The sequence below is a fragment of the Symphalangus syndactylus genome, chromosome 9 (assembly GCF_028878055.3).
Source record: "Symphalangus syndactylus isolate Jambi chromosome 9, NHGRI_mSymSyn1-v2.1_pri, whole genome shotgun sequence".
NCBI lineage: Eukaryota > Metazoa > Chordata > Mammalia > Primates > Hylobatidae > Symphalangus > Symphalangus syndactylus.
In genome coordinates this window covers 85,356,776-85,427,539 of record NC_072431.2, presented here as the reverse complement: position 1 = coordinate 85,427,539, position 70,764 = coordinate 85,356,776, and the positions used below count along the sequence as shown (strand labels likewise).

At 50.6% G+C, this 70,764-nt stretch overlaps 1 protein-coding gene across 1 annotated transcript; it reads left to right on the top strand.

Moving 5' to 3' along the window:
• Positions 1-30,266: 30,266 nt before the first annotated feature.
• RAMP3 (receptor activity modifying protein 3) lies at positions 30,267-56,937 on the top strand. The gene is made up of 3 exons (XM_055293210.2): positions 30,267-30,557; positions 50,020-50,152; positions 55,844-56,937. Exons 1-3 carry the CDS (start codon positions 30,500-30,502, stop codon positions 56,097-56,099), a joined length of 447 nt encoding a protein of 148 aa, XP_055149185.1. The 5' UTR covers positions 30,267-30,499; the 3' UTR covers positions 56,100-56,937.
• The last annotated feature ends 13,827 nt before the right edge of the window (positions 56,938-70,764 follow it).

The window sequence follows — 70,764 nt, the reverse complement described above, 5'->3', positions numbered from 1 at the left end:
CCAGGCTCCTCAAGGGAAAGCAAGGGAGGGGCAATGAGGAACGCAGCCCTTAACAGCTCAACATGCTGTTTCTTAGAAGGCCAAACTAATCTACCAGGAATGTGACAGCATTGACAAAAGCATGGGAAGTCAGCTGAGAAAATTAGTAAGCAAGACCACAGGCCCACTGCAGGTGGTGGGAAGTTAAGACCCTGACCAGACTGGCTAGGGCCTGAGGACAGCCCCCATCCTCCGCTGCCACTTCCTCATCTCCCAGCTGCACTGCTTGCTCTCAGGCCCAGGCACTTCTCATCTGGGGACAGCTGCCTCTGCGTGGAAATACAGCCCTGCTTTTCTGCCATCCCTGGACTCCCCAGCACCCACCCCCAGGAGTGAGTCTCCTCCGTTTCTCTCTTCCCCATTCCTGTCACCAAACCACCAGGACCTGCGTTGCCTTGGGTCCCACCAGAAGCAGAGATCAGGCAGGAGGACCCTCCTGGGAGTGTCCCCTAGAGAGGTTACCTGGCGAGATGAACGCTGGGGCCACAGCGAGGGTCACTTCCAGAGCAAGCAGGGCCAGGGCCAGGCTGAAGAGACAGCGTATGGTGGCAGGTGGCAGGCAGGTGGCAGATGGTGGCCTGAGGACATGGGGTACATTTAAAGGACCTGGGTGGGAGGAGGGCCTTGGGGCAGGGGGCAGGGGGCAGGCTGGCAATGGCCCCAACTGGACAGAGGCACTTCCTCCTTGGATGCCTGGAGAGGCCAGGCCCAGTCCTGGGGAAATGGCTGAGAGGCCTGGGGCGGCTGCTATAATCAGGGTCAGGTTTCAAAAAAAAAACAAAGTCCTTAGTTAGGTTGACCGGTTTTTCCCCATTTTGAAAGTAATGCGTGTTTATTATGAGAATTGATAACATTAAGGACAGGGGAAGGAAGAAATAGGACCTATCCCAAACATGTGCTATAGCAGCTATTTTAAAATGGTTGCATAGGGGCCCCTCAGGGACACAAGAAATGATGTGTCCCAAAGTTGTACGTTACCTAGGAAACAAAATAGGAGAGAGATAGCAGATGCAGGGGCTCTCTCAGAGGGTGTTTTGCTTCTTTTTTTTTTTTGTAGTTTTCTGGGCTTTCGACAAGAAGGAGCTGCCTTCTGCTTATGAGCTGCAAGCTCCCTGTGGAGAATGACGGGCACTGGATGAGGGATGAGCCAGGCTCTATGTTAGGGGCTGTCTGTGCAGGGCAAACACCAGGAAGGCCTCTTCCCAGAAGGGACCCTTCTGTGCCAAGTGAGTGGGTGCCATGGAGCAGGGGTGGGTGCTGCCAGTGCACTGTGCCCCTTCTGCTCTGGGGAATTTCCTTGATCCTCTTGCCTGGAGGGCTTGGACAGGGAAGGGGCCCTGGGGACTGTGGAACCTGGACATCTGCCTTGAAGACCCTGCGGTGACCATGTGCTGGCTGACTGCTGGTGCTTAGTCCCAGGTCCAGGCTGCACTCCTGTCCAGCTGGGGACCCTCATTGCAGGCCTATGGCCTCTGGGCTTTGGACACAGAGTCCCTTAAAGTTTCCCCTGGGACCCTCTGCTACTGAACATCGGGATGTTCCAGCCCAGAATGTCCTGCTACTTCGACGGAGCAGTAATGTGCCTCCTCTCTGTGCCCATGGCATGACATGGCTCCATCACGGCCTTTATAGCCCCTCTGCAGAGCAATGGGCCTCAACCCAGGCCCCTCCTGGGGTGGCCAGCATGGACACACTGGCCATGGTGACTTGCCACCTCTTGTGCCTCTCCATGGCTTGAAGTTTACCCAATGCTTCACGTAGGCTCTTCCACCTTCCTGGGAAGGGAGCTATGCACAGACCGGAGACCTGGTGGGGTCCAGGGCTTGGGGAAGTAAAGGTGGTAAGGCCATGATCGCTTACTGGCAGGCCCTGGTGGCCCTTTTCTCTGTCTCTGTCCCTTCCTACCTACATCATGAGTGGATTTGGCTAGAAGATCTGAATCCTTCTGTCTCTGATGCTGGGTCTGAGGTGAGAGCTGACCCATCCATCCCAAGAACTCAGATCCCTGGCCACAGACTCACACTGTGAACGCCCTCCCCCTGCCCCCCACCCCACACCTAGTCCCTTCTTCCTTGACAGCACAGAGGGGCACTTCCTTCACCAGCACCTCCCATCTCCACGGGGTGCCCCCAGAGCTAGCTATGCCATTTTCAGGGCACCTTGTTCAACAAATGGGAAAAAAGTACTGGTAAAGTTACCAGAATAAAAAAGTAGTTTTCTCTTCACAGTCTCTCTGTACTTGTCATGATGCTTTTCACAATGTCAATTTAAGTAAATAAAAATAAAAATTTCTTATTATGAACATGAGTATCACCAGTCATTTTTATGTTGTGCAATGCCAATTCAAAGGCAAACACAAGAGCGTTGAGCTCTTAGGCAGAATCACCCAATCGCACAATTCTTACCTCGTAGCTCACATGGGCACACGTATACAACAGTGCAAACGCTGCAGAAAACTAACTCAACTGGTTTTGTTCCACTGATTTTTTTCTCTTATTTCTTTTTATTTAATATTTTTGAATCCATCTCTTGTTCTGAGGAAACAGCTTCCTCTTAAGCAGTTTTACTCTTCTGACACAAGGAACTGGTTGACTGAATGTGTCAGATTAAACTTTCCCTCCATTACATCAAAACTGCTGTAACCAATGTTGCGGCCAGACACGCTTAGCACCCCAGGTCTGCTTTGCTTCTTATGGCCATTCATATCTATATGAACTCGTATATTAATGAGGATAAAAAGTTGCATTCTTTATTTTATCTTATTTTAATAAGATAAAAACATTTTATTTTACTTAATTTTTTTTTTGAGACAGAGTCTCGCTCTGTCACCCAGGCTGGAGTGCTGTGGCACGACTCCGGCTCACTGCAACCTCCGCCTGCAGAGGCGTCCGGCCTCTGCAGTCCTCCTTCAAACTGCCCCTGCATCCCAGCTCCCCCAGCCTCCCTCCTCTTTCTCGTCCGTCTATAGTCCTCACTCCTCTGGGAATGTCTATGGCACCGCCACTGTCCCCTTTCTCTGCTCTCCCCTCCCCTCATCCTGTGGGAAGCATCTGCCATGCTCCCTGAGCCCCCTGCCCTGGCCCCCACCCCGCACCCCCCGCAGCAGCTCCCAGGCACACCCTGCCTGGTCCCGAGCACGCCCATCTGTTCAACCTTCAGAGGCCTTGGACCCACATCTGCCCACTGTTGCCAATGCAGAGCTTGGCCTCCTCCCACATCTCCTTTCCCTGGGAATGGTTCCCCACAGCCAGAGACCTGGAGGGCCTCCCTTTTGTGCCTCTCCATCCAATCAGTCACCAAGATGTTGGGCCATTGGTGGATGCCCCTCCAAAACCCTCTTCAGTTTGTTCCTGTCAGCTCTTCTGGGCTGCGGCCCCGGGATGGGCTGTCGTGGCACAGGCCACTGCAACAACCGCCTTAACACACTTGTCTGACTACAGACGATCTGGTTTGTTCATGAGATGTCCTGTTTACTGTCCTCCTCCAGAGCACAGGACCCCTCTCATCTTGTTGAGCAGCACATTCCCAGCATCTGGGTCATTAGCCTTTAATGGGAAAGAAGGGAGGGAAGAAAGGAGGAAGGGAGGGAGGAAGGAGGTGAGGGAGGGAGGGAAGGAGAGAGGGGAGGAGGGAGGGAGGAAGTGGGAGAGGGAGGGAAGGAAGGAGGGGAGGAGGCAGAGATAGAGGGAAGGAAGACTATATTAGGCCTCCCCACTTTTCAGTTACTTGTCAATGCTCTGTCCAGCGTGGCCTTTCATGCCTGGGCATGATCCTATCACAACCCCATCTGAAACTCTGGTGGTTTCCCATTACCTGGGGGGCGAAGTCCAAATGCTGGGGTGTGGCATTCATGCCCTTCATGACCCTGAATGAAGTGGCCTAGAGGAAGCTTTTGAGTGCATGCCTGTGTGAATCTAATCTTGGCTGTGCTAGTTGTGTGACCTTGAGCAGCTTACTCCTTCCTCATTTGTAAAATGGGGTAATAATGAGACCTATTCCAACTACCAGAGGGAGCTGGGGCCCGGGGGGCCAGGGGGGAACACATGTTCTGAGTGGCTGGTGGGGGGCAGTGGGGAGGAGTGAGAGGTGTTGGCAGGACAAGGAGTTCGGGGTAGGTGCACAGCTGCCCTTAGAGCCCTGAGGGCCAAATGGAGAAGCCAGAGGGTTCCAGGAATGCTGTTCCTCCAGGCTCGCCAGCCCCGGAGGCAAGGAGTGTAGGCTTCTTCTTGTGCCCAGGGGAAGGTTGTTGGCCCCTGGCTTGCCTGGCTCCAGCCTATCATCTTCTAAGATGCACAAGCTCTTTCATTCCCCAGCAGCTCCTGTGTGCCCAGGATTGATGGGGAACTGAGGCCCCGGGTTGTGGTCATCTGGAGCACACTGTCCCCACTCCCGGTCCTAGGGGGTCAGCTGGGTCAGGGTTTTCTCCAAAACTCTGAGTAGAGACAGGGATGGAGGAGGCCATGCTATTCCACAGGTGTGTCCTGGTCTTGTGACTGCCACAGGCCCTGGGTACATGACCTGCCTTCAGCCCTTGCAATCAGGGTCACGGCCTCTGATCACGTGAAGGTCTCATGCTTGTCATCAGGGTCACAACCCTGATGCAAGTCCTCAGCCCTTGTCATCAGAGTCAGGACTCCTGGGTGAATGTCCTGTCCTTGTCATTGGGGTCATGACCGCTCGGTGAAGGTCCCACTCTCATCATAGAGGTCACGACCCTGGGAATGGGTCCTGCCCTCAGCCCTTGTCATTGCAGTCACGGCCCTGGGTGCAGGTCCTGCCCTCAGCCCTCTGCCGTCATCATGGTCTGTCTGCTCTGACACCCTTCCCACATCTCCTGTCTCACCAAGTCATGTCCCTGCATACAGTGGCTGCACCTCCTGCCTCTAGCTCCTGCCTAGAAAGTTCTCTCCTCCCATCTTTCAAAGCTCTACTGCCACCTCCTACTCCAGGGCTGCAAGGCTGTGAGGCTGCAGTGGGCCCTCTGCCCCTTCTCCTGTACCCAGCAGAACCGTGGGCCTCATGGGCCGGCGGTCATTGGCAGGTGGGTTGGATGCCCCACTGGCTCTGCTTCTGCCCCGGACCACAGCAGGTAGAGCAGGGCTGCAGAGGATGCTGGGCGCAGCCCTGGTGGCTAAGGCCTCATGGTGTCATCTCTGTCCAGCTTGTTCACTTGTGGTCCATTTGCTAACACTTGTGTGTGGCCAGGGGCACAGGTGCATGAAATGCAGACCCCAGGTGCGCACCCACAGAGGCTCCTCCCCAGCTGCGAGGCTTCTGACAGGGAGTCGCCCCCCCAGCTTTCAGAAGAGTCCAGTGCTGCACAAGGACGCAAAGAGCATGGATGGTCCTAGGCTGAGACATCATGTAGCCTGGCAGGTGCAGAGAAACAGGGTCTTTTTGGGGAGTCAATTTCCCTGACACTGAGGTGGGAGAGGGCTGGGGAGGCTGGCAGGGCTGGACCATGGAGAGCCATGGGGGCCAGGCCAGAGGTCAGGGTGGCAAGGCAGGATCAGACATGTTTTAGAAAGGCCCTTTGCCAGCTGACAGGGAGGTGGGAAGAGAGGAGAGGGGGTGCCTGGAAAAAGGTAGGCACTGGGCCTGGGAGGAAGGTATGTGGGACCGGGGCCTGGGTCTCCTGGGCTGAGAAGGGAAAGTCCAGCAAGGGTGGGGTTGTAGAAGGGAGGGCAGCAGGCCTGGCCTCTACATCTCCATAAATTCTTGATTCCCAGCTGACGCCCCTACTCTGCAGAAACACTGCCCCTGGGGAGATTCTGAGGCTCAGGTCAATGCCTTGGGTAGAGAATGAGGAGATAATGAGCTCCGAACGGAGTGGCTTTTCACCGTTCCCGCCGAGGGGCCCCCTCCTTTACAGCTGGGGGCCTTGAAGCTCAGCTTGGTCGGGGACTTGCCAGTATCACACTGGGATTGGGGAGTGGCCCTGGGACAACCTTGGCCTCTGGAGCCCTAGGGCCAGGCTGGGGGTCAGCGCACCACCCTGCTCCGTCTTCTTAGAAAAGTGGCTCAGACTGCTGTCCCACACTACTCATGTCGTACAGGGTCAGAGACCCACAGCGGGCCTAAGGCCCTACTGAGGCCTGGTTCTGAGATGAGGTGTCTGGGAGAAGCCCCTTGGACGTCCTTTCTCTAGCAGAGGCAGAGCTGGGGTGCTCTAGCCTACTAGAAAGATTTCAGTGGCTCCCACCATACTCAGCAGACATGGCGGTCCTTCAGCCTACTTACCTGCATGACATTTTACAATTTTATTTTCCTTGCTAACATTAGAGGACCATTAAAAGCTAGCTTTCTGGTGTGGGAATACAGAAAGACCACCCACATGAGAATAGGCAGAACCTCTTCATCTAGAGCTGCTCTAGCGAGGGGGCTGGCCGCCATCCTGCATTTGGCCAAGACTCACAAGCAGGCAGAGGGAAAGGGAGGGAAAGCTTCGCAGTGGAAAAGGGAGGCTCAGGTGAGCCCTGATGGAGGCAGCCGGCCTGGGGAAGCTGGGGCAGCTCACTAGAAAGGGGGCTGCCTATGTGATTGGTTAGAAGAGCATATTTGTTTTTTTCTGGCTGGTCCTGAGTTGGAAGCAGGGACAAAAATTAGGGAAGCTGCCAGTTATTAATCAAGTCCTGGCCATTTGGGGCCAACTGTTAGAGGTGTTATTGTTTGGCCTCCCAGGATCGTTGCTAGAGAGAGTGGTCTGACTTCCTATGCATTTGGCTGCATAGGAATAGCAGGCTGGCATCCCGGCTGGTTGCTGCACACTATGGGTCAAGTTCTACTCATATGTATGGCCTGGCCATTGTCCCATTTGATATTCCAGTCTCTCTCTGGCTTATCCTGAGGAATCAGAAGAAAGACCTTTGGCAGCTAGGCAATCCAGATCAACCTTGCCTCTGAGGTTGACTCAAGAAGCTGAACAATAACAGCCCCCAAAGTCTTACTGAAAGCATCAAAAAGCTAGCAAGATCTGGAAGAAGACAAGAACCCGGGGGGTGGGGGGGGGTGAGCCTAGACGTTCCAAACTGCTTTTGCTCTGGAGGCATTTCCAGTTCCAGGGAATTAGCCTGAAGATGAGCTTTGTTTCTGGCCCTGTCCTTGGACTGGAGGACTAGATGCCAAAGCCCAGTAAGATGTAAGAGGACATTTCACCCAATTTTTAATGCAGCTCTGCCAGTTTTCTTTTGGCAATATGTCTTCTTATTGCTGATATTAATCTTGATAAATTTTTGCCAAGTGTCTCCACTGCTCAGAAAGAGACAAGCAGCCCTGACATCCAGGTGCCATGCCTTGGGGTGCTCCTGCTGAACACGAACAATTACCCAAAACATCGACCTCAGAGAAGCCTGCTCCATAATCAAGTGTGACTCAGGAGACCATCAACTAACCACAAAATGGCCCAACAGCTCCCTCTCTTGGGTCATGTGAGCAAATGCTGCTTCTTTACCAACCATAACTTTAGCTGAAGATACTTCATCACAGAATTACTCCTGCTGCCTGACAGCCTCCCACCCAGAAAAAAAACCCTGTTTTCTTAAACCCTCCCCCAAAATCAAGGCCCAATCTCATGAGGCCTTTATAACACCCTCTCCCCAAGTCGCCTTATGGTTCTCCAAAGCCTATGTTCTCCCTTGTTACTGCAGCAAGAAATAAACCCAACTTGTTCAACCTGGTGGCCTTCACCTGGAGGTCTTAACACTGAAAAGTGACTCTGCATATCTCTCCCTTTGTAGTTAATAAATATCTTGCGGGGTGAATTTGAGATTATACTAATAACTTGTTCTTTTCAAACTCGTGCCCGCTAATTTTAACATTCGTTGGTGGATCTTGTCTGTACCACTTATTACTGTGGTGTTTGCCTGATGGTAGTTTTCTTTGTTCTCGTTCTTCTACATTTATTAACTGGAATTATTCTGTAAGGAAGGGCTGCCCTTTGCCCCATCATTTATTAGATTACTTAGCACTTTGTTCCAGCTTTGGCCATTGGGAATGCCTTGAGATTGGCTCCCATGTTCTTTTGACAACTGTTCTTTTTTTTGGGCACTTTCTCACTTTCCGGCATGAGAAGATGCTCCAAACTCGTCTTGTAGCCTCCCTGACTCAACCTGGGAATGAGCCATTTTTGTAAGGATCCTGGTGCCTTTTTACTGGAGAATGGTGCTTAGAAGCCGAGATTCTAGCAGAGCTGTCCATGCTCCTGGGGTGTCCCTTGTCGAGACAAGGCTAGGAAATATACGCATGTCTGCTAACCCATGCGTGGACATGCATGTGTATTTCTGTGTCTATCTGTTTGTATGCAGATTAAAGTCCTGAGTTTATACTGATACCTCTGATTCCAAACCAACACAATGGGGCTCACTTTAGCCTTTCCTCACTTGTAACTTCTTTTTCCAACAGTGAGAAACCCAGTTGTCATTATTATGATATTCTTACTAATTTTTTCAGTTCTAGTCCATGCCTAAAGTAGTTTCAGAATTGCTTGCCACACCCTTGGAGGAAACACATTCGCCAACTACATTACAGTATTTCTGTTTTTTTTTGAGCTCTGTCGCCCAGGCTGGAGTGCAGTGGCACGATTTCGGCTCACTGCAACCTCCGCCTCCCAGGTTCAAGTGATTCTCCTGCCTCAGCCTTCTGAGTAGCTGGGATTACAGGCACGCACCACCATACACAGCTAATTTTTGTATTTTTAGTAGAGACAGGGTTTCACTACGTTGGTCAGGCTCGTCTTGAACTCCTGACCTCAGGTGATCCACCCGTGTCAGCCTCCCAAAGTGCTGGGATTACAGGCGTGAGCCACCATGCCTGGCCCATCGCAGGATTTCTGTGCGGTTCTTTTTGCCTTTAGCCATGCAGGATCCAGTCCCGGTACTGTTTTCCACAACGACTTAGGTGAGCTCTTTTCCTCCCTGCTCCCTTCAATGCGGCTGTGCTGTTCATTTGCAGTGCTGTTAAGCTCAGGTGCTACTGTCTGCATTCCATTTTGGGTTTTGCTTGTTTTTCGAGTGTGTGAACTCTACTTTAATTCTAAGAGTCACACAAAAGGCTAAAGATGCAGAGTGTACCCCTCCCCATCCTATCACTTTGTTCTCATCCCCCTGGGCACCCCTTTTCCACCCTTCTCTTAGGTGATCAATCTCTTTAGCTCCTCATTTATCCTTTTCTATATTTCTTTGGCACAAACGAGCACGTACATGTCTATTTTCTTTTCTCTTTTTGAGACAGAGTTTTGCTCTTGTCACCCAGGCTGGAGTGCAATGGCACTATCTTGGCTCACTGCAATCCCCACCTCCTGGGTTCAATGATTCTCCTGCCTCAGCCTCTCGAGTAGCTGGGACTACAGGCGTGCGCCACCATGCCCAGCTAATTTTTATATCTTTAGTAGATACGGAGTTTCACCATGTTGGCCAGGCTGGTCTGGAACTCCTGACTTCAGGTGATCTGCCCTCCTCGGCCTCCCAAAGTGCTGGGATTACAGGCGTGAGCCAGCACACTGGCCCATAATCCACAAGTTTAATATGTGGTAGTTTCATTATTTTTCAGTTCAAATATTTTATCATTTCCATTTTTATTTCTTATTTTGCTCATGGTTTATTAGAAGCATATTTCTTTAGCTGTTAAAAAGGAGGAAGAGCTCCACAATTGAGGTGAGGGTATTTCTTTTTTTTTTTTTTTTTTGGTTTCAAAAAATATTTTATTTTCTGGAATAGCCATAATATCTCAGCTCTGTCTTTATGCCCTCTCTCCACATGGAGGAGGTAGAAGCTATCACGACACTGAGGTGCCACACATCACACCTGCAAAACAGAATAATGGTAGCGTTTAGGAGACTATAGAAAATGCTCACCAGGGTGCATACAGACAGGATGGGGGCTGGGCATCGCTGGGCTGCTGCTGTCTGTCAAGGACATTCAGAGAGATACACATGTCCCCTGGTGCAGGGCCCACCTCGATCTTCATCTCTTCACTCTCGTGTTAAATGAAGCAGAGGAAAAACAGTAGAGAGTCCTTCGCAGCTGCTGGACTAGGCAAGGCAACTCACAAGTGATGAGATTGAGAATGTGCCTTACACATCCTGTAGAGTCCGGCGGTCACGAATGCGAGATTTGCTTCTAGAAATTTCTGGGACTCTTGTTTCATGTGCAAAGTGTCTAGTCTGTATCTGTAGGGCGATGCTGTTCTTCTAGGACATGATTTTTCCTTTTTACAACAGACAGGATAGGAATATTTGGGGTCACTTGGCAACAATGATGATGGGGAATCCTCTGTGTCTCTTCTCTGGAGCATTTGCTCTGCACACAGAAGGAAGCCATTTGCACTGGATGGAGTCTGTATGAAGCTGGCAGCATGGACTGCATTGGAGAGTTAAGTAGGGCAAGCCCCCCAGTTGCACCTACTCTAACAACAGTATAATCTGAAGCTGATTTGTCCTCTGGAAGTCTCTAGCCAGTAATAAGAGTAAGCAGTTCCACTGGGCTTCCCTTGGGCATTGGAACCCCTGTGAATTCTGACTCTGCACAAGAGCAAGGTGGACGAAAGCTTCACAACAGAATGGGCCAGGCAAGGGGGCAGAGATGGCTGAATGGGACCACAAGGATGGATGGAGGTTACAGATGCCAGCATGGCCCCGGAGGTGACACTGCCCGTGAGTCCTGGTTGCCCAGTGATGGCTTGGCAGAATGAGTGATGGGCGGGGAAGATGGCCTTTATCCTTAGTGACAGTCATCTCACCCTGAGGTGAGAGTATTTCTAAGGCATACGTTAAGTGAAAAAGGCAAAACACAAACAAGTATCCATAAAATGTTATACTTCAGGTAGGAAAGAAGGGGATGTAAGAAAATAGACATGTCAGCTGGGTGTGGAGGAGGAGCATTTCTTCATTTGCTCTTTCCAGTGGCCCTATGAACAGAGTCATCTATGTTCTGCAGATGAGGAAATGCACTGAGAACTTAGGCAGGGAGTGTGTCTTCTTTCTCTTTGCACCCCGGTGCCTGAAAATGTCGACTGGAAAACACCTAGGGCTGCAAGCCTGTGAGGGAATTCAGGGGGTCCCAAGGGCTGCCTGCGGCCACCCTGACTTGGATCTGGAACACCTGCTCCTCCTTACTCATTGCTGCCTGGCGTGGCTCCACACTTACCCACTCCTCCAAAAAATGGCTCTGGCTAGGTTGGGTTTACAGTGGATTACTAATGCTTTGATAACCCTGACTGCCCTCTCCCTCCACCCTCTCTCTGTCTCCCCAGCCTCCTGCTCCTCCTCTGGTCTTCCTGTCCAGTCATGCAGCCACTGTCCTGCCGCCACTGTCCTGCCTTTATTCTGTAGGCTGAAACATTCCTGCCTCCTGCTTCTAGTCTTCAAGTAAACTTTCAAGTAGCGTATGTTCCTCAAACATGGCTCTCAGTGGGCACATCTTACCAGGAGTGGAAAAGGCTTCCCACTGCCTGTCATGTGGTATATACACTTCTAGAAAGCCCTCCATAAATCCATTTCAGTAAAAGGGACATTTATCACTGCTAAGAAGGGATGGCTGAGCACACTAGTTCTTCACTTAACAATCAGAGTTATTTACAGAATCTCCTTCCTACACATGCTTTTGGGATTTCAAGTTTGAATTGTGACTTGAGTCTTACTCTGTCACCCAGACTGGAGTACAGTGGCCCAATCATGGTGCACTGCAGCCTCAACCTCCTGGGCTCAAGCAATACCCTTAGTTCAGCCTCCCAGATAGCTGGGACTACAGGTGCACATGACCATGCCCATCTAATTTCTAAAACTTTTTTTTCTAGGGATGGGGTCTCACTATGTTGCCCAGGCTGGTCTCGAATTCCTGGCCTCCCAGATGAACTCTGACAATTTTTTATTTGTATTTTTTATTTTTTTATAGAGACAGGGTCTCACTAGGTTGCCCAGGCTGGTCTTGAACTTTTGGCCTCAAGTGATCCTCCTGCCTTGGCCTCTCAAAGTGTTGGGATTACAGGTGTGAGCTACTGTGCGTGACTTGACTTAATTTTTAATGAAATGTGTGTTTCAGTAGGGTTTCCTCTGTCCTGCATGGCTAATTATTGTACTGAGCCACGTCTTCCCTGCCCAGGGGACATCTGTGTTCCCATCAATGGACCCCATTGCTCCCCATCCTTGCCCACAGGTGCTCAGGCTGCTCCTCCTCTCAAGCTTTTAGATTCATGCATCAAAACATCCAAACAAGGTCCCTCTGTTTTCCAGACATCTACCTCTTCTCCTACAGTGTCTCTTCCTGCCTGAGTTTACCCTGCCTCACTCTGTCCTCTGCTTGCCCGTGTGTATAAACCATACTCCTCAGAAGCATGAAAAGCTGCAGGCTGAGACCTTATTAGGCTGGGCCAACGTGGAGCGCACTGGGGCTGCCCTGCAGTAGCAGGAGTCGTGGGGTGGCCACTGCTCCTCCCAGCTCAGGGGTGGAAGAGGAACATTTCTTCATTTGCTCTTTCCAGCAGCCCTATGAGCAGGTCATCTACGTTCTGCAGATAAGGAATGGACTGAGAACTTTAGAAAAGTACCTGGGAGCCAGGGTCTGAAACAAAGTCTGTTTGACACCAGAGTGAGGACAATCATTCTGCCCCGGCCTTGATTATATTTTATGGTGAGGCTCAAAAGAGAAAATGGGAAAACTTCCTGTGGGCTGTGACATGCTGTATAACGTTGGGCACAGTGCTTACTAGAAGTCCTTGTAAGCACTGTGAGCCAAGAAGGCCAGGGGGGTTCAGTGCTACTAGAAGGTCAACAGGATGTCTTCTAAGAGGCCTCACGAGGTGGGGATACCTCAGTGGTACTGTAGTATTGCCACAGCATCCAGGCATAGGTCCTTAACCTCACAGGCCCAGAAATGCACAGATAACTTCATTCACAAGGAAGGACTGTGTATTAGTTTGTTCTCACACTGCTATAAAGAACTACCTGAGACTGGATAATTTATGAAGAAAAGAGGTTTAATTGACTCACAGTTCCACAGGCTGTTCAGGAGGCATGGCTGGGGAGGCCTCAGGAAACCTACAATCATACCGGAAGGGGAAGTGAGCACCTTCTTCTCATAGTGGCAGGAGAGAAGAGCTCTCAAGAGAGCGTGAGAGAAGGGGAAGGTGCTACACACTTTTAAATGATCAAGTCTTATGAAAGCTCACTCACTATCACGAGAACAACAAGGGGAGAAATCTGCCCCCGTGACCCAATCACCTTCTACCAGGCCCCTCCTCTGACACATGTAATCTCAGATGTGAACATACGCCTCTGGCCTCCTGGGCTTTCTCGTTCCACCTATCTTCTGTTTCACCCAGAGTATGGCCATTCTCCAGGTCCTATGTCTGTCCTGATTGCTACACAGGTGACTCTTTAGCCATTTTAGGTGCCACTTGGGTCATGGGAACAGATGATCCAAGGGAAGTTTGGGAAAGGCAGTGCTATGGGATGAAAAGAGCCAACAATTGGCTGAGTCAACAAACTGGACCCCATGCTAGCTCTTTTGTGTGTGTGTGTGTGTGTGCGTTTCTTTTTTTTTATTATTATACTTTAAGTTCTAGGGTACATGTGCACAACATGCAGGTTTGTTACATATGTATACATGTGCCATGTTGGTGTGCTGCACCCATTAACTCGTCATTTACATTAGGTATTTCTCTTAATGCAATTCCTCCCCCCTCCCCCAACCTCACAACAGGCACTGGTGTGTGATGTTCCTCACCCTGTGTCCAAGTGTTCTCATTGTTCAATTCCCACCTATGAGTGAGAACATGTGGTGTTTGGTTTTCTGTCCTTGCGATAGTTTGTTCAGAATGATGGTTTCCAGCTTCATCCACGTCCCTACAAAGGACACGAACTCATCCTTTTTTATGGCTGCATAGTATTCCATGGTGTATATGTGCCACATTTTCTTAATCCAGTCTATCATTGATGGACATTTGCGTTGGTTCCAAGTCTTTGCTATTGTGAATAGTGCCGCAATAAACATACGTGTGCATGTGTCTTTATAGTAGCATGATTTATAATCCTTTGGGTATATACCCAGTAATGGGATCACTGGACCCCATGCTAGCTAACCACCATCCCCTCTCTGGGTCTCAGATTTGCAAACAGGTGGCAGGAGTGTGGGAACTAAGGGCCTCACCCCACAGTGGCTTCCAGGAAAGAGCTTCCTGGAGCTGTGTGTGTGGCTGCCTTTGCACTCTGCAGCCATTTTATTCCAGGAATGTAATACATAGGCCTGTGCAAAGATTTCACCATGAAATCACATTGTTATTTGTTGTACGGAAAATCTAACACTAGAAAGTTGGTGATGTCCATTGTGATATCCACACAGAGGCATACTATTCAGCCATCAGAAGCCTTCTTTTTACAGTGGGGCTAAAAAGGGGAGCAGAAAATAATGTTCACTTTATGTATTATTGTGTTGCACAAGGTTTAAATTGATATATTCTGTCTTCTTTACTGCTACCACCATGTATTTCTTTAACTTTATAGAAGGTTTTATCATTACCAAATGGTAAAATGGTCATAACAAAGAAAAAAAAAATCAGTATCTTCCCTGTTGTAAAATCTAATGAAGAGAGATCAAGGATTTCCAATCATGACAGACACAGTACTGGCAGAATGGTCACACTCAGGGACACGAGAAAGCCAGGGAAGCCAAAGGGCACATTCACACCTGGCATTCCAGGTGCCCGGTGCATGTTCTCAGAGCAGCAGCAGGGGAGCCTGGAGGGTTATGATTTCACATGAATCTAATTAAAAAACGTAAAAAGTAGGCTGGAAGGTATTATGATTTTTTTTCTAAAGTCAATATGCCACAGATGATTTTTATTTCCTTTTGTTTCACTTCAATTTTTATTTCTTCCCCCAAAACGACATGTACCACTTCTGTAAAGTGAAGAAAATGCAAACACAAAAAAACCCGGAAGTTGTCTTCCGAGTCTGCGAACTGGACAGGGGCCTGCGCCCCCCACCTCTCCAGGAGCCTGCCTCTCCCCAGCTACCAACACCAGTTTCAGATCCTTTGCTGCCATGAGGGTTCAGGACAGCTCTGCTCTGACATCCAGAAAGGAGGAGAGTCCCAGGTCAGCCATTTGACCCTGGACAAATAGCCCTTTACTTACTTCTTTCTCCCTGTAATATTGGGACAGACAAAAATGAAGTTACTAAGTGCCTATGCACTAAGAGCTTCTGGCATACTTCATCTCTTTTTTTTTCTTTTTTTTGAGACAGAATCTTGCTCTGTCACCCAGGGTGGAGTGCAGTGGCATGATCTTGGCTCACTGCAACCTCCACCTCCTGGGTTCAAGCGATTCTCATGCCTCAGACTCCTGAGTAGTTGGGATTACAGGCACCTGACACCACGCCTGGCTAATTTTTGTATTTTTAGTAGAGATGGGGTTTCGCCATGTTGGCCAGGCTGGTCTCAAACTCCTGACCTCAGGTGATCCGCCCGCCTCGGCCTCCCAATGTGCTAGGATTACAGGGGTGAGCCACCGTGCCTGGCCTACTTCATCATCTTCTTCTTATTAGTATTGTTATTATTATTTTTAAAAGATTCCCAAAGCAAAATCCTGGCATCCAAGAAAATCTGGAAGGGCCATCTTCAGTTTCATGGCCCACATCTCTTGCATTTCTCCTCAACATTTCTTGTGCCAAATGCTCACCTCCCTGACAGGGACCATCTTTTGTATTCACCAAGTCCTCCAGATCTCTGATGAAGGCCTCCCCCCTTTTCAGTTCAGGATATCAAGTCTGGCTTTGGGTAGACACAGTCAGCACTGAGAGGCTACCCTGTTAGGCTGGTATCCTTGAGCTCTTAGTCAGAAAGCCCATTCACAGCCACAGCATTTACTTGGACTCATTAGAGGTCTAACCTATTGGGAAAGATAAAGGAATAAGCAGAGGACTCAGGGATTCGTTCATCCCACAAAAATCTGAGTCTCTACTATGTGCGAGGCTCTCTACTGGGCATCAGAGGCTTGAAGATGGGTAAGACGGGATTGCCGCTGTCATACGGCTGAGGAATACTATCTGCAGTTTTGCCCCATCTCCTGCTCATACCCTCCCTGGCTCTGTATTTTATGTTACTATATTTCCCCTGCCTTTGCATCTGCCGTGACTATGACTGTAGCTATCCTGAGAGCCAGGGTGAGCATTTTCCAAGTTGTAGAATTACCATTCTTCTCAGCTTTTTGTCCTGTTTTTGACTTAATTAAACAGGAACCAGGGCTCTTGTGAGCAGGATTAGGGGAAAGAGCCATGAGTGGCTATAAGGCATCAAGGACTTTATTCTATTCCGAGACCAGGAGGTCAGCGAGAATGAACCATTCCAAAGGGATCTTGCCTCGAATCCATGCCCCAGTCTTGTGTGAGGGAGAGTGTGTGTGTGTGCTCATCCTATTGCTGGGATGGTGTGTCTAGTGTGTGTCTAGTGTAAATTAGATCACAGCGGTGTGTTGAATGTGAGAAGGAACTGGCAGAGTGATCCAGTCCTCAGATGAGGGTATCTGGAGGGTGGTGTTCAGGGAGCTGTCCCTTGTGTTTGCTTTTCTGCTTGTTGAGTTTGAGGCACAGGTAGAGGACAGACTGGGGCTGAGCAGAGAGGTCAGGGTCATATCAGATTTGTTTGCACAGGGTGCAGAACGCACAGTCTTAATGGTCGTGGATTATATTGCCAAGAGGTGCTGAGAGAAGAGAGAGACTTCCAAGGGCCAGTCTTGGAGAAAGCCTGTGTTCTTAGGGCAAGGGAGGGAGAGAAAAACACTGAGAGGAGTGACTGAAGAATACCAGGAAGGAGAAAGTATGGGGGGTGGGGTGGAGGGGGTAGGGAGATGGGGGAGGGGAGGTAAGGGGGCCGCAAGTACCAAATGCTGCCAAAGTTGGAGAAAATGAGGTCTGGCAGTGTTCACAGGGGTTGGGAACCAGGAGCGTACTTTGGAGCTTTCAGTGGAGCCTTTTCAGGAAATATCAAGACTAGAGGGAAAGGTTAAGATGAAAGGTGGCGAGTAGGGGGAGAGATGGTTGGAGGGTAGATACTCCAAGAGTTGGTTTGTAAAGCACACGTGGCGGAACTGGCTTTGGAAACAGAACCCCATATACCTTTGCTGGAGTGGAGGGAGGGTGAAGACGAGGCGTGTAAAGATGAAGCAGGGGAGCAGAGGGCACATCAACTTTTACCCAGTACAGGAGGCAACGGGGCCATCCACAGAAAGTGATAGGGATAGGAATGCAGCTGATACTCTGGGGGACTGGGAGGTCTCGGTCGACAGCAGGCAGCTGTCGTTCATTGAGCTTCGGGCTGAGCTTTGCGCTCAGGGCCTTAGACTTCATCATTATCTTAGTTATCTCCATAAAACCCTTCCAGACCAGACATTGCCCTCATTTTACAGACCAGGAAACTGGGGCTTAGAAAGGCCAAGTAATTTTCTCCATGTGACATTGTTGAGAGCCAAGACCTGAACACTTAACACCCTACCTAGGAGGGGATCAGCTGTGGGGAGATGCTGAGCCCTCCTACGAGGCTGCCCACACAGCAGGACTGCTGGGCTGCTGCAGGCGTGGGAAGATGCCATTTCAATAATGAAATGGAGAGACCCATAAGGCAGGCATAAGTGTTGCTGAGACTTTTATTTTTGATTCTAGAGAGTCCAGAGTACATGATTTGATGGAAGGAGGGCTGCCTTATCTTGGAGAATCAGATCAGGAATGTCCTGGGCCCCCTAGTTCTGCCAGGTGAGGGCAGCAAGGGCCACATGGGTAGGCGGGTCTCGTCAGTCACATTCTCAAGAAAATCTTTTCCAATCTGGACAGCATAGTGAGACCCCATCTTTAGAAAAAATAAATTAGGTGGGCATGGTGGCATGTGCCCTTAGTCTCAGCTACTCAGGAGGCTGAGGCAAGAGGATGGGTTGAGCCTGGGAGGTTGAGGCTGCAGTGAGCAATTATGGTGCCACTGCACTGCAGCCTGGGTGACAGAATGAGACCCTGTGTCAAAAAAAATAAAATAAAATAAAAAACTCTAGGCTGGGCGTGGTGGCTCATGCTTGTAATCCCAGCACTTTGGGAGGCCGAGGTGGGCGGATCACGAGGTCAGGAGATCGAGACCACGGTGAAACCCCGTCTCTACTAGAGATACAAAAAATTAGCCGGGCGTGGTGGCGGGCGCCTGTAGTCCCAGCTACTCGGAGAGGCTGAGGCAGGAGAATGGCGGGAACCCGGGAGGCGGAGCTTGCAGTGAGCCAAGATTGCGCCACTGCACTCCAGCCTGGGCGACAGAGCGAGACTCCGTCTCAAAAAAAAAAAAAAAAAGCTCTGTGCTCCAAGGTGATGGGAGCTACTTTGGCATTTGTGGCCACCCACCGAAAACCAGAGCATGGGAAAAGCTTGCCAGGGAATGCTGATGTGGGGGCCACCGTCTCTGGGACAGCGGGAGAGGCTGCTGTGCTGGGGATCGCTCCAGCACTGGTCTGGGGCTTGGGGCTCCTCAGCTGTGGCCTCTGCACCCAGGGCCCTTGGATTTGGTTTCCTCCTCCGTGGCTGTAGGGACCCTACAGAAGTGTCCTCTCAGCCTCTGTTCTTCTGGAAGGCTTGGGACAGCCTGATGCAGACCTGGGGACTATGGCTAATGAGCATGGGAGCCCCAGACAGAAAGCCAAATGGGAGGGGTGGGGGGTGCAGAGGCTGTAGGGGTGCAGTAGGCTGGGCCCCTGTGGTTGGAGAGGAAGGTTTAAGACATAGTCAGGGAGGCTCTGAGGGCTGCCCAGACACAGTCTCTGAGGGGCCCTTTTGAACAGCATTAGGATGCGGCTAGCCTAGGAACCTCTAGGAAAGAAGCCAGGCTCACCCAGGGCTGGAACTTGTAGCTGAGGTGTCTTCTTCAGCGTTGTCTGTCCCGTAAGCATAAGGCTGGGGGGCTGGTGGACATCAGGCTGTGTACCCAACATGGGGCAAAAGGGCTTTTACAGCCAGTGGAGCCAGGTGCTGTGAGCAGCATGAACGAAGGCAGGCCGGGAGCAGGGCCATGGGCCTGGGCTCGGGAGGAAACCACAGAGCAAGGTGGGCTGTATCCCCAAGTGAGGAGTCCCTGCAGGAGGTGGACCGGAGTTGACTGGCTCAGGTTGAGCTCCACTGGGCTCCACTGAGTGTCTCAGGCCTCTCCATCTCAGGCCACGATTGTCCTGGGGCCAGCTGGGGTGGAGGTGGCAGCAAGGTCAAAGGGTAAGAGAGATAGACAAGGCTAGAAGCACTAAAAATGCTCTGGCAACCCCAGGTGTGACTTAGAGATGACTGTGGAAGGGAGGGCAAGTGGGCCATCTACTGGGCAATAGGCCAGGGGGCAGCGGTCACACAGTCACTGGCTTCTGAGACCAGACACGAGCAAGAGTCGGGCCTTAGGCTTAGGCCTGTTGCTGCCCCTGAATACCCCCTAGGCTATCCTAAAGCAGACTTTGCCTAAAGCCCAATGAGAAATGGTGCATGCCTTGGATGAGGGCTGGCCCCGCAGCTGGATCTGAAGAAGGATGTGAGCGCGGGAGTACATGGGCGTTGGAGTTCTCTCTGCCTCTCCTCTCTGGCTACATCTCTCAGCAGTGCCAGGGTTCTCTACCCCTGAGTTTCGGGAAACTGTCCCAGGCTGAACTGAAGACTCAGGCCAATTTCAGATTCCCAGCAAGGAGACTCTGAGCAGGAGCTTGGGTGTTATGTCCATCTGACCATGCAAAAGGGGTGGAGACACCATGTGACTAGCTTACACTCAGCTGGAGGGTTGGAGGTGATTGGTTTGCACACTGGACAGTGGTCCCAGGAAACTCCTAGGCACGTGGGGAATGTCATGTGTCCAGAAGATGCATGTGCAGATGTGTATATACATGTATACCCTACATACGTGTGTGGGGATGCTCTGAAAACTTCAAAAATTATGTAATAAAAGTAAATTTTGTAATAGAAATATTGTTAAAACTTCACAAAGGACACAAAAGAAACTTAACTGATTATCTCTGGACAAGTTGGACCGAAGCATTAACATTTAGCACTTTCATAACTAAAAACATTATTTTGTAATAAAACATTTTGTAATAACATAATTTTAAATAAAAATATTTATCAAAGACATTGTAATTGAAATTAATAAAGTATATATTAAATATATATATATATATTTTTTTTTTTTGAGACGGAGTCTCGCTCTGTCACCCAGGCTGGAGTGCAGTGGCGCAATCTCGGCTCACTGCAGGCTCTGCCTCCCGGGTTCACGCCATTCTCCTGCCTCAGCCTCTCCGAGTAGCTGGGACTACAGGTGCCCGCCACCACGCCTGGCTAATTTTTTTGTATTTTTAGTAGAGACGGGGTTTCACCGTGGTCTCGATCTCCTGACCTCGTGATCCGCCCGCCTCGGCCTCCCAAAGTATATTAAATATTTTTATAATAAATATGTAAAAAAGTGACAAACACTCTACAGTATATCAATGTTTAAAACAAGAAAACGAAGCCACACATAAGTATAAAAAATGCAAAACTACAAAAAGGTACAGAGTATTTGGGTGAGGGCAAGTTCATTTAGTTCTGTTCCAGGCATTTGATGGTGAAACCAGTTCCCGAGCTGGGGATTGGGGGCGAGCACAGGAGGGCACCCAGCCCAGAGATCAGATGTGAGCAAAAAGTCAAGGAAGGCTCCTCAGAGGAGGTGACCCCTCAGCTCCATCTTGGCAGGTGAAGTTGAGCCAGGAGGAGACTGAGCTGGGGGAGCTGACCTGGAGGAGGAGGGTCTCAGAGCGAAATGAGGAGCCTGTTAATTCCAGCAGAAGGCAGAAGTGAGCTGCTGAGAGCTCAGAGAGGCAAGGTACGTGGGCATGGAGAACACGCCCGGTTCACCTCCTCCAGGCTCTGAGCTGTGCCAAGAAGCTGGCCAGGCTCAGCCCGTACTTGGCTCCTCCGGGGCAACCGCACTCATACATGAGAAGAGCAGCGTTCCTGTAGGTCAGACACCGCCGAGTGGCAGCCGCAGAGCTCGCCCCTTAGCCTGGCTGGCTTCTCCTGTCCTGGCCTTTGAATGTCGAGCCTGCGGAGCCCCGTGCTTTTGCAGGGTTTCTGCACAGGTCCAGCCCGGCAGCTCGCCTCTCTCTGAGCTCAGGCCCGCCTCACAGCACCGCCCGCCAGGCCTGGCTCCTTCCCTCCACTACTGCTCCTTGTCTGCAGCCCGCCCCGGCCACCATCCAGGGCCTAGGCAGACAGGCGGAGCCTTCCGGCCTGGGCCTGCTATTCCCCAAACTCACCGGCTCACCGTCTCCCCATCTCTTTCCCTGAGGAGGCATGTGTCCTTGTGCTTCCAGTGGATCCTCTGCACTGCTTCTCAAAGTGCCATGTGATATCATACTCCTGACGCACGGGCGCAACCTGCAGAGGGCATTTGTTCATTCGCTCATTTCACAAGTATGCATCAGGCGCACAGGTTGTACTAAGCATTGTTCTGGGCGCCGTGTTACAATCATAAACAAGATAGATGTGGACTCTGCCCCAGGGAGCATGCATTCCACAGGAAGGCATACAATAAACTTGAACATCATTCATCCTTCTCAGCCTTTTCATTTCCCCGGTGAAGGGGAAACGGAGTGCGATATGAAGTCAGCACTGGAGTGCAAGAGGGGCTCCCCAACTACTACCTGAGGGACTTCGAGTAAAGCAAATCAGGCAATTAATCAGAAAATTACATTATTAAAATTTTTTTTATTTAGACAGGGTATCACTGTGTCACCCAGGCTGGAGTGCAGTGGCACGATCACAGCTGAACACAGCCTTGACCTCCTAGGCTCAAGTGATTCTTCCATCCCAGACTCCCAAGTAGCTAGACTACAGGGGCTTGCCACCGTGCCTGGCTAATTTTTTTTTTTGTTTGTTTGTAGAGACAGGGTTTTGCCATGTGGCCTGGGCTGGTCTCTAACTTATTTATTTATTGGAGACAGGGTCTCACTCTTTCACCCAGGCCGGAGCTCAGCGGTGCGAACACGGCTAACTGCAGCGTTAGTCTCCTGAGTGGCTGGGACCACAAGCACATGCCACCACGCCTGGCTGATTAAAAAAAAATTTTTTTTGTAGAGACAGAATCTTGCTTTATTGCCTAGGCTGATCTTGAACTCCTGGGCTCAAGTGATCCTCGCACCTCAGCCTCCCAAAGTACTGGGATTACAGGTGTGAGCCACTACTCCCAGCCATGACATTACTTTTTATTGAAGGATCAGGTCTATTATCACAAATGTGGAGTTCAGATGTTAGGTCAGTCAGCGTGCTAGCTGGAGATGGGAGATACTCTCCAAACAGCAGATTGAAGCAGGGAATGTTTGTGTACTGTGGTGTCCAGGGAGCCAGCGCTGTATGCGGAAGCACACCTAACATCTGCCAACCAGAAAGGGAGCCATCCAGCTGCAGCCCCAGGCCTGAGGGAGCAGGGGAAAGGGGCTGGGTCTAGAAGCCACTGGCAGGGGTGCATTGAGCCATCCGCCACTGGTGCTTCCTATTGGCCAGAAAAGTGAAGGTTGAGGATCTGTGATGTGTCTGAAGGTTAGTGTGGGCGGACAATCAAGTGTGGCACCGATCCGGGGGGCAGACATGAGTGCCCACCATGGACAGAAACTTTCTCTCCATCCTTCTTGCCAGCTAACAGAGAGGATCTCACCTCGTCCTCCTCTGTAACAGTGGGGTGTGGAGAAAGATGGTGCCGAGTGGAGAGTGGTAGCAGGAGAAGTCACTGGCAGTAGTTTTAGGCTGACAGCATCTCTTTGAGTAGAATTACTCAAAAATGAAAAAGGGGTTTCCACCTAGAAAAAGGTGACTTGGGGCTTTTGTTGTGTGACTCCTTTGCAACCAGAGGGATTCACTTCTCTCTTGACTTTGAAGGTTTTACACCTTAAGTCTGGGCTCCATAGACCTTTTGAAATTTGAAAATCACAGAGCCTGATTGTCGGCTGACAACGGCCAGCACCATCCATTGTTGCACTGCCTTCCCGTCCCCTGCGGCTTCCGTGTGGCTTTGTGGGAACCAAGCTGTTTGTGGAGAAAGCACACAGTTGAGCGTTCTTTGGAGAGGGACCTGGTGGGTGGGTGATTGTAATCCAGGACCCAGGCACGAATAAAGGGTGACCAATGAGAATAAATAATAGTGCACATGAGGGGAGGATGGACTTGAGGACTGTCCAGCTGGGTTCCCTGGGGCAAAGCCTTCTCTCTGAGCCTCCATTTCCTTGGTATTACACACTGAAGTCCTGAGTCCTGGGGATGGGTTTTGAGGTTTGGAATTCAACATGAAGTGACTCAGGCAATAATTTAAACTCTTTTTCCATTATTGAGTATCCATCTCCTCTTTTAAGATATATTCTAATCCGATCCGTCATTCGCTAGATGATGTCATTATCATCCCGCTTTAATCAGGTTTGAGGCTGGATGGTAAACTGAGTATCTGAAGTAGTCACACATTAAGACCAGTGAGGCCTAATTTCAAGGATGCAGTGCAGCAGAACAAGAGGAGTTTCGGGCTGTTCTAAGGGAGTTGATGGTTTCAGAATGTGTCCTTTGTAGTGGGGCATGCAGGACCCAGGGAGAGGATTCTATTGGCCTCTTCCCTGGGGAAGCTCAGAAGAGGAAGACCGTGGGGTCATCTACAGCTCTCACCACTGCTCTCACATCCTTGCCCTCTACTCTCCCTCCTGGGTTCCCCTGACTCTTGGCTAGCATGTTGGACAGTCTCTCCCTGGTCTCACCAGCCCCTCCCAGGCCGTAGCTGCAGCACTTGCACATTTACTGTCAAAGCACAGCCAGTAAGGGCCCGGAGACCCCTAAGTGGACTGACTGCCTGGGTTTTCCATCTTCCTTCCTGGCCCCGGTGTGAAGCCGCAGCCCTTCCTTCCCCAATGATCAGGGTCAGCTCCTCCTATCAAAGTGGTCACTCCTGTTCTCCCCCTGGTGGGATCAGGACGTCCAACCTGCAGAGCCAGAGTTATGGGCATGGGCAACACGACTTCCCCACGTGGGCCACTGGAGTGATGGCGAGGGGCCTCCTGCTGCTTTGATATCCAGCCCTGTGGAGTCTGCACAGCAACATGGCAAATGTACACTACATTCTGGAGGATGGGACCTCACTCTCACAGGGCATCATCTCCAAGCTGGCTTTTCAACAGGGTGACCCGGTGCTCCAGCAGGAGGGCAGCTTCCGGGTGGAGCCGTGTGTGATGCGAGCACGGCTGCTGGGGCTGGGTGTTCCTCCCACACTGCGGGATTTGCCTGTGTGCTTTTTCCACCTCGCTTCCCGGTGTCAGGGGTTGCTCTGGGGGAGGCCCAGCTAAGACGTGAAGTGTGTTAGTTGTATGAGTTTTAGGTTATATTAGGTGGTACGGTTTTCTAGGGCTGCCATAACATTTTATCACAAACTTAGCAGCTTAAGCTACACGAATGTATTATCCTACAGTTCTGACTTGGGTCTCCCGGGCTAAAGTCAAGGTTTTGTCAGGCTGTGTTCCTTCCTGGGGGCTCCAGGGCAGAGTCTGTGTTCTTGCTTTCTCAGGCAGTTGGCGGAGAGCAATTCTCTGTGGCTGTAGGCCCTGGGCCCCTGCTTCCTTGCTGGCCATCAGTGGGGGCTGTTTCCAGCTCTAGAGGCCACCCCATTTCTTGACTGGTGACTCCTTCCTCCATCTTCAAAGCCAGCCATGGCAGGTCGAATCCTGTGACATCTCACCTCTCCTCCCCAGTCTCATCTCTCTGATCCGCCAGGAAAGGTTCTCTGATTTGAAGGGCTCATGTGATTAAATTGGCCTTCCCCCACCCCCCACCAGATAATCCAGGATCATCTCTTTGCCTCAAGGTCTGTGCGCTTCATCACCTCTGTGTTCATGTCAGTCAGGGTTCTCTAAAACAGAGCCAACAGGATGTGTGGATATACAGAAAGAGATTTATTTTAAGGAACTGGCTCATGGGGTTATGCAGACTGGCAAGTCCAAAATCTGCAGGGCTGGCTGGCAGGCTGGGGACACAGGGGAGAGTCCACGCTTAAGTCCAGTGCCCATCTGTGGGGGGACTCCTTCCTTGGGGGAGGTCAGTCTTTTCATTACCTTCATGTCTTTACCTGACTGGATGAGGCTCACCCATATTAAAGAGGGCAATCTGCTTTGCTCAGAGGCCACCAATTTAAGTGTTAATCTCATCCAAAATACCCTCACAGCACACCCAGCATAGTGTCTGAGCATGTGTGTGGGCACCGTGGCCCAGCCAAGTTGACACATGAAATTAACTAATCCATCCACAAAGACCCTTTGACCAGGTAAGGTGACGAAGATTCTGGAGATTAGGTAAGCACATCTTTGGGGGCCATTATTCTGTGAACCATACTGATCTTTCCCTTTCTCTCTTCTACTAAAATCCAGAGCTTCATGTTTTCCTCAGTGATTCATGACACACAACCAAACCGATGGAGTGCGTGGCCCTGAGCTTTGCAAACCAACAGGGAGCACGTGGTACTGAGCTCTCTGGGGTAAGTGCTTCCTTAGGCCTCACCCTGAGACAGTCATCCTGGGCACAGAGCTGGCACCTTGGGGCCTCATGGTTTCTTGCTTCACCATGTCACGTAGGAAGGGGCTTCCTGCCTCCCTCCCTCTGTCACTGTGCTGTACTCCCTCAGAGGAGACAGCAAACGTGTTCTTCAGAGAATGACCCTTAACATGTACTGTGCTCTCCAGTCTCCAAAGTGCTTTTCCTTCTTAGCAGCCCAGGAACCCCCCTCCTAAATGACATTTTTTTATTGTCATGTGCAGACAATAAAACTCATAACTCACACCCCAAATAATCATAACAGGTGTTTTAAATTGTTGTAGTTAATTTTGAGCTCCCCAAGGTTCAAAGAAGCCAAGAGGTATGCTCAGGGTCCCAAACTTGCCCTGGCACCAGCTCTGAGTCTTTGCTCATGTCACCTGGTGGGAGCAGGGCAGAGGGGGATGGGGTCAGCGTGCTTAGGGTCAGATGATGTGGTGGGAGAGGCGAGGTTGCGCTCCAGGAAATGACTGTGCTTATTTTGTCCAGCAGAGGCCAACAATGTTCTGCCTGAATACACTCACACATTCCTCACGTGCGCACACACTTATGCCCCACATCACAGTCACAATCATGAGACACATAGATTCATATATGCTCCACACACAATACACATGAACACCCATTCATACACCACACACACACATACCATCACCGCACAGCATGTACACACACATCCCATACACACATGCCACACATTCGTGAACTGCACAACACACCCACACAGGTACATATACTCATCAGTGCACACACATAAACTCTCACAACACATGGATTATATAAAACCCACCACATGCCACAAAGAGCACTGTGGGAAAATGAGAAAGCAGAGACCAGCAGAAGATAACGTAAATTAAACACCACTTCAAATCTTTCCAGAGCCAGAAATGACCACAGATAACATTTTAATGTATTTTCCTCAAGACATTTTCTGATGGGTTTTTCAAAAATAAAATAAAATGAAAGTAAACTTGCTTCATTGACTTAAAAAAGGAAATGAATGGCAGATGAAAGGATAAATGAAATGTAGTCTATCCATACAACAGAATATTATTCAGCCTTAAGAAGGAAGGAGGCCGGGCGCGGTGGTTCATACCTGTAATCCCAGCACTTTGGGAGGCTGAGGTGGGCGCATCACCTGAGGTCAGGAGTTCGAGACCAGCCTGGCAAACATGGTGAAAACCCATCTCTACTAAAAATACAAAATTTAGCTGGGTGTGGTGGCAGGGCCTGTAATCCCAGCTACTTGTGAGGCTGGGGCAGGAGAATCGCTTGAATCCAGGAGGCGGAGGTTGCAGTGAGCCGAGATGGCACCATTGCACTCCTGGGTGACAAGAGCAAAACTATGTCTCAAAAAAAAAAAAGAAAAAAAAGGAAATTCATCTCAGCCTCCACAGTATCTGGGACTACAGGCGCGCATCACCACACACGGCTAATTTTTGTATTGTTTTTTGTAGAGGTGGGGTTTCTCCATGTTGCCCAGGCTGGTTTAGAACTCCTAAGCTCAAGCAATTAGCCCACCTTGGCATCTCAAAGTGCTGGGATTACAGGCGTAAGTCACCACACCCATCCTAAAATGCTTGATTTGATGTTAAGTGTTTTTTATTGCAATTAAACAAATGAGCAAACAAACACAACAGGTGATGGAAGGCTGTGTCTTGATCTGTGGGAAGGTGGGAAACAGCTGAGGGTCAGAGGCATCCCTTCCTGGAATCTCCTTCATCACCCTTCTTTGAAGATAGGTCCTCTGCTTTGAAGACAGGTCCTCTGTGTCCCTGGAGAGGGGTCACCGAGGTGTTGCTGCTGTCTCAGGGACAGAAGCGCCTCATCGACGATGATACGGTTATTACAGTGTCTGTCCAGCAGAGGGAGCCAGGTGTCCGGGAATGGCTCCCCTTGGTTCCTTCTCAACCCCGACCCTCCTGAAGTCTAGCCCCAGAACAAGCAGAACCAGATCCCAAACCTCACCTGGTTCTGTGCTCAGGCCCTCGCCTGGATACGTGGACCCTGGGCAGAAGCATTACTTCCAGGGAGAGTGAAGGCCCAGTGGCCATGTGTTCCTCTGATCTGGTAGAAACACCAGGATGTTATTTCTTCCTCTTAGAAGAGGCCACTTGAGTGTCAAGAAAATGTTCTCTTACAACTATTTAAGAGTAAGAAGAATCACAGAATAAATATCAGGATAATGGTGAATCAGGGCTTGATCAGGAGAGAGACTACACCGCAATCTGAATGGGGAAGTTTGGTATAAAGAATTATGAACCGGCCGGGCGTGGTGACTCATGCCTGCAATCCCAGTACTGTGGGAGGCCCAGGCAGGAGGATCACCTGAGGTTGGGAGTTCGCGACCAGCCTGACCAACATGGAAAAACCCTGTCTCTACTGAAAATACAAAAATTAGCCGAGCGTAGTGGCACAAGCCTGTAATCCCAGCTACTCGGGAGGCTGAGGTAAGAGAATTTCTTGAGCCCTGGAGGCGGAGGTTGCAGTGAGCCAAGATCATGCCATTACACTCCAGCCTGGGCAATAAGAACGAAATTCCTTCTCAAAAATAAATAAATAAATAAACTAAATAATTATGAACCATAAGAGGGGATTCCTGAGAGGACCCCAGGACACAGAGGATCGCAGACATAGGGAATGGCGCCTGGGCCAGCACCCACTGAGGGACAAGCAGGGAGTCAGGTGCTGTCCAGGGCACACCCCATGGTCAATCTCTTTTATGGCAGCAGCCCATCCACACGCAGGGTCGGGGGGATGCACCGTGGAAGGGGTAGGCCCCTCTCTCCCATGGCTCAGCTCCTCACAGCCTGTGTTAAACTCACCTGCCCTGCAGAGGCCATGGGCAGCACTGGGCACAGAGAGGAGAAGTGAGGGCCCTTCCTTAGAGGGACATAGGGGACAGTAGACACAAGTCCCCAGGAGTTTGTCAGGGCATGGTTGGTTCCATGGAGGGGAGGTGTTGGAACCTAACTCTGTGGGATGGCCAGGGCTTCCCCACTGCAGATCCAGGGTGGGGAGTCCAGGAAAGGGAGCATTGCTCCCTGGTGCAGGCTTGGGGGAACTGGCTGCCTCCTTCTCACCTGACAACCCCATCCTACTGCTCCAGCCTGCAAGCTGTGTGCAACCGCCTCTGGGGCTGTGGGACTGAGTGGAGACCAAGACTCTCCTGGAGAGAGCTGTAGGGCCGAGTCTGTGCGGGATGTGGGTGGACACCTGGGCCTGGACCATCCTCTTGGTTTGTCTTGGCTGGTGTAGGGTGTGTGTGTGTGTGTGTCAGCCAGCCCCCTGCTGCCCTGGTCAGCTTGTTTTATGACCCCTGGTCTGTGGGCAGAAGACCTGGCTGTGGGCACCATCAGTCTCACTGGAGGCTCTGTGGCCACCCCTGCACCTGCTGCCCACCCCTCAGGCAGAAGACAGGACAAATGATCAATTTTAATTAGTTTTGACTCCTTGGAATTAATTCTGGCTGTAATCAGAATTTCTTCAGTAAAAAAGCACAGAAAGTTCTGCTCTTGAATAAGGGTCTTGTTAAATAAAGTGGGTCTTTCCAAGCCAGGAGAAGGTCAGCTCAGCTCCTGGGAAGGTAGCAGTACCTACGGCTCAGAGGAGTGGAGGGCCCATCCATGTAGAAGTCTGGGCCTGTGCCCCAACCTCAGACCAGCATGTGCCCCCAGGGGTGGTGGGTGGGCCCTGGAGGGCAGAGAGGTGCCTCCAGCTGGCTCTCGGAAGCCCTGACCAGTGACAATTCTGGAGACACCATCAAGTGTCCACTGCAGCCAGGGCCTGTGCTAGGGGCTGAGGGTGACAGAGGCAACCCATCTGGCCAAGTGACCTGTGGCTGGAGAAACTGAGGCCCTCCTTCCCCTCAGGGACCCTGACACTCTTCAAGGCCAGGTCTTTGGTGGTGCCAGATACTCTCCTGTCCCTCGGTTTGCTTGTGGCTTGGTCCTTGGTGTGTGATATGTCTCTGTGTGTGTAGTTGCCACACTCTCCAGTCTCTCTCATACACACTGTTTCCCAAGCATACACTCACGAACACACCTTGTCTCAGACTCAAACACACACATTCCACACACACACCATACATCACACATTCCATGCACACACATGCATCTACACATACCCCACATGCACATCACACACACATACTCCATGAACACCACACACACACACACACACACTCCAACCTCCTTCATGCACTTTCCTGACCCTTGGAGACCTGACTCCTAGATGTGTCTCTGCTCAAAGGTCCCCTCCCTGCCTGGGGGCAGCTCTGGACTCTGGTCTACTTTCGGCCAGGGCACACCTAGCCCACCCCCAGGTCCACCTTCCTCCAGTCTACCCCCAGCCTCCTCTAGGCCATCATCAGCCCGCGCTTCATCCTCACCTCAGCTCCCTCCCCGGTCTACCCCCACCCTCTGCCCCCCAGCCTGGACGGAAGTTCCCCAAGTCCCTCCAGCCTGCATCCCAGCCCACCATCAGCCTGCCCCCACCCTCACCCCGGCTCATCTCCCAGTCTGCCCCTACAATCTGCTCCAAAAACGCTCCTTTGCAGCTCAGCACCCCAGCCCCGCCCTCAGAGCCCATCAGTCGGCACCCCACCTTACCCCAGCTTGTCCCCGGCTCGAAACCCAGCCCGCGCTCCACTCTCACCCCGCTGAGATTCCAGCCCAGACTCCAGCCGCCCCGGTCCCTCCCACCTGGCGCGCCTGCAGGGCCTGCACCCCACATTTGGAGGCAACGCGGCACGGCCGGAGGCGTGGTCTGGGGGGCGCGGCCTGAGGGAGGACCCCCTGAGGCCCCGCCCCACCCCAACCCCATCCGGGCGTCCCCCAGCCGCGCCCCCAGCGGGACGGAGCGTGACCCAGCTGCGGCCGGCCAGCCATGGATACTGGAGCGCGGCGGCGCCCGCAACTTCTCCCGCTGCTGCTGCTGCTCTGCGGTAAGGGGGCGTCGGCCCGCACCCGGGGAGCCCCCACTCCTCGGGGTTCACAGGACCCGCGTGGACCCGCGCCTTCCCGCACCTGCGACGGGGTCCTTCCCTTGCCCCGGAGCTCGGGAGGGGCGCACAGTGACCCTGGCGGGATCCCCACGCTCTGCGGGAGGGTTCCACCCGGGAGAAGCTGAAGGCGAAGGACTCTGGCGGGCAAGGGAGGCACAGGGCCCCCTCCGGGGTCTTCCGACGGCGGGGTCCGGCAGCCCCCGCTCCTCCCAGTTGTGATGTCCCCCCACGCCCCGGTTCTGGGGTCACCTCAGGGTGGGCGAGAGGAGGCGGACCAAGTCTGGCTCCTTCCTCCTTACCCCCCAGGGTGGTCTGTCTGTAAGGTAGTGAGCTCCCTGTCCTGGCATTGAGTGCCTGCCCACCACTCACAGGGGCGTGGGCGGGTGGACTCCGGACTGCGTAGCTGGTCCTCCCAGGGCCCTTCAGTGTGTGGACGCCTGTGTGTGTCCTGGAACTGGCTGCGAGGGAAGCGGGGCGACTCTCTGAGCCATCCTCTCCTAATGCCTTCTTCGACAAGGAATCAGGACTCTAGGAGGAACCATTGCTCACAAAATGGAAATAGATTAAACTAAAAGCTTGCTTTGAAGTACCTTGCTAAAGAAATTATCCAAGAAAAAGTAAAAGATAGAGAGAGAGAGAGAATGTGTGTAAGGGCTGTTGGGGAACAGTGCTTGCTGAGGGCTGGGGTCCACTAAGCGATGACTGAGCCTGGCCAGTTCTGGGGGGGCACTGGTGATGGAGGGCCCTGGCCTGGTGGTCCCCAGCTTCCCTGGCTGTAAGATGCAGAGTTGGGCCTGTTTTGATGATTTGGGATTTGGTAAGGTAGGTGGGAAAAGGGTGGACCAAACTCAGTGGTCATTTTCCTTCCATTGAAGAGGTCTTGGTGTGCAGAACATGTGTGGCTGCATTTGGTGTTCCAGGGCTGGGGCCTAGGATGTGGTGGATTTTGTGTTGAAGTGCAAAGGTGCATGGCAGCTTCTGAAATCAGGAGCATGCTGATTTGGGGTTTCAGCAAAATCCCAGTGAGCGCCCCTTAGATGGAGATCTTGGTTGCTATAGTGGAAGGAAGGTCCTCTGAATTCATTCTGGGAGAAGCTGAGGCTTTCCTGACCATCTCCAGTATCGAACTGAGAAGGACCACAGGCTTCCGCCTGCACAAAATCCCCCCTCTTAATAATCCTGTCTCTCGTGGACCCAGTTCCTGAGGGCCACTTCTTCGTCCTATTGTGTTGGTCCTGACTGTCCCCCTCCAATGGGACATGGGTTCACGCTCCCTCGCCAGAATAGGGACCAGGCCCAGCTTCTCAGCAGACCCTCCCAGTGTTCGACTGGCCAGAGTGAGATTCAGAGAGAGGTAAAACTTGCTCATGGTCCCAGGCTGATGTGTCAGAGGTATCCGGGACTGGAGCCCACATCTGCCCTGGATGCTGCTGTGTCTGGAAGGAAGGAGCCGGGTGGGTTCCTCTTGAGTGAGGACTGGCTCAGGAGGACCAGCAGGGAGAGTGCTGGCCTCTGGGGCTTCTTTGAGAATTCCAGGCCTTTTTCCAGAAAGCATTTGATGCTGTGCGGGGCTGTGGGGATGCGAAGTCCAGCAGGTGTCTACTCAGCAGGATGCTTTGCTGTGGTGCCCAGCTCTTGACTGGACTCTTCTGGTCTGGGTGAAAATCCTGATCATGATCCCAAGATCATAAGGCACTCACTGGCCTCAGTTTCCCAGCTGCAATATAGATGTAAGAATAGCAACCTATAAAGGGCTGCTGAGACTGTCAGTTTGATTCCATTCGGTTTAGTCCGTATCGCCTTGTGTTGGGCATGGGATTGTGGGGTGGAAGGGTTCATGCTTAAACAAGGGGAGGTATGGGAAGGCACCCACCAGTGACTGCACTGGGCCTCATGAGGCTCACTCACAGCACCCAAAGATGGAGCACCATAGTGTGTGTGTCTGTGTGTGCAAGCATATGAACATGGTACCACCATTTTTATCATTAAATGATGTCCTGCTACCATGTTACCTGTGGTCACATTGATTCTACTGAATCAAGTGGGCCCAAAGGCTGTGGTTGGATAGCAGTAACTCTGGTGAATTAAAGACTTGGAGGTGGCCGGCCGGGCTTGGTGGCTCACGCCTGTAATCCCAGCACTTTGGGAGGCCAAGGCAGGCAGATCTTGAGGTCAGGAGGTCTAGACCATACTGGCCAACATGGTGAAACTCCGTCTCTCCTAAAAATACAAAAAATTAGCCGGGTGTGGTGGGGCATACCTGTAGTCTCAGCTACTCGGGAGGCTGAGACAGGGGAATCGCTTGAACCTGGGAGGCAGAGATTGCAGTGAGCCGAGATCCGTGCCATTGTACTCCAGCCTGGTGACAAAGCGAGACTGCCTAAAAAAAAAAAAAAAAAAAAAAAAAAAGACTTGAAGGTAGTGATTGGCCAAGAAGAGGCCCATAGATTTTTGGCCCTAGAGGTTCCTTGGAGGTTATCTGACCTCCATGCTCTTACCTACTCTTCATAAGGAAACAGAAGTCTGGAGGGCAGAGAGGAAGTTGCCCAACCATAGAGACCAGGGGCAGAACCACCCAGAATCCACAGCCTCCCAAGGTCGACTGACCGTGGCCCATGGCAGCCATTTGCCAGTCTGGTCTATGCTCTTTCTGTCAAGGAGAGGGAGAGTGCCTGTGTTTCATTTCCAAATGACTAGCCACAAAAGCCCTTTCTTGCGGAAATGCATCTGTTTGGCTGTTTATCATCTCTCGGTGGCGTCTGGAAGTCCCTGAGACAAAAGAAACACAGGCCGGCATGTTCTTTGTTTCCCAATGAAACCAACCAAAATGGATTTCTATTTTGATTCAGTTCCTGCGTCCTTTACTAATGCAGCCAGTAGCTTGATTGGCAATGGCCCTCTTTTGTGCTGTTGCCAGGAATCTGTCTTTACACCATTGTTCTAGCATTGGGTGGGTTGTCAGGTTTTGCTGGGAGCTGCTCAAGCCTCATGTGCACTAGAAGTGAGCTCCCTGGGGAGGGCACTTGGTTTCTCAGGGTGCCTGCCTTGTGCAGGCCCAGGGCTGGTGCTGTCACAGGCATCCTCATAGCACCTCCGTGGACAGAGAAGTTATCCCAGAACACCTGCCTGAGGATGGCATGTGGTCCTCAAAGGCACATTTACAATCTGCCTGGGCCAGGTCCTTGTGATGGGGCATATGGAGATTCTGGAGTATGTAGAGATTTGGGGCATGCAGAGATTCAGGGAGGGGCATGTTGTCAGGGACCCCTCCTCTTTAGATAGCTGTGCCACCTGGGTGGGTATTTGTAGAGCCGTGGGGGAGGGGCTGGGCAATGCCCTGGCACTGGGGGTGGTGGGGAATTGATGCTATCTTTGCCTGGCTCAGTGAGAGAGATCAGGGGCTCAGGGAGAATAATAGTTGCCTGAGGGTAATGGACACTTATCAGGATCTTGTCCCAGAGCTGTGTTTCAGAGCATCATGGTTAATGTGAAAATGTGGCAGACACAGGCCCTGTGTAGGAAGGTGGGCTGTAGGAACAGCCATGACTTGGGCTGGCTGCGGCAAACACCTCCTAGGAATGGGCTGGGGAGGAGAAGGCAGTGGTTCAGATTCATTCTGACTTCCAGGACTAGGAGAAAGGAAGGAGAGGAGAGGAAACAGGGGAGGGGGATGAGGGTAAAGAGGGACAGGGGAAGGAGGAAGAGAGGAAGAAGGGGAAGGAGGGGGAGGCGGAGAAGGAAGAAGAACTGGGCTGGGTCTCGGTGGTCTGATAGGTGACAGTCAGAGCAGGCTTGGGGGCACCAGGCCAAGGGGTCCAGGTCTAGGGGTTCAGATTTAGACCTAGGAGTCCAGGTGGACCAGGCTGCAGGTGTGGGCACTGGCCAGGAGGGACAGGGTGGGGCTAGCCTGGCTCGTGTCCATTGGGATGGTGGGCAGAGCTCAGGAGACCCACCCAAGGGTGCTGAGAGAATCTGTTAGGGAATGACGCCAGACCCAGGGTTGAGGACAGGAGCTGGATGTGGAGAGCAGCTAGGTGAACCTTCAGAGTCCAAGGCAGGGGCAGCTTTAGGGTGAAGGTGCACAGGCCACCTTAGTCTTCGTGTGGCTGCATGTGGTCCCTGGGGCTTGCACCCCTTGGTCACTTATGCCAGGGCTGTCTTTTCGCCTGCAGGCAGGTGCAGTTGAGCAGGGTGGCAGAGGGAGGCCTTAGGAAAGTTGCTTTCTTTTGGGCCTCCATCGCCCCATCTCTAAACTGAGGGAGGTGGTGAAGGAGGCATGATGTTTTTCAGGCCCTTCCCAGGATCAATGCCGACCTGTACTCCAGAATCTTTTGCAGAGCCCAGGCTTGGCGTGGGGCTTGGAAGTGCCCACTGGGAGAGAAGGAAAGGAAGGTGGGGATCGGGGACCCGGGCTAAGTGGGGCCACTCCAGCCAGGAGCCCTCAGGGCAAGGAAGTGAGTCTTGGACGCAGCCCTGCTTGGCAGACCAAGGGTGGGAATTGGAGTGAGGGTGTCAGTCTGAGGCAATGGTGACATGCCACCTGGAGATAGCTCTGTGGGCAGGTGGCCTGGCTTTGAACCTTGACTCCCCTGACTTGTCTAATTGAGCAGGCAGGTGACCCACCCTGCCACAGGGTTTCAGTCTTTAAGTACCTGCCCTGTCTGGCTGTTGTAGGGCTTGGTGGGTTGGGCCACACTTAGAACAGGGCATTCAGGGAGCACTGGTCAGTACTGAGGGAGGTGGAGAGCCTGGCTGAAGGGAAAGAGAAATGGGGCAAGGGTCTGCCAGGTAGGTGCCACTGGTTCTGTTTCTGAATGGGGACATTGAGGCTCAGAGGGGCAAGTGAGTGAGTGTCAGGGTCAGGGGCAAAGCTGAGGTGAGCACCTAGAGCCTTCTGGCTCCTGCTTGCTGCTCTTCCATCCCCCATGCCCTTACTCCTTGGAGTGTGGTCCTCGGACCTGCAGAAGAGGCTTGCCTGGAGCTTGCAGAGATGAGTGCTTTGGCCTCCAAGCCTGCTGAACTGGAATCTACATTGCTTGAGGTCTTCAGGTGATGGCCTGCACATCTGAGTGGAGACACATTACTTTCCATCTCTCAGTCTCAGCCTTGACCCCACGTCCGAATCACTTGGAGGTTTTAACAAACACGAATTCTTGGTTTCACACCCCAGAGGCTCCCATGCAATAGGCCTGGGCTGTGGCCTGGATGAGCCTATTGTGCAGTTGACTCTGCTGGGTCTGTCCTATCTCTAGTGGCTGCCCTGAAAGATGACAGTGCCCAGAGGAACTAGGGATACAGCCCCCAAGCCTCAGGGCTTTCTGGGTGGGTTCACGAATGGTGGTCCCTACCAGCCTTATAGAAGAATGGCTTCACTTTTGAGTCTCTTATTACTTATTGGTTCCTTCAGAGCACTTCAGAGTCTAGAGCTGCGCTACAAGAGAACCTGGGGTCAACAGCTTGGGACACACAGAAATGGGAGCTGCTGGTGTCTAGGAAGGAGGCTGTGGTGATGGGGGACAGTCTGATTGTGGAGGAGGAGGGGCAGGTGCTGCCAGCAGCCAGAGGGTCCTGGAGCAGCAGCTCATGGGTGGGGCAAGCTGGAGGCTGGGGTCAGCGTGGTGGGAATAGGAAGTTGGGGCCTGATGAAGGCTAACCTTCACAGAGATTTTGTAGGTACACAATTATTAACCAATGAAAACACACAGATTCAGAATCACTCTTTTTTACAGACGGGGAGACAAAGGCCCAGAAAGGTGAAGGGCCCTGCTTGGAGTCACACAGCAAATCAGGAAGTAAACGGGATGAGGTCTCTGCCTTCTGGCTGCATGCCAGTGGGGCATCTGGAGGGTGGCACGGTCAAGCTTCAGAAGGACATGGGCTTCCCTTCCTGCAGTGATGGTACAGGCTTCTCTTGAAGGGATGCCAGCTTCAGTCCTGGCTGGTGCTTGCCCAGGATTCCATGATATGAAAGCTCAGAGGGCCTATTTGAGTCAAGTGGGAGAGTACTGTGGCTGAAAACCCACTTCTGCCTTTCTATTAGACTTTAAATAAACTCTGAAGACCTGTACATCCTGCTCCAACCTTGCCCTGGGTCTACCTTTCCAAAGCCACTTCTTCTTTCCTTTATGCCCACAATGGTGTGTACTCCACCCCTCCACACACAGTATACCCAGCTCCACTGTGCTCCTCCCTGTGCCCTGGACACCTCTGTTCCTCCTCTGTTCATGTTTTCTAATAGCTTCCCGATGTTTATCTACTTGTTCTGTGAATTATTGAGAGAGGAGTATTCTCCAATTATCTGCTGGGTGCGGTGGCTCATGCCTGTAATTCCAGCACTTTGGGAGGCCAAGGCGAGAGGATCGCTGGAGTCTAGCCTGGGTAATATGAGATCTTGTCTCTACAAATAACAAAAAAAACTAGCTGAGTGTGGTGGCACATGCCTGTGGTCCCAGCTACTCAGGAGGCTGGGGTGGTAGGATTGCTCAAGCCCAGGCAGTGAAGGCTGCAGTGAGTCATGATCGCACCACTGTACTCCAGCCTCAGTGACAGAGTGAGACCTTGTCTCGAAAGAAAAAAGAAAAAAAAGAATTCTCCAATTGTAATTGTGAAGTTGTGGATTTGTCATTTTCTTCTTGTAGTTCTGTTTTTGCCTTGTGTGTTTTGATGCTGTTATTAGGTGCATACATATTTAGGATTGCTATGTCATCTTGATGAACTGAGTCCTTTATTGTATTGAAAAGACCCTCTTTATCTCTAGTAATATTTTTTGCTCCAAAACATACTTTGTCTGATATTAATATAGCCACTCCATCTTTCTTTTGATTAGTGGTAGCAAGATGTGTCTTTTCCCACTCTTTTATTTTGAACCTATTTGAGTCTTTTCATTTAAAGTTGGATTCCTGTTGGCAGCCTACTGTTGGACCTTACTTTTTGTTCTTATTTGATAATCTTTGCTTCTTAGTTGAAGTGCTTAGACCATTTACTTTCAATCTGATTATTGATATGGTTAGATTTAAATCTACCATTGTACCATCAATTCTTTTCCTCCCTTTTCTCCTTTCCTGCCTTCTTTTGGACTTACTATTTATTATTATTACTCCATTTCTTCTTCCTCTTGCCCTTCTCCTCCTCCTCCATCCTTGTTAATTGGATGTAATTCTTTTTTTGTTTTGTTTTGTTACTCCAGTGGTTGGTTCAGGGTTTATGGTATACATCTTTAACTTATCATTCTGTCTTCAGGTGACATTACACTGATTCATAGATAGCCTAAGAACCTTCCATTTCTCCCCTCCTGAACTTTATGCCATTGCTGTCATACATTTTACTTCAATCAAAGTTATAAATATCACAACACACGATTATTATCTTTTACAGAATTTAAACATTGAGAAAAATTCTATATATTTACTTACATAGTTAAAATTTCTGATGTCCTCCATTCCTTTGCATAGGCCCATATTGGCTTCTGATAGGCTTTCCTAAACATTACTTGTGGTTTGGGTGTGTAGGTGATATTTCCTTTCACCTTTTGTATGTTTGAAAAAGTTTTTATTATGCCTTAAAAAGCCGGCATTATTGAGATATAATTCACACGCCACACAATTCACCCATTTTAAGTATACATCAATATTTTTTAGTACATTCCTAGAATTTTGCAACCATCACCATAATCAATTATGGAACGTTGTTGTCACCACAAAAATAAACCTCCTGCCCATTAGCAGTCACTCCCTATTTCCTCCAATCCCCTTAGCCTTAAGGAATCACTAATATGTTTTCTGTCTCTAGATTTGCTTATTCTGCACATTTAGTGTAAATGGCATCATATAATATGTGAGATTTTGTGACTGGCTTCTCTCACAGCAGAATATTTTTAAGGTTCATTCATATAGTGGTATGTTTTAGCACTTCACTCTTTTATGTACAAATAATATTCTATTGCATGGATATACCACATTCTAGCCATTCATCAGCTGATGGACATTGTTTTGTCTTTTGGCTATTATGAATAATGCCTTTATGAACCTTCTTGTAAAAATTTGTGTGTGAACATGTGCGGTATAAATTTAGGAGTGGAACTGTGTAGTCATATGGTAACTCTATGTTTAACATTTTGAGAAACTGCTAGACTAGTTTCCAACGTGGCTGCTTCATTTTACATTCCAATCAGCAGTAGTATATAAAGGTTCCAATTTCTGCATGTCCTCACTAACACTTTTTTTTTTTTTTCGAGACAGGGTCTCATTCTGTTGCCCAGTCTGGAGTGCAGTGGTGCAATCATAGCTCACTGCAACCCCAGACTCCTCAAGCCATCCTCCCACTTCAACCTCCCAAATGTGTGGGGTTACAAGTGTGTGCTATCACGTCTGACTGCCTTTTTGATGATAGCCATTCTGGTGGGTGTGAGTGGTATCTGATTGTGGTTTGATTTGCATTTCCCTGATGGTTGATGATGTTGATTATCTTTTCATGTGCTTATTGATCATTTATATATATTTTTGTAGAAATGACTATTCATATCCTTTGCCCATTTTTAATTGGTTTTTCCCTTTATTATGGAGTTGTAAGAATTCTTTGTGTAACCTGGATACAAGTCGTTTATTAGATATACGTCTTGCATATATTTTCTTTTACTCTGTGGGTTGTCTTTTCATTCTCTTGATGCTATCCTTTGAAGTACAGAAGTTTTAAAATTTGATGTGTCTAATTTATCTATTTTTCTTTTGTTTCTTGGGTTTTTGGTGTCATGTATAAGAAGGCTTTTTCTCACACAAGGGCACAAAGATTTTCTCCTGTATTTTTCTTAAAGTTTTATTTATTTATATTTTTATTTATTTATTTTTTGAAACAGAGGCTTGCTTTGTTGCCCAGACTGGAGTGCAGTGGCACAATCTCAGCTCACTGCAACCTCGGCCTCCCAGGTTCAAACGATTCTTGTGCCTCAGCCTCCTGAATAGCTGGGTAATCTAAGAGTTTCATAATTTAGCTTTATAATAAAGCTAATTTAGTTTTATAATAAAGGGATAATGTAGGTCTGTGTTCCATTTTTTTTTTTTTTTTTGAGACAGAGTCTTGCATTGTTGCCCAGGCTGGAGTGCAGTGGTACGGATCTCGGCTCACTGCAAGCTCCGCCTCCTGGGTTCACGCCATTCTCCTGCCTCAGCCTCCCGAGTAGCTGGGACTACAGGTGCCCGCTACCACGCCCGGCTAATTTTTTGTACTTTTAGTAGAGACGGGGTTTCACCGTGTTAGCCAGGAAGGTCTCAATCTCCTGACCTCGTGATCCGCCTGCCACGGCCTCCCAAAGTGCTGGGATTACAGGCGTGAGCCACGGCACCCGGCCTGTGATCCATTTTGAGTTAATTTTCGTGTATGAGGTGAGAAGGGTCCGACTTTATTCTTTTGCAAGTGTATATCCAGTTGTCCCAGTACCATTTGTTGAAAAGAGTATTCTTTCTCTGGTGAATTGTCCTGGTACTTTTGTAGAAAATCAATTTATCGTAAGTGTGAGGGTGTATTCCTGGACTCTGAATTCTATTCCATTGGTCTATTTATCTAAACTTATGCCAGTACCATGCTATCTTGATTACTGTTGCCATGTTGTAAGTTGTAAGATTGGGATGTGTGAGTCCTACAACTTTGTTCTTTGTTTTTTTTTTTTTGAGACGGAGTTTCGCTCTTGTTTCCCAGGCTGGAGTGCAATGGCGCGATCTCGGCTCACCGCAACCTCCGCCTCCTGGGTTCAAGCCATTCTCCTGCCTCAACCTCCCGAGTAGCTGGGATTACAGGCATGCGCCACCACGCCTGGCTAATTTTGTATTTTTAGTAGAGACGGGGTTTCACCCTGTTGATCAGGCTGGTCTCCAACTCCCGACCTCAGGTGATGCACCCGCCTTGGCCTCCCAAAGTGCTGGGATTACAGGCGTGAGCCACAGCGCCTGGCCAACTTTGTTCTTTCTCATGATTGTTTTGGCTATTTTGTGTCCCTCGCTTTTCCATAGAAACTTTAGGATCAGCTCATCAATTACTGCAATGGGCCAGCTGCGATTTTGATAGGGATTGCATTGAGTTTGTATATCACTTTAGGTAGTACTGATATCTTAACAATTAAGTGTTCCAATGTGTTAACATAGGATGTCTTTCTATTTATGTAGGTCTTTTAAAATTTCTTTCAATAGGCCTGGCATGGTGGTTCATGCCTGTAATCCCAGCACTTTGGGAGGCCGAGGCTGGTGGATCACCTGAGGCCAGGAGTTCGAGACCAGCTGGGCCTATATGGTGAAACCCTGTCTCTACTAAAAATACAAAAAATTAGCTGGGCATGGTGGCAGGTGCCTGTAATCCCAACTACTCAGGAGGCTGAGTGAGGCATGAGAATCCCTTGAACCTGGGAGGCAGAGGTTCCAGTGAGCTGAAATGGGGCCACTGCACTCCAGCTTGGGTGACAGAGTGAGACTCTGTTTCCAAAAAAGGAAAAAAAAAAATTCTTTCAACAATGTTTTATACTTTTCGGAGTACAAGTTTTGTACTTTTTAATTATACTTGTTACTAAGAATTTTATTATTTTTGATTGTATTGGAATTGGAATTGTTTTCTTTGTTTCCTTTTTGGATTATTCATTGCTAGTGCACAGAAATACAACTTATTTTTTTGGGTTAATTTTGTACCCTGCAACTTTGCTGAGTTAGTTTATTACCTGTAACAGTCTCTCTCTGTGTGTGTGTGTGTCTGTATGTTGATTCTTTTAGATTTTCTACGTATAAAATCGTGTCATCTGTGAATAGAGATAGTTTTACTTCTTCCTATCTAACTTGGATGCCTTTTATTTCACTTCTTGCTTAATTGCTCTGGCTAGAACTTCCAGTACTTATGTTGAATAGAAGTGGTGAAACCAGGCATCCTTGTTTTGTTCCTGATCTTAAAGGATAGCTTTGTCTTTCATCATTGGTTATGTTAACTCTGGGCATTTCATATATGGTCATTATCATGTTGAGGAAATTCCATTCCATTCCATTCCTAATATATTGAGTGTTTTTTAATCATGAAAAGACATTGGATTTTGTCAAATGCTTTTTCTGCATCAATTGAGATGATCATGTGGTTCCCCCCCTTCATTTATTAATGTGATATATTACATGAATTGACGTTCTTATGTTGAACCACCCTTGCATTCCTGAGATAAAACTTTCTTGGTCATGGTGTATAATCCTTTTTATATGTTGCTGGATTAAGTTTGCTAGTATTGAAGGTTTTTACATATATATTCAGAAGCAATATTGGCCTGTAGATTTCTTTTCTTATGATGCTTTTGGTTTTGCTGTCAAGATTATACTGGCTTCAGAGAATGAGTTGGAAGACGGGGAAGTGCTGCTTGTTCTATTTTCTGGAAGAGTTTGCGAATGATTTCTGTTAATTCTTCTTTCAGTGTTTGGTAGAATTTGCCAGAGAAGCCATCTATACCTGGGATTATCTTTGGGAGAAATTTTAAAATTAAGAATTCAATCTCTTTACTTAGTATAGACCTATTCAGATTTTTGATGTCTTCTTGAACCAATTTCAGTAGTTTATGTCTTTAACAGTTTCCTAGGTTGTAACAAAGTACCATAATCTGGGTGATTTAAAACCTGTTCTGGAGGCCAGAAGAACCCAGGTGCTGGGCATTCCTTCCCAGGCTTTCCCGAACTTCTGGTGGCCCCAGGCATTCCTTGGCTTGTAGTAGCATCACTCCCATCTCTGCCTCCATCTTCACACTGTTGTCTTCTCCCTGAATGTCTTCACGTCATCTTCTTTCTGTGTGTATCTTTTTCTGTGTCCATATTTCTCCTTTTTATAAGAATATACCAGTCATGTTGGATTAGGTCTACCCAAATGACCTAGTTTTAACTTGATTACCTCTGTTGAGACCCTATTTCCAAGTAAGGTCAGAATCTGAGGTGTACTAGGGGTTAGGACTTCAATATATCTTTTTTAGGGGAGACACAATTCATTCCATAACAATGTCTTACTAGGAATTTGTCCGTTTTATTGACATTATCTAATTTGTTGGCATATAGCAGTTAATAGTATTTGCATATAATCTTTTTTATTTCTCTAACACAGGTAGTGATGTAGTGATGTCTCCTCTTTCATCCCTGATTTAGTAATTTGAGTCTCTCTCTTTTCTTCCTGGTAAGTCTAGTTAAAGGTTTGTCAATTTGTTGATCTTTTAAAAGCTTTTTTATGTTTTTAATGAGCTTTTGGTTTTGTTGATTTTTTTCTACTTTGTAGTTCATTAATTTCTCCTCTAATCTTAATTTCTTCCTTTCTTCTGCTGTCTTTAAGCTTAGTTTGATCTTCTTTGCCTGGTGCCTTAGGGTGGAGGGCTAGGTAATTGATTTGAGATCTTTCTTCTTTATTCTTTTTATTTTATTTTATTTTATTTTTTATTTATTTATTTTTGAGACGGAGTCTTGCTCTGTCACCTAAGCTGGAGTGCAATGGCACAATCTTGGCTCACTGCAACCTCTGCCTCCTGGGTTCAAGCGATTCTCCTGCCTCAGCCTCTTGAGTAGCTAGGACTACAGGTGCATGCCACCACGCTTGGCTAATTTTTTGTATTTTTACTAGAGATGGGGTTTCACTGTGTTAGCCAGGATGATCTCGATCTCCTGACCTCATGATCTGCCCACCTCAGCCTCCCAAAGTGCTGGGATTACAGGCGTGAGCCTCTGCGCCCGGCCTTATTTTATTTATTTATTTTTTTAGAGACAGAGTCTTGCTCTGTCACTCAGGCTGGAGTGCAATGGTGTGATCATGGCTCATTGCAGCCTTGAACTCTTAGGCTCAAGTGGTCCTCCCACCTCAGTCTCCCTGTTGGCTGGGACTGCAGGTGTGCCACTATGCCTGGCTAATTAAAAAAATTTTATTTTGTAGAGATGAAGGTTTCGCAATGGTGCCCAGGCTGGTCAGGAACTTCCAGCCACAAGCCATCCCACCTGGGATTCTAAGAGTGAGTAACCATGTCCAGCCTTTTTTTTTTTAATATAAGTTTTTACAACTAAAAATTTTTCTCTAAGTACTGTTTTAGCCGCATCCCTCTAAGTTTTGGTATGTTGTGTCTTTTATTTTTATTCATCTCAAAACCATATCTAATTTCCCTTGTGAAATTTTCTTTGGCCCATTGGTTATTTAGGAATGTTGTTTATTTTCCACATATTTGTGAATTTCCCACATATTTGTGAATTTCCCCAAATTCTTTCCATCTTTGATTTCCTTCTTTCTTTTTTTTTTTTTTGAGACAGAGTTTCACTCTGTTGCCCAGGCTGGAGTACAATGGTGTGATCTCGGCTCACTGCAACCTCTGCCTCCTGGGTTCAAGCGATTCTCCTGCCTCAGCCTCCTGAGTAGCTGGGTCTACAGATGTGCACCACCGTGCCCTGCTAATGTTTGTATTTTTAGTAGAGATGGGGTTTTGCCATGTTGTCCAGGTTGGTCTCGAACTCTGGATCTCAGGTGACCTGCCCACCTCGGCCTCCGAAAGTGCTGGGATTACAGGTGTGAGCCACCACGCTCAGCCCTATGTTTGATTTCTAATTTTATTCCATTGTGGTCAGAGGACATTTATATAATCCTTTAAAATCTATTCAGGCTTTAATAAAGTCTCATGTCTTTTTTGATTTTTTTAAAAAATTATTTTAGTCTAATAAAAAATTATATTATTTATTGTTATTATTTTTTGAGACAAGGTCTTGCTCTGTCACCCAGGCTGTAGTGCAGTGGCATGATCATGGCTCACTGTAGCCTCAAACTCCTGGGTTTGAGCAATCCTTCCACCTCAGCCTCCCAAAGTGATGGGATTACAGGTGTGGGATGCCACGCCTGCCTCCATTGTTTTTGATAACACCCTCAGGCATGGACTTCTGTCCTGTTCCAAATATAGCCAGTCCCTTCTGCAAGAGCTATGGAAATATCTGTCTCTTCTTACAGCCTGCCTCTTCCCCTGTGCAGGACCTGGCACTGCATTGGACTTGGAGATAGGACAGTGGCCTGCTTCTACCAGAATGACATCTCTGCCCCACAAGCAGGCACCCATGAGGGAGACTGTAGTACCTGATTTTGGCTTTGATCCTCCCAGTGTGGAGCCTCCATCCTACCCGTGAGCTGGGGTGGGGTGGTTGGGGCCCCAGTACTCTTGGCCTGCCATGCCTGGCGCAGAACCTCCACCTTAGAAGTGGGGACTGGGAGGGGCAGGGAGCCTCAGTCCTCTAGGCCTCATCTGCCCAAAATGAAGAGACCTCCTACAACATGGAGCTGGGAGGGACATGCCTGCTTGTCCCAGGATGAAACTGTAGCCAGGACTGGGAGCTGGGGTAGAGAGAACCTCCACTTGTGGTTGCATCCACTGGAGTAGAGAGAGGCTCTACAACCAGAGCTGGGGTGTGGAGTGGGAGCAGGTTGTAGTTCAAATGTCACAGATTCTCACTATTCTTCCTGATATGTGGTAGATTTTCTTGAATAACCTTCTTCATTTGATGTGTGCCCTTAGGATGAGCTTCTCACACCACCATCCCTGAAGGCTGTATCCCCTTGTTGGGTTTCTTTTCTTTTCTTTCGACAGAGTCTAACTCTGTCACCCAGGCTAGAGTGCAGTGGCACGATCTTGGCTCACTGCAACCTCTGCCTCCTTAGTTCAAGTGATTCTCATACCTCAGCTTCCCGAGTAGCTGGGACCACAGGTGCATGCTTCCTCGACTGGCTAATTTTTGTATTTTTAGTAGAGACAGGGTTTCACCTTGTTGGGTCGTTCTACTGAGGTTATACTTAGTTGATTTTTGATTGTGAGCTGCTCATTTTCCTTGGGAAGTTAATTATGGCAGCTTTCTGAGGGCTGCAATGATGGTGCCTCCCTCTAGAGAGGGTTTGGGTTTATTTGCTCCTGCGGGGGCCTGTCCATGATGATCAGTTTAAACTTGGGGTTTCCCTGGGTCCATTCAGGTCATGTGAATTTGGGCTATGAATCCACAAGAAGGTCAGCTTGTGCTTATGACCTCTCAGAGAGGGGCCCCCCTCCCTGCTCAGTGGCTGGTCCCATTCCTCCTACTTGGACGAGGGTGAAGAGTTATTTCTGGTTCACCTACCTCTGATTGTCAGTTTATGGGGCCTTTCATTAGACTTGTCATCTTGGCCTTTATCCGTCCCCAGTTTTCCAGGCTGGGAAGACGCCTCCAGGGCAACAAATCCATGGCCCTCTGGGTTCCACTCCATCTAGTCTTTAGCTTGACAATTTCTTGCCATCTTGCCAGCTTCTTGATGATTTTATGAATGTATAGTTTATATTTTATCCAGGCTTTCAGTTGTTTTCAGTAGAAAGTTTGTCCAGACATCTGCCATATGACTGGACATGGAAGTATGTCTGCTTATCTTCTCTACAAGGATATAGTGAGGCTTGTATAAGGCTTTTACAAAATCCACACTATAGCTGCAAGCAGTGTCCATCAGAAGCTGTGGGTGGTGCCCAGGTGTCAGGACCCTGGGCTATTGTCCAGGCTGCCGCTAACAAACTGGGATTTTGGGTGAAGGATGTGGCCTCTCTAATACTGCTTTTATGGAAGGAAGGACACATGCCTTGAGGTGGCTGTGGGGACCAAGTGGGCTTCTCCCTATGAAGGTCCCAGCTGTGTCTGTGGACAGCTGAGCAGGAGGTGGTGGGCAGTGGTTTTTACATCCAAGTTTCCCAGTGCCCAGTGAGCCCTGATGGACTTTGGGAAATGGAGGAAACCCCAGCATGGAGCTGACTGCCCATTGGGGGAAACCTGTAGCTTTCCCTGTAGCCTCTGTAGGCTTCTGCCACTTCTGATAGTGTGGGGAGGACCGCAAGGAGCAGAGCTGATTGTCCAGGGCACCTGTTTTCCCTTGGGGACTGTCAGCAACTTTGCCCACAGCTCACACTTCTTCAACTGCTACCATCCTGGGGTCCTCGCATTCATGGCACAAATGCTGCTGTGGACCTCCTGACACCAGGCTTGAGCTGGGAGGAGGGCAGACACACATAGCAGAGCCTCAACAGCAGGGGCGCAGTGGGGCCCAGTCGCCAAGGAGAGGGGTGAGGTGGGGGTGTTGGTGGGGGCTGTGGATTTCCTCCTAGGGAGATGGGAGTGGGCACTCCCAGCTGAGGAAATGGACAAGGCCCAGTGAGAGCAGACGGGATGGGGAGCACTGTGCTTTGGCTGGAGGAGTGAGCCAGGAGGGTCTTGAGTACTGTGGGTGAAGACAGCAGGCCCGGCATGCACAGATGACTACCCCAAAGCTGTGTGACCCTGGGAGACACTTAATCTTTCTGGGCATCAGCCTCTCCATCTGTGTAGTGGGTGTTATAGTGCCCTTGGGGGCTGCTGTGAAGCCTGGGACAGATGACAGGGGCCTAGGGGCCAGGGAAAGTACAGGCTGGGTCCTCAGAGACCTCCTGACTCCCATGGCCTCAGCAAGCCCTCACGTGTGCAGCTGGCCACTGTCCCCACACTGGCTCCTGTTCTTGGCCCATCTCTGGGCCATTGACTGGTATTTGCTGAAGCCATGTTGCTTTGGGCACCTGGACCCGTCTTGCTCCATGCTCCTCCTGCTACCCGGGCAGCTCAAGTCCTCTTAGGTGATCCCAATGGGGCCTGTGCATTTTTTAGCCCCCTATAGCCACTGCACCATCCCCTTCAGTGGTCCTGATGCAGCCCTGGTCATGCCCCCTTCCCACCACTGACATCGGAGCTCAGGTCTCCTTCTGTCTGTGGCTGCCTGTACGCGCGCAGCCCCTATATGGCCTGTGGATCTTGCTGAGACTTCCTGACACTCTGTCCTGGGTTCTGCCCCATCTATTATATGCTCTATCTTCAATCACTCCCCTAGTTGGACTGAGATCCCTGTGTCTTCCTCTTGCCCCCTGGACCCCAGATGGCAGGTCCTCTGAAGACAGGAACCACACCCTCTCCATCTCCCCTTGTCCAAGGATCCAACACAGTCCGCAACACATGATAGTGGTGGTCCAGCATGTTTTGCTAAATCTTTGGATAAATTTCACTGGGGTGACAGTGGGTACTGAGCCACCATCTCCATGTGCAGGCCCTGTGGGACCATGTGGGGGACCTGTGCTACATGCGGGGATGGGACAGACACAGAATGAGCACATGGCCTTTCTGTGAAGAGAGGTGAGCACCCCAGAGGCTCACTCAGGGGTTGGGGCCCTAAGTGGGATGTGTGGCCTTTCAGAGAAGCCAGGCCTGCAGCTGTGCTGATGAGACAAACGAATGTGGGGGTCAGGGACATTCCAGGTGCTGGAAACCATGCAGAGTGGCCAGAAGGCCCTGAAACACCTGTTCTGGGAGAGCCAGTCACTGACCCTGTGTCCAGGGGCTATGGTGGTGACTTCACCCAGCCTGTGTCCTTGCCATCTGCTTACACATGGCAGCAGGCCGACCACTGAGCCACAGCCTGTGTGCTTCCCATCCCCAGGGTTCCCTGGGGCCTCAAGATGCCCTGGGTCCTGGGGAAGCTTGCATGGACAGAAGGGGAGATGCGAGTGCCTACACAGGCTTCTCAGACCACCTGCTGGGACCTGCGAGTCCCCTGTCCAACTTTACCAGCTGTGACCCCCAGGGGCCCTTCTCAGTGCTGTCAGCACTGAGGTACAGGTTTGGGCAGTCACAAAGGGAAGAAGAGGCCTTGAGTCTGGGAACCCACGACACTGAACAGCTGGCAAGCCCTTTTGTGTTCTCCTCTGTGGGGTTCCAGTTAACCCCTGTCCTCCGTATGTGCTCCAGGTGTCCTGCTGCAGGGGGGTGGGGTGGGCTGAGCATGCCAGTTCTCTTAACCCTGGGATCTGGACCCCTCCAGCCTTCCTTTGGCCTCAGGCAAGCCACTCACTTTTGCTGGCATCAGGCCCTTGTTCAACCAAGGGGCTCCCAGGGTCTTCCCTAATGTTAGGATTATGCCTCTTGAGGAGTGTCTGGGGTGCTGTGGTCTGGTGGAGCAGGTCATCGCACCAGAAGGTGGTCCTGTCTAAACGTGCCATTTCCATATTAAAGTGACTTATTCAGCACTTGCTCAGTGCCCAGGGTGAGCCGCACACAGAAGAAGATCAGACTCTGAAATGCTCACTGCTTTCCCTGTCATTCAGCCAAGACTTATTGAGGGAATGAATGAATGATACATTCCTAGAGGTGGCACTGAGCATTTCAGACCTAAGTTAGCCAGCTCAACCTCCTTGTGAGGTGGGGCCTATATCCCTCATCTTGTGGATGGGGAAACTGAGGTTGAGCTGGTAACCAGTGAAGTGTGGGTGTGAGCCAGGTCTGTCCTATGTCAATCTGGAACCATTTTCTTATCTGCTTCTTCGTGGTATTTCCTCTAGCCCAGCACCAGTTGCTGGAACACAGATGACAGGGCTGTGTACACACATGCACATGTATACATACACATACACACCAAGATGTAGATGGCAGGGCTGTGTACCTACACACACACGTGCACACACACCAAGACACAGACAGCAGGGCTGTGCATGCACACACACACACACACACACACACCAGACACATATGCCTTGGCTCTGTCTTGAGTATATGATGAGCACCAAAGCAGAGCTCAGGTGAGGGAAGTTTAGGAGCAGGGAGGTTCTGTCATCTGGAAATGGGATGACCGTGGAGACAGGCCCTGAAGGACAGGGGGCATTGCTCAGTGGGAGGGAGGATGTTCCCCATGGGGAAATGTGTGGAGCAAAGGCGTGAGGAGGAAGGGGAGGGAATGTTTTGGTGGGCAGAGGTTGGGAAGGGCAGTGGGGAAATCCTGGGACAAGCAGCTTGTGTCAGACCCCGAGAAAGTCCAAAGGACTCATTCCCATTGCTGGGAACATGAGTCCCTGCAGTGGCCTCAGCCCCTGGTTTCCCAGAATCGGAGGGGGGCTTTGACCAGGAGGGGGTGGTGCCCTCCTCTGGCCTGGAGCCCTCCTCTGCCACCCCTGCAGGCAATGGGATGGTCCCCAGGTCTTAGAGTCCTCAGGATGTTCCCAGGCCCTGGGACTCCTAAGCTGGAACTGGAGCCTCTTTGCCAGCCCTGATCTGCCTGACACCCTCTCACCACCTCCCAAGGAGTTTGGCCCAGGGTCTCACTGCTTGATCCCTCCCTGTGTCACTGCCTGTGAGGCGGTGAAGTGAAAAGGTGGACTTGTCCTGTCTTGGGGACAGGTACCGGTGTGGAGCCTCCTTTCTGCACTGGCAGGTAGGTCAGGGTGGAGGGTGAAGGACTCCGCTGGAAAGGTCTCAGGCTTGCAAACGGAGCCTTGCTAGTGAGTACTCAAGTTATGGCCCTTCGGGCCTTCCCTGTTCTGGCACCCCCAGTGTGAACTGCAGTGGAATTCTTATGGCTGTCCCCTCTCCAGGTGGATGTCCCAGAGCTGGCGGCTGCAACGAGACAGGCATGTTGGAGAGGCTGCCCCTGTGTGGGAAGGCTTTCGCAGACATGATGGGCAAGGTGGACGCCTGGAAGTGGTGCAACCTGTCCGAGTTCATCGTGTGAGTGCCACTGCTGGGCATGGGATTTTCTCTGACCACAGCGCTGCCCACTGCCCAACCACTGCCTGACCACAGCCTGACCGCACTCTACCCAAGGCCTCACCCATGCCCCACCCACAACCCACCGTAGGCCGCCCACAGCCCTTTTATGTGCTGCCCCACACTTTGCCCAGGGCCCAAACCACGCTCCTATTCACACTCTGCTCTTGGCTTTGGCCACCCCACCCATATCCCACTGGCAAATCACTCACAGCCCTGCCCATGCCCCGCCCCTGCCCACGGCATTTGTGCTCCCCATACCCACAGCGGGTTCCCAGCTTCCTATCCCCCATTCCGCATCCTCACTCTGATGTTCTAGCAATTCTACACTGTGCCTCTGCTTCTCCCTCTCCTCTGTTATTTGGGAATCTTCCCCATGCCTGCTTTTCCTCCTGATCCAGATTAGTGCCCTGCCCTGGGAGTGTCCAGTTCGGGGGTTCCCTGGCCTGGGGGTGCCCTGTCTGCAGGGTGCTCTGCCTGGAGGTCCCCTGCCCGGGGAGTGTCCAGTTTGCGGGTGGCCTGGCCTGGGGGGTGCACTCTCCCAGGGGCGGGTGCTGCCCTACCCCAGGGGGTGCCCTGGCCTGGGGGATGCCTTGCCTGGAGGGTGCTCCACCTCTCCTTACAGCTAGAGCTGGGTGGACATTGTCGTGTGTGTCTTTCTTACAGCACCAGTCATGGCTGGGTCTGTCCTCAGTGGTCAGAGGACTTAGAGGAATTGGGTTCCACTGGTTTATACCAGGTGTAATTGTGGACCACACCTTGTGGTGAAGGGAGGGCCCTTTGTTCTAGAAGCTTCTTAGGTTTTTTATCTCCTTACCTCCTTGGAAATCGCTCATGGCTTCACAGTCCTCTGCCCCACCCCACTCCACCTCTGGCTTTGCAGTCTTGTGCCACCCCCTGGTGGCTGCTGCCAGACCCAAAATGTGCTGGCCTCATGCTTTTGCATGTTAGCACCCCAGCCCCTGCCTTCTGTAGAGACACTGACCATGGCCCTGCCCCAGGAAGCCTCCCTGGCCCTGGCCATTCTGGTGGCCCAGCAGATGGGGGCTCCTTGAGGCTGTCACATCTGCAGCCCCACTGTGTGGGGGAACTGCTTGCTGAACCAAGTGGAAAGGAATTCTGAGTCTGCTGGGAAGGGGTGCTGGGATTCAGGAAAGGGTTTTGCAGGCTCCTCCTGGTCCTCAGTGAGCCTGGACACAGGCCTGGAATGGACCCACGGGTGGCGGTGGAGTCAGGGAAGAGGAGGTCATAGCTTCATAGCTTCTGGTCTCGCTCCTCTCTGTAACCTGCCAAAGCCTCGGTAAATAGACTAAATAGAGACGTCCAGCCCTGGTTTGGGAGGACAGGAGTGGAGGCAACCCAATGGGCATTTAGGAGTCAGCGAGTGAGTGGGCAAGAGCCACTGACTGAGTGCCCTTGGTGAAGTCAGACCTGATGCTGGAAAAGGGGAGCTGGGAACAGCCAGGTTAACATTGTGGAGGCCTCCCGAGACCTGGCTGGTAGCACCAGCTCCCAAGAGAGGGGCAAGAGTGGCTGATTAGCAGCGAGGTGTCCAGAGCCCTCCTCCACCCCAGCTGGACACTAAGGGTGTATTCTTGGAGCTGGTGACACCAGGGTTTCTGGGCCTCCCCATGTAATTGAGAACGTGGCACAGTGTCCCAGAGAGGGAGGCTGGAGAAAGCGGCCGATACGCATTATCTTTTGCCACTGGGTCCAGGAGGGTGGTCTAGGGTAGGATTGAAGCTGTCCTTTCTGAGGAGTGAGACCAGCCAAGAGGAAGGGCCTAGAAGCAGTGACCCCCTCCAACCCCTGGAAGCTCTGGGGACGAGCTCTTCTGCAGGGTCCCAGTGTCTCATCAGCTCTCAGTCCCCACTCCCAGTCACTAGTGTCCAAGCAGGGTCCCTGGAAATCTGATCTAAGGCTCTGACCCTGAAGGACAGAGACCAGAGAGATGGAACCAAGCAACCCCGGGGGCCATGCACCAAGAAGAAAACTCCAAACGTCACGACTGATATCTTCAGGGGGCAAACAACTATCTCTCATGTGATCAGTGAGAACAAAGAAAGAGCTTTAGAAATGGAGGACACGATAGAAGTGAAATGGAATAGAAAGGTTGGAAGGGAGATGTTGAGGAAATCTCCCAGGAATAGGAGAGATAGAGAGAGAGAAGATGATTAGGAGGTCAGTGGTCAGTCCAGGCATAACACCAAGATAGTAGGAATTCTAGAAAGAGAACAGGAGAATGGAGGGATAAAGGGCTCTTGCCAGGGGCTGAGGGCATGAGCTTGCAGCCGGTGAGGGCTTGCCCAGTACTGGCAGAAGGGAGGAAAATGTCCCACATGGACCCTGGAATATCAGAGCTGTGGAAACAAAGGAAAACTTCTACACCTATCCAGAAGGAGGAAAAAAATGAGCTCCAGGTTGGAGATGAGGGGATCAGAGGCCTTCAGGCTCCCCCACCGTAGTCCTGGAAACCGAGGACTGTGGGATGCAATGACCTGAGGATTTTGGACTGTGATTTCTCAGCTAGTGTGCTATTTCCCGCCAATTTGTCCACTAATTAGGGAGAAACGAAAATACTGTCAGACATGTGGCACCTCCAGCATCTTATTCCCACATACCTTTCTCAAGCTCTGGTGGCTGTGTGCCAAGGTGTGGAGCAAACCACGACAAAGGAAGCTGTGAGATTTGGGGAGCAGAGCCAAGGCAGGAGAGGGAAGCCCCAGGGAGGGCGGTGCCCCAGTGTGGCAGCACGCCCCGGGTGGAGGCAGCCTGGCCCACGTGGAGGGCACCTGATGCTTATCTGACACGGCGACTGCCTGCCCAAGCCCTGCAGCCCAGCTCAGTCAAGAACAAAGGACACCCCTCTCTTTCCCCTGAATGTTCGTTCTGCTTTGGTCCCCACTGAAGCAGGGTGGGCCTTGGTGAGCTTAGAGGAGAGGTGGCTTGCTCCCCTCAATAGGACTGGTCCACATGACGGCCCCATCAGGAGTCATGGCTGGGAAGACCCTATTCCCCAAACTCGCCCATGGCCTGCCTGTGGCCTTCCCTGGGGAGGGGTCTCATTGCCCCTCGGGGCAACCAAAGCGTGTCCTCTCCTGGGAACCTCCCTCCAACAGCAGCAATGGGCTCCTTCTGCTCCCAGTTAAGGAGCATTGCTATGGGATTTCCAAATGCAACACTATATTGCCTGGAACACACACTCAGGTGGTGAAACAAAGCAAGGTGGGCAAACACCCCAGAGGTGGGTGGGGGGAGAGGGAGTCTGACTGGGGGGTTTGCCTGGCTTCCAGCCTGCTGGGCTCCTCTCCTTCCCATCCTGGGTTGTGGTGCATCTTTTTTAGAGAGAGTGCTCTGGGGAGCCTGACTGAAGGAGGAGTGGGGAAGCCCCAGATTATCCAGGGGATGAATAAATCATAAGTAGTTCCCGGTTTTCTAGAGAAGCACTGAATGTGGACCTCTCTAGATATGTGACAAAAATGTAGATTTTGTGGATCCACAGAGATGGGTGCTGTGCTCAGCTCTGCCCCAAACCTAACAGCTGGGGTGGGCTCACTCCATGACCTACTCTGTGCCAGGCACTTGCTGGGCCACATGGACCTCAACTCATTTGGTTCTCTCAACCACCTGATTGGATAAGTGTTATTAAACCCACTTACAGATGAGGAAACTGAGGTCCAGGGAGGATAAATGACATGGCCCATATCACAAAGATGGTGAGTGGCTGAGCTGGAGTTGGAGAGGCCCTACCACGTTGGCTCTGCAACCTGAGCCTGAAGCCACTTTCCATGCTGTCTTCTGGGATTACCTCTGCTCCGTGGGCTTCTCCATGTGGCCTAACTTTGGCTGGGAGTGGGGCTTTCAGCCCTGTCTCACCTCCTCTTGGGACGGTTCTGGGGCTGCACATCACTCCTCTTGCCCTGTAGACTCGCTGTCCACAGAGGGTCTTCTCCAGGGTCTGTCTGACTCATCTCAGCCCTGGGGATGGTTGTTGGGGGTGGCATTCCTGGGTAGCAGTTCAGTGGAATGACTGGAGACACAGAGGTTACCGCATGTGATTCTCATCACACACATAGATGCTGGGAACTTCTGAAGGTGAAGGCTGTTGCAGAGTGTTGTTAGATGGCTCCCCAGCTCCTGGATCAGCTGGCGGGGCGTTGGGGTGGACAGCAGGCCACTGAATCTGAGGCCCTGTGGGAGAAGCAGGTCAGGGGAGATGAGGGTTTGTCCATGGACCTAGCTGTTGAGGTGTCTCTAATGCCTGGGCATGTCTCAGGCACTGCATTGTGGCTGAGGCCCAGGAGAGCCAACAGCTCTGTACTTGGATTCGAGGCTGTTCCTTTTGCTCTGGCTGTTCTCTGCTGACACTACCTGGAAAGGCACAGGTGTGTGTCTGACCTACATTCCAAGGTGCTGAGAGCCAGCCTTGGATCAGTCAGGAGCTGGGCTGAGTGACTGGACCTGGGCATCCCAGACCCTTCCTGGGGCATGGGGTTGGGAGACCAGGAGAACCCTGGGTGGAGTAGGTCAGAGTCCCTGTTTCCTACCCCTTTCTGATGCTTTGGGAAATCTACACCCAGATGATGTTCCATGCAGGAAGCAGCTCTTTCCTGTGGATGGGCCAGATCAGTGGCTCCCTCCTGGGACAGCGCAGGAAGGAGGAGATGGGCTACTTTCCCACGGAGAAGCCAAGGCAGGACCCTTCACACTCCTGCATCTGTCCTCATGCAGCACAGACGTGGGGAAGTGCTAGCCCTGCACAGAGGGGGTGGCATCTGGGCAGAAGTCCATCTAGCTTCGTCTAGAACATCCTGAATGAGTGGCTGCCACTCTAGGCCTTGCAGACCCCAATGACAGGGAGGTCATCACCTCCACAGGCTGCCCATTGGACCAGGTGGTGGCTGGGAAGTCCGTTATGCTGAGTTGACCTCTGGGTCTTGGTGGCTGTAGCCCTTGGTCAGCATGAGGACTGTCCAGAGCCTGTGCTGGGCGGGCATGGAGCATCATGGGTGGTTTGCTGAGTGCCCTTCCCATCTTTGATCTCATGGACAGGGGGCCCCACAGGAGGAGGCTCCACATGTCCTGCTAGATGGGGCCGAAGGAGGCAACTTCTGAGTAGGAGATGAAGAGGCAGGGACTGGGGCTCACAGGTCTGACTCTCACTTGGCCACCACCTGGCACATGAGGGCAGGCTGACTTGATTAGGAGGTGGCTGGCCCCTGGCCTCAGAGAGACCCGCCTCTCGGGCTCTTAGGGTATCTTGGATGATGAAGGCTTTGCAGGTTCAAGTGGCCGTGATCTAGGCACCCTTTGGCCCTGCAGAAGCATGGCTTGGTGTGTACTCTGGGCAGACCTGTGTAGTGCTTGGAGGTCCAGGGAAGCTGGGCTGAGACCCTGGATCCTGGGAGCTCATGGCCTCAAAGGCAGCAAGTCATGGTCATTGTGATGCAAATGTGGGCAGGGGACACAGGGAGTGGGTCATGGGCACAGATGACCCTGTGGCCAGAATGGGGATTTTCCAAGGCTGGGCTGTGAGTAGGTGGCCAAATGGGACTGTACCCAAACCACCCCACCCATCTTCCTGGCCTCAGGTCAGGGTAGGTGTGAGGGGAGATGGCAAGAGCCTGGCTTTCACCTCCTCTGCTTTTGCAGGTACTACGAGAGTTTCACCAACTGCACCGAGATGGAGGCCAACATCGTGGGCTGCTACTGGCCCAACCCCCTGGCCCAGGGCTTCATCACTGGCATCCACAGGCAGTTCTTCTCCAACTGCACCGTGGACAGGGTCCACTTGGAGGACCCTCCAGATGAAGTTCTCATCCCGCTGATCGTTATACCTGTCGTTCTGACTGTCGCCATGGCTGGCCTGGTGGTGTGGCGCAGCAAACGCACCGACACGCTGCTGTGAGGGTCCGGGTGAGATGGAGTGGGTCACACCTGGCAAGCTGGAAGAAAGTTCCCTGGGGATGGGAGAGCGGGTGGGTGCTGCCAATCTCCAGCTACTGTGGCCACACCCCACCTGGTCATGGGCAGACCCCTCCCTTCCTGGGCTGACCTGCTCCCTTGAGGCCAGCCTGCTCCCTGGCTGAGGCTCAGGCTATCCGCCCAAGCTCTTTGCTCGTTCTAGGGCCAGTGGAGGAAAATGTGATAAGGCCAGAGCTTGTGTGCTGGGCACAGAAATCACCTGCTGCATCCTGTGCCCCGCAGGCTGGGCTGGAGCCTCTGCCCGGAGGTGTCTATGCTATTTCTTAGCACAGAATCCAGCCTAGCCTTAGCCGCAGTCTAGGCCCTGCTTGGACTAGGACTCCTGGCTTGACCCCATCTCTGGTTCCCGCCCTGGCTCCTGCACCAGCCCCAGCTCCTGCCTACATCCAGGCAGAAAGACAGGCAGGGGCTCTTGGAAGACGTTCCGTGCTGTGACCTCCGAGCCCTTCTGGTGGGAAGACAGCTGGAAAGGCTGGGAGGAGAAGGGAGGGGCTGGGGGTTCCCAGGAGCCATGCATGGCCTGCAGAGTCCATTCCATTATGATGCTGTGCCCACTATGGGCTGTGTCCATGACGAGAGGCTGGAGTGGGGGTGTGTTAGAGCCCCTCACCGGGGCTTGCTGTGCAGATGGGGCCTGGGCCTCCTTCCTACAGGGGCCCCTCTGTGGGTGAGGAGCCCTCTGGAATGGCATCCCAAGAGCTTGTGGCCTTTATCTGCTACCATCTGTGTTTTATCTGAGTAAAGTTACCTTACTTCTGGAATTTCCTGTTTTGTTTCATGTTATTCAGAGAGATGGTGCATCTCTTGGGACTGATGAGTCCCCTGTACATATTGTACAGATAGGGAACAGCTGAGGTTCCAGAATCCCAGAATGTCAGCCCTCAGGGGGCTCAGAGAGTGTTGCAATAGGAGAGGGGCCTGACAGGAGGAGGGACCTGCCTAGCTACTCGCAGCCCCTTGGGCACTTCCCACCCCTGACCCATCGGTTTGAGGATGACGGGGATTTCTCTCTCTTCTGTTTTCCCTTTGCAGCTGCCTTGGGCTTGCTAGGACCCCTGCCTGGGTTTTCTGGGGTCCGAGAGGCCCTGGTCAGGTCTGGCTGGGGGCAGATGCTGGTCCTGGGGGGTCCCTAGAGCAGGCGGAGGGGCTTTATCTCCAGGCCTCTGGCCAGGCCCTTGTCCAGGCTCCAGTTCTGTGGACCTGCGTCTTTTGCATGTGGGCTGTTGGATACAGCGTCTTCTTGCTGAATCCCAGGACCCCTGTGAGTGGAGGCAGGCACGACCCTGGTAGTTCCTCTGCCTTTAGAGGCCCAGCTCCCCTTCGATGCCCAGGCAGGCAGGTTCTGGCACTGGGGACCTGCATGGTGGATGCCACTGGACCGGAGGTCTGGGTGGATGGACTGAGCCTGACCCCGTTGGGGGCACAGTGTAGGGGACAGAATCTGAGTCTACTCCACGTTCTTGGGGCAGCCTTGGCCGGGCATGAAAGGTTGCGATCCCCACCACCTGAGCCTTGGCCAGCTATCTCTGAGATGGGGCACCATCTGCCCGATGAGGTGACTGTGTTGAGACAGGGAGGTCAGCGTGCCCACAGGTGTCACGCCATCTGGCCTGCAGTGGTGGCTCTGTGTTCAATGGATCCTGGAGTCTCTCATGGGGCCTCTGTGTAACTTGCTCCCTCCAGCCCATTCCGATTCCAGAACCACTCTGCAATGGGGTCCGGGCTGCTATGGTAGAGGTGCAGCCTTGCCCCTTGGCTCGCATTAGGCACCCCCTGGTTGTGCATCCCTGAAGAAATGCTTGAAATGTGCTGATGGAACCCCCCAACAGGGGGCTGGGACACCTGCAGCTACCTCCTGGGTTCCCTGGAACCCAAGCCCTGGAAGCTGCTCCGAGTAGGGAGTGAGCCTGGAGTCACACTCTGGCCTCCTCCCAAGCTCTTGGGCACTGTCTTCTGATCTGCTACCTCCTCCCTGGGGACAGGGGTCCTGGGCGGCCCGGTGAGATTTCTGTGAGGGTTTGGATTCCTGGGGATGGGGTCCAGTGAGGGGTGTTCTGGAGGCTGGGAGGTCCCAGGGCAGGGCCCTCAAACACTGTTTCCAGGCTAGGTAAAGCGTCAGGCTCTAATTCAGCCAGATGCTGCTCTTGCTGAGTGCACTCTGGAGACAGCTGGAGTTTTTCTGCGATGCAAACTCCAAACTCAGCAGGAGTTTCGAGCTCCCTCACCAGGGACAGGGCCAGTGGGTGCAGCTACACTGCTGTGTGGGCAGATTGAGGAGTTGGGTAGGGAGCCAGGAGCCCTGTCCACATAACCCTGCAGAGGCTCACAAGGCAGGAAGGGACATCAACATTTACTCAGCCTTGATCAGGTGAAAGAGAAGTAATTATTCAGGGAGTAAGAGGATATCTATTCATGTTTCCTATTTGAATCTTCTTTCAATTTTTACTTCTCCATGTGTTTTCTCCAGGGCACCAAGGGTCTAGGGTGCCAGGCCCACAAAGAGAATGTGCTTGTGTGGGTGTATGTGTCTATGTGTGTGAGCGTGTGTGTGAGGGTGTATGTGTGTTGGTGTGTACATGTGAGTGTGCATTGGAGGCAGGGATAGTGTGTGTATTCTAGGAGCTTCCTTATAGAAAAGTCTCTTACATTTCATCACAGTCCATGCCCTTTGTCACATGGAAATATTACTACTTGTAAGTGAGAAGAGTGAATGCCAGCAACTCTTGGGGACTGTTGTGGCTGGGGTGTGTCTTTAATCATTTCAATCCGCCAAGGTGTTTGCACCACTGTGTTGAGAGCTATGGGGATCACAGAGACATACAGGGCATAGCCTGACCCCCAAGGGTTCCCCGACTTGTTGGAGAGGCAGATATGCAAGGCCCAAATGCAGCGTGCACAGTGAGTGAGGCAGCTGAGAGGTAGATTCCTCTGGGGACTTTGAGGAAGGTTGATGGTTGATGGAGAGGGTTTTTAAGCTGGATCTTTAAGGGTGAGTAGGAGTTTTCCACTGCAGGAGAAGAGTGTCATGAACAAAAGCCCAGAGATGTGCAAGAACATGGTGTGGGTGGAGCCCAGGCTGTGTGGGTCAGGTGGGACTGAAAGTGTGAGCAGGGCCCAATTTAAGGAGGCAGGAGGGGACGGTTTGGGAATGAAGGTCTCTGCAAATGCACATTATTTAAGTCATTGATGGCTTCTCTCATGGGGTCTCTGTGTAACTTGCTCCCTTCCAGCCCATTCCGATTCCTGAACCATGGCACTGGGTGCCATGCAAGGCTCTGGGAGACAGTGGGAAGGGAGCTGCTGTTTCTGCCCTGCAGGGCAAGGGAGAGACTCTCCATATCAAAAACACATCGGCAGGGGCTGAGCTCCAGGCAGGAGCGAGGGGTTGGCTTCCAACATGGTCCTTGAGAAGGGGAGGCACTGCTTGTCCACAGCCTCATCCCTGCCTGCTGAGAGCCACGCACTGGGCAGCTCCTGGTCCTCTCGATGCCCACGGGCACAGCAGATCACGAGCACCAGGGCACACTCAAATCCCCTACCTCCGTGAGACTACTGGATAAGGTTCCAGGAAGCGAGAGCATCCACGGGTGAGAGGAGTGGGCCGGAGGGTGGGGGCCTGGATTTTCCTGAGGGGTGCTGAGGAGTGAAGTGGGCTGGCCAGAGGCTGCTGGCCCAGGCCGTTTTACAGAAAGCAATGGGAGATATGGGAAGGGTGTGTTAGAGGTGCAGGTCACATGACGGGAGCAGCACATAGCAGAAGTGAGCGATCTTGAGGGGTCTTGGGCAGGAGGACCAGCCCCACCTCACCCCATGGGTGGGGACAGTGGAGGGAAGCTGGGGGCATCCACTTCAGCTCTAGCTTCCTGTTGACAGGGAAGGATGGTCTGTCAGGGGACGGAGGGCCCCTCCCTCACACAGGCATCTCTGTTTCCTTCAGGCCCTGGGCCAGCCTCCGCTTCCCTCAGGGTGGTTTCTGCTCTATTGGCCATTGAGGCAGTGTGACCCTTCCTCCCTGAGCGGGAGAATGTTCCATCCTGACCGCTTGCTGCCAGGGCTGTGAGCTCTGTGTCCATCTCTGTTCACACAGAGAGGCTGGCTGGCATTTCAAGGCACTGTCTGAATACCCTGGTGGCCCCTTCCCTGCAAGCCCCTACAGCCCTCCCCTCAGTGTCCTTGCTCAGACTCGCCTGGGCTCGTGTATCACAGGCATTGCGGCCAGGTGGCCTGTGATGCATGTGTCAGCTTTGGTTACATGCCTGGCATAAGTGGAGACACAGCGATGGAGTAGCCACCCTGGAGGGTGCACAAGACCTGGTACCAGGGAGCAGAAGTGGGGGCTGAATATGTAGAGCCTGCTTTGGGGTAACCGAAGGGAAGAAGGAAAGCAGGACCGCAGGAGCATGGGGCCTGCACTGTTACCCACCACAAAGCCGCCTGACGTCCAGGAGGCCCACTCCTGGCCATGGTTACCAAGGAAGCAAGGTCGAGGAGAGAGCTGGTTGAAAATAACTTCCAGGCGGGCGCGGTGGCTCACGCCTATAATCCCAGCACTTTGGGAGGCCGAGGCAGGCGGATCATGAGGTCAGGAGATCGAGGCCTTCCTGACTAACATGGTAAAACCACGTCTCTACTAAAAATACAAAAAATTAGCCAGGCGAGGTGGGGGGCGCCTGTAGTCCCAGCTACTCAGGAGGCTGAGGCAGGAGAATCGCTTGAACCCAGGAGGTGGAGGTCTCAGTGAGCCAAGATCACACTACTGCACTCCAGCCTGGGCGACAGAGCGAGACTCCTTTTCAAAGAAAACAAAAATCAAAAACAAACCAAAAAAACCCTTCCTGTCCTTTTTTTTTTTTTTTTTAATCAAATTCAGTTAAAATTGGATTCACTCAACTTGAAATATAGTTGAAATGATTCCGGCAAATGGAGGGTGATCAGTCAGCACCAGGTGGCGAGGACAGGCCACTGGGAGGAAGAAGCCTCCTGAAGGTACAGGCCTTAGTCAAGGAGCTGAGCAGGAAAGTGGAAGAGATGACTGGAAAAGACCAGTCTTGGCACCTCTGACCTACCTGTACCAAGCACATTGTTGGCCACATGTGGACCCCACCGGCCTGAGCCTCCTGAGGGGAGCCTGCCATTCGCAGGACTGGGAGGCCGTGCACTGGGCTGGCTTCAGCATTGGGGCCTGGCTCCTTTCCTGACTTGCTGAAGGGCTGCAGGAAATCCCCCCACACCCCTATCCCATCTCAGTTTCCTCTGTCAGTCATGCAGTGGATCTGTAAGGGGGCCTCAGTGCATCCTGGGACCCCACCCTTCTTGTCCTTCCCTGAGACACCCTCATTCTGTCTGGAATCCTCTGTGGCTGCTTTTCCACAAACTACACTCACTGGCAGAGTGACCCCTGGGGCTTTGGGGTTCCGGGTATTATCAACATGGTAATGAGCTGGCAGGCGTGTCATGGACACCTGGGGGGCGATCGTGCTTGTCCACAGTTAGGTTTTCTAATGTATTTCTCTGTCCCTGGCTGTGACAGCCTGTGGAACTCAGAATGGAAGACAGGAAGGGGCCTGGACCCTTTGTTCCCACCTTGACCGGAGGCAGCAATCTTCCTCTTGCATGCCAATGTCATTGTATACCTTGCTTCTGGCGCTGCTGACCCCATGTGGCCCAGAACATTCCTTTGGGTCTCCTCAGTGAATCAAACATGTCCCTATTCCAGTACATTTCTATTAAAATCTGCTGAGCCCCACAAAGAACCAGGCACTACTAGGAGCTTCCCGTAGGTTTGTAAACTTACATGCACTCAAGCCGCTTGTCCCCAGGCACTGTGTTGGATTCAGCCTGTGGCCACTCATCCTCACTCAACCCTCCTGCTGTACCTACAAACGCCTTCCATGAGTTGCCTAAAATTAAACATTAGTAAATGTTGAATGGATCCAACTGGAGAGAAAGATGTTCCTTTGCTTTAAGCATCTATGCTCCATATGTTTTGTTTTTAAGTAGTTTCATTCAGAAGGATGTGAAAGGGACTCTGTTCCACAGCTGCACTGGTTCATGGTGGCAGAATAATCACAAGATGAAACAATCGTATCATCACTTTTCCAGCAAAGTCAGGCACTGTGCTCACAATACACTGCATTCATGGAAGCCTCTTTGTTATAGGGATTTGCTTTGCTCTAGGGGCACTCTTTTAATTTTACAGTTAGAGGACTGAGTTCTCAATTAAGGGATCAGCAACAAATAGATATTAGGTATGATCAATTAGCTATCTGGGAAGTACGGATGTTCTTTCAGTTGCCTAGCACTAATTAAACAAGTGTCTTGCCTTGTGAGGGGGAGAGACTCATAAAGACACCCTCTTTTCTCTCTAGGGCTGTCTGTCTTGGAGCCTTGGAGATGAGACTTGTACACAGACCACTCCCTATGGAGCAGAATGAGGCCAGTCCCTCGGAGAGTTAGGTGGAGAGAGGGCGTCCATGGAGGATTAGGTTAGGCTCAGCTCCATGCCCTCGAGGAGCCCACAAAGGAAGTGGCATTAAAGCCAGGTTTTAGATGATAGGTAGGACAAGAGGATGCAGAGAAGCAGCTGTGTATAGCATCATAGCTTCAAAGGATTCAGAGCAGGATTGTTGGAGACAGGAGGAGAGATTGACCAGTTCATAATCACCATGGGAGATTTGCAACGGATCTCTTTCAGGAATCAAAAGATCAAGGAATTAAGTAAACACACATTAAAAAGTAGGTATATACAAGTTTTAAATAATAAGCTTCATATAATATATATCTAATATTTATCGTCTATCTCTCCATTTATCTGTCAATACACCCCCAAAGGGAAATATTCATTCTTTTTGAATATCCATGAGAAACTCACAAAAATTAAAATGATGCTGGCCACATTCTTGGACTAATAGGTAAAGAAAACAATCTTTTTGTTATTGAAACACCAGGGGTTTGGTCTAGGTCCTGCCGCTCACCCGCACAGAAAGCCCATTACTGAGACAATGGAGTATTGCCAAGGAAGAAGGCTTTACCTGGGTGCTGCTGCTGATGAGAATGAGAGAGCAGTCTCCAATCTGTCTCCTCAACTGGCTAAAATTCAGGGTTTATAGAGCAGGGAAGAAATGTGACTATGTTTGGGAAAACAGGAATTAGCGAGGGTTAAGGAAGAGGAGTTGGTCAACAGGAAGCAGGTGGTCAGTTAGGCAATTATATTAGTCCGTTTTCATCCTGCTAGAAAGAACTGTCAGAGACTGGGTAATTTATAAAGGAAAGAGGTTTAATTGACTCACAGTTTAATGTGAGACATGGCTGAGGAGGCCTCAGGAAACTTAACGATCATGGTGGAAGCTGAAGAGGAAGCAAGGCATGTTCTTTACAAGGTGGCAGGAAGGAGAAGTGCTGAGCGAACGGGGAAGAGCCCCTTATAAAGCCGTCAGATCTCGTGAGAACTCATTGTCACGAGAACAGTATGGGGAAACCACCCCCATGATTCAATTACCTCGACTTGGTCTCTCCATTGACACGTGGGATGTATGGGGATTATTGAAGATTACAATTCAAGATGAGATTTGGATGGGGACACAAAGCCTAACCATATCAACAATCATGATGGGCGAGGGGTCTGGTGTCTCATCGTCCAGATGCAGTGATCTGGTGAGTTTCAGGTCCTTGATACTATCTGGGAAGCCTGATGTTTGAAACTCAGGAAAGGCAAATGTACATTTCTCAAAATTTTAAGACTGGGACAATTTCTATTTTAATTCAAAAAAACAAAAACATCAGTTCTACGGGACAATTGGACTGGTTTCATTTTCACTTGGAAATTTAAAAAAGCCTTCCATATAATCTTGGATTCAAGAAGAAATAAAAATGGAAACCACAAACTATTTACAAATTAATTATAAGAAAAGTACCAGCCTTATATCAAACTACATGAGATATGTTTATACACACACAATGGGGATTAGTATGTGAAGTATCTAGCACCCAGCATGACCACGACAAGGGCTCTCACCAGTCAATGGGGAGATAGTTGTTTAAAAGCATGTGGCACCTCTCGCCTCTCTCTTTTGTTCTCTTGCTCCAGCCATGTAAGATGTGCCTGCTTCCCCTTCGCCTTCTGCCATAATTGAAAGTTTCCTGTGGCTTCCCCAGAAGCAGAAGCTGCTTTGCTTTCCTATACAGCCTGCAGGACCATGAGCCCATTAAACTTCTTTTCTTTGTAAGTTACCCAGTCTCGGGTATTTCTCTATAGCAGTGTGAGAACAGACTAATACAGTAGGGGTGTGTTGAAAGGGTCCTGGTTTGATTATAAATTAATTTACTTTTTGGTGAACCTTTTGGCAGTCTCCATGGAAAAAGAGAGGCATTCTGTTTAAACCAGCAGCCCTAGAGACATATTCCAGTGTAAGAAACATATATGAGGATGTTCCCTTCAGCATTGTTGCTGTAGCAACAGATTAGAAACTAAACCAATGTTCAGCTAAGGTGGCCAGGCCTTTCTGAGAAGCTCAAGTGTGAGCCGCAGCCTGAACAGGAAAGATCTGGGCAACACTTCTCAAAGTGGGGGGTCTGTGGACCAGCAGCACTGCTGGGGAGCTTGTTAGAAACACATATTCTTGGCTCCACCCGGACCACTGGACCGCAAACTCTGGGGCAGGCCCAGCACTTGTCATTTTAACAGTGCTCCAGGGGGTTCTGAGGCTTGGGTTTGGGAACCAGTGATCCAGAGCAGTGAGGTTCTCAGCCCTGGTTGCATGTTAGAGTCACCTGCAGAGCTTGTAAAAGTTCCAGTCTGGGGCCCTATCCCCAAAGACCAACTACATCAAAATCTCGGGGTGTGGTGCCCCAGTGTGAGCAGGTGACTTTAGTAGGACTAAGACTGAGGACCCTTGGACCCTCAGGCCCTCAGGGCCTTGGACCAGGCTCCATGACTGCAGGTATCAAGTTCAGCTGGGTGTCCAGTTTCCACCTGGCTGGTGCCCACTTTTCTGGTCTGGGGCAGAGCCACCCAGAAGTTGGTATTTTTTACAAGCTCCCCAGGTGATTCTAAAGTTTGAAAACTACTGCAGACTTATAGTTCTCACCCCAGACTGAGTGTCCCCAAAAGGAGGCGAGGGTTGAGCCTTTGAAGGAGGAATGGGTGAGGGGTGGGCGAGTGAAGGGGTGGGGCAGGCAAGATTTTTTTCTGGTGTGGGGAGAAGCATTTGCAAGTTCCAGCCTCTGTGATTTGCACCTTAGAAGACCACTGTGACCCCTGTGGAGGATGCAGGATGCAATGCAGGGCGAGGAGGTTGGGGGGATTTCAGGGAGTCCAAGGAAGACCCCAGCAGGTGCGCTGGTGTCACAGTGCAGGGTGCAGAGGGGTGGGTTGATGGTGGAGGAGGGAGGGATGAAGGTTATCTCCTGGGCCTTACTGTTTTCTGAGATGGTGAAGACCAGACAGGAAGTTTTCCAGTCCAGAAGGTGCTCCAGCCACAGGATGCGATGACATCGGGCAGCGAGGGAAGCCAGCAGGGCAGGTGGACAGCCAAGTCTGGACCTCAGGGTGGTTTGGGCTGGATGTGGACATTTAAAGCCATGGGCTTTAAAGATCCCAGAGCTCACTTGGGGCCGAGGCCCGAGGCTGGGAAGAGGAGATGCAGCCAGCGGGACAGGAGGGGCTGAGGCCCTTGTTCTTAAGTGGAGGCTGAAGTGGGTGAATCGGGGGGCTTGGCTTAGAGGGAGGGGACAGAAGAGCTGCACAATTTCTGAGAGATCCTTTCTCCCTTGAGGACATCATTCGGCTGTCATTTTGCATGGAATGCTTGGCTGCAGCCTGCTGGACTTGTGTGTGCGCAATGGACTGGCAGCCTCCTCTTAGGGTTGACTGCTCCAGTGAAAAGGCAGGTGACCCACAGTGAGCTAATAGGGTGCTATGACTTCTGGTCTGGGTGGACAGTCTATGGAGTGTGAGATGCCTTCCCTCTGCCAGGACCTGCAGAATTAGAGAGCACCTGCTGGATGCCTTTACAGAGTCTGTGCTGCAGATGAGGACATGGCCCCTGAATGGGAGGGAGATGACTCACCCTACTTCTAACTTTGCAACAATAAAAATGATGAGAGGCGGACACGACAGAGATGATGTTAACAGCTCCAGACTCCACACTGGGGCATCCATAGTTTGGACATTTATCTGTACCTTTAAATTTAATAGTGGGTCCTCAGACTCCAGAGTGCTGTTTAGGGTAACATGGTTGATTGACTGTTCTAGGATTAATTAAAAATAAAACTATCTCCAATGCGGTAGTTTCATACCATTTTTTGAATCATAATAAAAGTAGTCAGGGCATCTAGTTTTGAAGCTTCCAGAACCCATTTGTGTGTTTGTAAGGGTCTTGAGAATTTTATAACAATGTTGAAGAATGTTTTATTGTGTTGCAGCTTTTCAGAAATGATTTTTTTTCTGGGACAAAACTTGGTTTAGGAATAATGTTCCAGCAAGTCCTATTCAGCAGTAGTCATGGATCTAAGGTACCATTTATTGTAAAACTTATTCAAGTACAAAAGGGACAAAAAGATGGTTTAAGTTTAGTTCTTTTAAATCATAAAGATGTCATCTTCTTGGCCCCTGGGTAAGGATGACCCAGCAGGATTTACTGCTGTCTCTGATGATCAGGTAATGTTGAACTTGTTGGGAGAATGCAGTGTTTCTGGGGGTTTTGTCTGTGAATATGTTCTGCTGGAATTAAGCTCCTTGGTAAACAGCTCCAAATGGTGAACCAGGGTCTGAAGGTCTGAAGGTCAGATCATGGCTTGAAGGTCAAGGTAGTGGTTTATCATATGCCAGCGGTACCTGCCCTCAGCTGTATTACCTAAGGGTGTGAGGAGGACTCTTCCTAAAAAGCCACTACCTCTTCATTGTCATTTATCCACCTGTCTGCCATTTGCAAGTGGCTCGCATCTGGCAGGGGAAACAGTGATTCCACCCATAACTGAACTGTGCTGTGGTAGGAACTAGGTGGAGGGGTGAGCAGGGCTGTATGACACAAGAGGACTTGCTCAGGCTGGCTTCTGTTCATTCGTGGGTTTCCGTGTGGGTGGGACTGAGTCAGTTTCAATCACTGTGTTGGGTGATATTTACTGGGTGCCCACGTTGTGCTGGTTCTGGAGGACGTCTCGGTTATTGTCATCGTGGTTACTGAGGAGCTGTTTTCCATGCAGGTTCCCTTCCTCTGAGGAGTTGGGCTTACATCCAGCTGGATCCGTTAAAAGAATGTACATCCCCATGAACTGGGTGCACAGTGAGGTCCTAAGGTGCATGCCTGTTCCTCTTGACAGTGTAAATTCTTGGATATAGCTTCCAAGAAAAGGACCAATAGCACGAGGGACCACACATTCTGGCTTGTAAAACAACAACAACAACAACAAAACAAAAAAACTACAATCAACCTAAAATATTAAAAAAGAATGGAGGCCAGGTGCGGTGGCTCATGCCTATAATCCCAGCAGTTTGGGAGGCTGAGGCAGGTGGATCACCTGAGGTCAGGAGTTCGAGACCAGCTTGACCAATACGGTGAAACCCTGTCCCTACTAAAAATACAAAATTAGCTGGGTGTGGTGGTGCATGCCTGTAATCCTAGCTACTCGAGAGGCTGAGGCAGGAGAATCGTGTGAGCCCAGAGGGTGGAGGTTGCAGTGAGCTGAGATTGCACTGTTGCACTCCAGCCTGGGCAACAAGAGCAAAACCGCATCTCAAAAAACAAAAAAAGAAAAAAAGGAAAAAAAAAAGAAATGGGGAAGGCTGTGGGGGGCTGGATGACCATGACAGGGGCTTGGCCTTGGTCTGAGTGGAGCTTAGTACATTCTTAAAAGCAAGTAACTACAGAACAAAACCACTAAATGAACTGAAGCCAGCACCACCAATGATGAGAGTGTTCCATGAAATCAGAATGATGAGTCCAGTTCTGGAGGTGTTATTGAACTGAACTGGGTCTGTTCACCCAGTTCAGTGAGGCCAAACATTTACATCAAGGTTTGTAGTGGGAGAAAGGACGGTATTTGTTTTCACGGTGCCCAGCAAAGAGAATCAGGCAGCTCATGTTTAAGACCTCACTTCCCCCATGGCTTGCAAACAGGGGTTTTTATTTTTTATTATTTATTTATTTATTTTTTATTATACTTTAAGTTCTAGGGTACATGTGCACAACGTGCAGGTTTGTTACATAGGTATACATGTGCCATGTTGGTTTGCTGCACCCATTAACTCGTCATTTACATTAGGTATTTCTCCTAATGTTATCCCTCCCCCTGTCTCCCACCCCATGACAAGCCCCGGTGTGTGATGTTCCCTGCCCTTCAAACAGGGGTTTTTAAAGGCAGGGATAAATTTCAGGGAATCAGAAGTTACAGACAAAATTGTAAATCAATACATGGAGTTTACACATTGGTTTGGTCTACAAAAGCAGGGTGTTAGTCTATTCTTGCATTGCTATAAAAAAATAGCAGAGGCTGGGTAATTTATAAAGAAAAGAGGCTTTTATTGGCTCACAGGCTGTACAGGAAGCATGCTGTACAGGCTGTACAGAAGCATGCTCTGCAGGCTGTACAGGAAGCATGGTGCCAGCATCAGCTTCTAGTGAGGGCCTCAGGAAGCTTCAATCATGGCAGAAGGCAAAGGGTGAGCCAGAGCATCACATGGCGAGAACGGGAGAAAGAGAGGAGGAGGAGCCAGGTTTCTTTAAAAAACTAGCTCTTGTGTGAACTCACAGAGCGAACTCACTCATTACCAAGGGGAGGGCACCAAGCCATTCATGAGGGATCCATCTCTATCACCTGAACACCTCCTACCAGGCCCCACCTCCAACACTGGAGGTTGTGTTTCAACATGAGATTTGGAGGGAATGCACATCCAACCATATCAGGTAGGATACATTGAAGAGGGAGCTTATAGGTCACAGATGGATTCAAAGATTTTTCTGATTTGCCATTGGTTAAGCAAGAGAAGCTTTGTTTAAGAATCTGGGGTCAGCAGAATAGAATGTCAGCTCTGGCTTGTGGCAGTGACTTTCTCCAGGCCCCTCAGAAAGAAATTTAGACAAAGAACAGCTGGATGCTGTGGCTCATGCCTGTAATCCCAGCACTTTGGGAGGCTGAGATGGGAGGATCACTTGAGGACAGGAGCTTGAGACCAGCCTGGCCAACATGGTGAAACCCCCTCTCCATTAAAAATACAAAAATTAACCAGGTGTGGTGGTGTGCACCTGTAGTCCCAGCTACTTGGGAGGCTAAAGCAGGAGAATCGCTGTAACCTGGGAGGTGGGGGTTGCAGTGAGCTGAGTTTACGCTGCTGCACTCCAGCCTGGGCGACAAAGTGAGATGCCATCTCCAAAAAAACAAAACAAAACAAAACAAAACAAAGAACAGAAGTCAGAATTTGGTCTCCAGTTCCCGTTTATCTTAAGTCTTTGTGCTGGTGAACCCATTTGGTGGGGGTCCGAGTTCCTGAAAAACAATTCAGGACATATGTTAAGATGTTATTTTTAGTTTCTATAGAGAACCAAACTCCCTGTGATTCTGGCTTCCTTGCTATTGTTTTAGGCTACCATTACCTTCTTGCTTATCACGTTGCTTATTTACTTCTCAGGGTTAGCTAGGTGTCTGGAACTTCCCTTGAAGGAACTCAAGATTTTCCTTTACTTCCATCCTTAAGGGGCCCAGAGGCCCCTAAGAGGGGTCCCTGCTCCATCTCAATTGCTTGTCTTTTTGCAACCCTTTTTGGTACAGACATAAAGTGCCGATGTATCTGTTTTAGCTAAATGGAAATATGTTTTCTATTTTATAATACACATTAATTGGAGAAAATTATGAAAAACCAGGAAAATATAAAGCAGAAAATAAAAATTATCTACAACTCTACACCCAGGCATGACACTGTATATATAAACATTCTCTTTCCTCTCATTATCTCCCTCTCTCTCTATCTATCTACCTACCTACTGCACACTTTCCCAGGATTTTTTAGAGAGTTGCAGTGTACTATGATGACAATATTTCTGATGATTATTGTTTACAGATGTTGGGGACTAAATTTGAACTCTGTGAGAAAATAGAAGACATCCAAGTGTTTGGTTGTTTCTGAACTCAGAATGCAATGGCTTCCTGGGGTGAAATGGGATCACAGGATGCCAACGTGCTTATCCAGGCTGCGTTGTATAGCCAGTGACCCCCTGCTGTCGCCAGCTCCCAAACCCTGTCCACTCTTCTTTGAGAATGTTCTGGACTCTGCCCTCCCACGAGTGCCCCACAGTGGCCTTGTCTGGCACTTGTGCTCTGCCCCTGCATCACCCCAGCAGCCTCTCCCACCTAGTCTCACATGCTCTGCTGTCGCTTTACATGCCATAGAGACTTTCCCACTGCCCAGCTCCTGGCTTCCTGGGGGTGAAGCAAAAAGCCTCCTCCAGGTCTCGTGGTCCTCCTCCCTCACTTCGTCCAGCTGAGTGGTGTGCCCAGAACACACCCCAGGAGATGTGCTGACCCCATCACCTGGAGCCCCAGCAACACCTGTGTTGTTTCTCTCAATTTCAAAACAAAACAATCAATCAAAAGCT

What these genes read in the sequence shown, in the direction of transcription:
- RAMP3 (XM_055293210.2), top strand. Translation starts at nt 30,500, where the DNA reads ATGGATACTGGAGCGCGGCGGCGCCCGCAACTTCTCCCGCTGCTGCTG. An exon ending in GCTGCTGCTGCTGCTCTGCG is followed by an intron (nt 30,558 to 50,019) that starts GTAAGGGGGCGT and finishes TCCCCTCTCCAG; the next exon opens with GTGGATGTCCCAGAGCTGGC. An exon ending in AACCTGTCCGAGTTCATCGT is followed by an intron (nt 50,153 to 55,843) that starts GTGAGTGCCACT and finishes CTGCTTTTGCAG; the next exon opens with GTACTACGAGAGTTTCACCA.